General features: G+C 38.7%; 4 protein-coding genes across 4 annotated transcripts; all 4 read right to left on the reverse strand.

The window, feature by feature from the left end:
* Positions 1-6873: 6873 nt before the first annotated feature.
* Positions 6874-7944, reverse strand: LOC311597209 (olfactory receptor 6N2; the record flags this gene model as incomplete). The annotated part of the gene is made up of 1 exon (XM_084781432.1): positions 6874-7944. The coding sequence occupies one exon, from the start codon at positions 7942-7944 to the stop codon at positions 6874-6876; it is 1071 nt and encodes a 356-aa protein (XP_084637558.1).
* Positions 7945-14938: 6994 nt separating this feature from the next.
* LOC311597220 (olfactory receptor 6N2-like) lies at positions 14939-15877 on the reverse strand (the record flags this gene model as incomplete). The annotated part of the gene is made up of 1 exon (XM_084781436.1): positions 14939-15877. The coding sequence occupies one exon, from the start codon at positions 15875-15877 to the stop codon at positions 14939-14941; it is 939 nt and encodes a 312-aa protein (XP_084637562.1).
* Positions 15878-23753: 7876 nt separating this feature from the next.
* Positions 23754-24732, reverse strand: LOC311597601 (olfactory receptor 6N1-like; the record flags this gene model as incomplete). The annotated part of the gene is made up of 1 exon (XM_084781854.1): positions 23754-24732. The coding sequence occupies exon 1, from the start codon at positions 24729-24731 to the stop codon at positions 23754-23756; it is 978 nt and encodes a 325-aa protein (XP_084637980.1). The 5' UTR covers position 24732.
* Positions 24733-39544: 14812 nt separating this feature from the next.
* On the reverse strand, positions 39545-49290 carry LOC311602911 (interferon-activable protein 202-like). Its single transcript, XM_084791550.1, has 5 exons — positions 49163-49290; positions 45243-45482; positions 43478-43867; positions 40777-40965; positions 39545-39823 (listed from the first exon to the last, which is right to left on the reverse strand). Exons 1-5 carry the CDS (start codon positions 49163-49165, stop codon positions 39803-39805), a joined length of 843 nt encoding a protein of 280 aa, XP_084647676.1. The 5' UTR covers positions 49166-49290; the 3' UTR covers positions 39545-39802.
* Between the last annotated feature and the right edge of the window lie 11293 nt (positions 49291-60583).

A 60583-nucleotide genomic window follows, 5' to 3' on the forward strand; every position in this document is an offset into this window, starting at 1 on the left:
GGTGTCAGGGCTAGAGTAAGGGTTATTAGAAAGCCTAGCATATCTACAAATCAGCATTTGTCTTAGCTAGACCACATCTCACCTCCCATATACCAAGAAGCTTTAACAATTATTGCCTAGTATTTTATTCCCTACTCCACAAGATTACATTGTCCCTGGCCTATATCCACTGAGGCATAAGTCCAAATAGTTGTGCCTTAATAGTTACAACTTAACTTGTTCATTTTGCAAAGAAGGAAAAGGAGAGCAAGAAAAGGAAATGCCTTGTCACACATTTGGTTAAATACAGACCCAAATTGCTACTTCTGAGACCAGGCTCTTTATGTAACATTTCCCAAGGAGAATATACGCCAGGTTTGGTGGCTCACAGGTGCAGCCCTGACACATTCTGGACTACAGTATAAGAACCTATACCAAGGAAGAATGAATGTGTGACAGCATGAATATATTCTTTTTCAGATATATTCATATTTTAAGTAACATGAACATCCCATGAACCCTAATTATTCAGTGCACTTAGTATTTCTGCATGCTCCTGGTCTTTTTCTAATGACCAGCCTAGAAAGAGATAGGACAAATTAACTGTCTGACACATTCTTACCTAGCTCGACAGTGAGGATCCTTTAGGGCTTGACCCTGGGGCCATGGCTAAGTCTAGAGTAAGAAGAGAACTCCCTGACCATGTCCTTTTTTCCCCCCATTTATTTGCAGAATTCTGTGCAACCACTCACGGGCTTGAGTGCACGAGTTGAGCTTTCTCACTTTGAGGAAACCTGAGGGAGTAAATCAAACCCTAAAACATTCCTCGCTCGTGATCTATATTCCTGATTGGCCAGAAGTCTCTGGGTCTTCAGAGCAGACCTCCTGAGGCTGCTAAGGTGTTCCTTTGGGAAGAGAACTTTCATCCACAAGGTTCATTACCCAGGAGTCTTTTACTTCTTACCCTTTCTTTACAGCAATTATTACCAGTCCAAGTTGCAACAAACCTGTCTTATTGCCAGGGTTTTCATTAGTGAAGACAATTAACATCAGAAAATTCCAGCACCAACTGGGTCCCTGAATTGCATGATTTTAGGACATTACTAAATGTGTCTGAGTGTCCTTGTCCTTGAGATGATAAAGAGAGGCACAAACTGAGAACATAGTTATCAGGGCAGGTCCTAGTCCTAACTATTGGTAAAACTACAATAGTTTTACACTCTCTCTTCCACCAGTTTACTCCCATGTTATCTTGGCCTGAAAATATCTCTACCTCAGGATTCTGGATTGAATCTGGTTGAAATGTCCACTATTCATGTGACATTAGCTAGTTGTTTAATTTCAAACTTTCCCAAAGATTGATATTTACATATTTATTCCATAAAGAATAAAGTGTTAAAGGTATTGAGCATCCCATTATATATATACATGTATAAAAGGTCACATTTCCCTGTAAATATAGTCAGTTGTTATTTGTGAACTGAATATATCTATAAAGGATAGTCACTTTCCTTATGTCAAAGTAATATCCAAGTGTGACAATGAGTGTGGGAAAGTATGAATTTTGAGCCATATGTGAAGACTTACGCAGATTTTCCACATTCTAATCACAGTCATATTTTCAAAGTTTTTAATATAAATCTTCTTTTTCTACATCTCCTAACATCTTACTTGAAGTTCGCATTCTCACATTTACTTACAATGGCTACTTACCTTCTGTTTGTCCTAAGGGGATGTTAAACTGTTATATATCTTTGACTTTGATTTATATTTTTGAAATTATTACATAATTATGACAATTCTATTTCCCATTTCTTCTCCCTGAACCCTCCCATATGTCCTTCCTTACTGTTCTTCAAATATATGGGCCCTTATTTCATTGCTGATTATATATATATATAATATATATATAATATATATATATATAGTCCAAGGCATGTCCCATGAAAGTCTTCACTTACCAGGAAAGTGGGACAGAGGGGAAGACATCCTATTGGGACTCTAGGTAAGAAAATCATGGGAGAATGGGGAAATAGAAGTGTCCAGAGGGTCCTAGAAACCTACAAGAACATTATGACGGGTGGGTCTGGGCTCAGGGGTCCTGCTCAAACTATGGCACCAGCCAAGGACAATATGTCCAGTAAACTTCAAACACCTACCAGGTCTAGCCAATGGACAGGACATTCTTCACAGTCTAGTGGAGAGCAGGGTCTGACTTTCACACGAACTCTGGTGTTCCATATTTGACCACATACCCTAGATGGGGAAGCCTGTTGGCACTCAGAGGATAGATAACAGGCTACCTAAAAGAGACTTGATACCCTATGAGTATGTATAGGCAAAGGAGGTCCCCCTCGGTCACAGTCAAAGGGGAGGGGAGTAAGAGGAAAATGAGAGGGGGGGACGAATGGGAGGATACAAGGGATGGGCTAACAAGTGAGATGTAATATGAATAAATTAATAAAATATATTTTAAAAATTGATCAGAAGAGATGAAAAAAAAGGATTACATGTTAATAAAGGGAGAAATTCACAAGAAAATACAAGTGTATATACATATACAACCCATGCTTAGGCTCCTAATTTCGTAAAAAACAAAACAAAACACTAAATGACACCAAGTGTCAGATATGTCCAGATACATTAATTATAGGTAACCTAATATCTGCCTCTTATCTTTAGATAGCTCTACCAAAGTAAAAACTTCAAACAAGATACTTTATAGTTAAATTATACCACAGATCTACTAGATTTAAGAGATATTTGTAAAATATTTAGTATAATAGTTGGGAAAACACACTGTTTTCAGTGGTACTTGGAAAGCAGTTTAAAACCAATCACATAATAATTAACAAAGTAAGCCTCAACAAATACAAAAAAGTGAGGAGTACTTTATCATATCATAGAGAAATAAGCTAGAAATTCACAGGGATGGAAATGACATGAATATTTGGAGACTGAGCAATGTTCTTTTGAATGAATAGGGGTCCATTCATGATATCAGTAATGAAATTATTTTAAAATTACCTGAACTAAAATGTCAATAATAGCACAAGTTCTATAACCTCAGGGATTAAGCCACAGAAAATTTTAAAAGCAAGTTGAAAGCTACAAGTATTTACAATAAGAATTTAATAAATCTCAAATAAATAATTTTATGATAAGCCTTATGTGTCTAGTAAAATATAGGCTGTCATTGTAGTAGATGGTAAAAATAATACATATTTTTAAAATTTTTTAAATTTTATTTTATTAATTTATTCTTATTACATCTCAATGGTTATCCCATCCCTTGTATCCTTCCATTCCTCCCTCTCTCCCATTTTCCCCTTACTCCCCTCCCCTATAACTGTGACTGAGGGGGACTTCCTCCCCCTTTATATGCTCATACGGTATCAAGTCTCTTCTTGGTAGGCTACTATCCTTCCTCTGAGTGCCACCAAATAATACATATTAAGACAGAAATTAATGAAACAGGGATGTAATGAACAATACATAAAAAACCAAGGCTAACAAACTGTTAGAAAAACTAGTAAAAGAAAGAGAAGATGCAAATTAACAAAATTAACAATGGAAAGAAAATTGTTTCATAGGCCAAAGAGATAAAAATGAATATATATTCACAAAATGAATATATAATATTCATTCACAAATACATACATATATACATATAGATTATATTTAATGTAGATTATATATACACATATATGTGTGTATATATACATAAAAACAAAGTTGTAAAACCTAGAAGAAACTGATAAATTCTGAGGTATATATTGGCTTACCAAGACTAAATCAAGACATCATTAACATCTCATACAGACCCACAATGAGTAACATGATTGAAGTGGTAATTAAAAGTCCCTCTAAAGCCTACACAAATTGTTGTTCCAAACAAGGACAGTGCATGCAGTGAACCTAGACCCCAGTTCAGATTTAGTCAATGGAAAGCTCACTCTCCATGGTTGTAGGGAGAGCAGGGATTGCCTTGCCGTGAACTTTTATGGCCCCAATTTGATCACTTCCCTTGGTGGGAAGGACTGATGGGCACACAGAGGAAGGGGAAGCAGGCTACCTGAATGAGACCTGATAGGCTGTGGTCAATATCATGGGGGAGGTGGTCACCTTCTGTCAGAGGTGAGGGAGAGTGGGTGGGAAAGGGAAGATACAATATAAGGGATAACAATTGGGGTGTAATCTGAATAAATTATAATAAATTTAAGACCATTTAAAATCCCTGTAATAAAACCATGACTGAACACACTGTGCATTCTACCAAGCTTTTAAGATGTAACACCCATACTTCATAATTGACCTTACATAATACAAATTGGGGTGGTGGAGGGCATTCTACCAGACTCATTCTACAAAGCTAGATAGGGCCAAAGTAAAATAAAACTTAAAAAAATAAAAAGCACCTGGTGCACATAGATGCAAACATTATCAACAAAACACTTCCAAAACAAATAAAAACACATTAAGAAAATCATACATCATCACCTTTTAGGTTTCATCCCAAATATGCAAATTTGGTCCCACATATGCAAATCTATGAAAATGATAACACTATAGAAAAGTACATTAGAGCATACTTTCTTGTCATAGAAAAAAGCGACTAACTCTCTAGTTGCATACAAGAAAATATATCCATATACACGAATAGTTTTGCATATCTTAAAGGAAAGAAAAATACAATTTAATGTAAGGCAGCAAATCTTTGCCTCATAGCAATTGTGGTAGTGTGCTTAAACCATGTAAGCTCCTGCCAGACAAAACTCCAGCATGGAGATGGAGGTGGGGAGGGGGTGCATGAAGTCCAACAGGAGTAAAGAGCTATTAGCAGTTGATAGCTCCTGGGAAAGGGAGAGTCAGTTTTCTGTAACAGTGCAACCCCTGGTAAGTCAACCGTACTCCAGTAGGAGGCCACTCATTCAAGACTATATGATCTGCGGAAACTGGACTTGCTGCATATAAAAAAAATTTAATTAAAGAAGACACAAAATTGGGTAGGTAGGAAAGAGGGCTGTATCTGAGTTGGGAGGAGTAAATATGATCAAAATATTAAAAATTTTCAAGGAACTAATAAAAATGTTAAGGTGGATAACATTCTGGGTATTCAGAAAGGGTCTCCAAGATACCGTCATTTGAAGTGACATTAACGGATTGGTTGATTTGTACGTGAGTAGACTCATGGACCCATGCCATAAAGTGCCTGTGGAGATAGGAGGACAATTTTAGGAACCAGTTCTCTCCTTCCGCTCTGGTTGTAGGTATTGGATTTGGGTCATCAAGTTTGCACCACAAGTGATTATATGCACCGAATAATCGCACCGTTCCTGGAATTGATATCTCAGCAAACACAATTGGGAGGAATGAGTTACATGAATTGTGCTGGGAGATGTGAAGATTCTGAAAACCCAAAAGACCTTATATATATATATGAAGAAAGTGATAACATCCCTAGGCTCATTAAGGAAAAGATGAAAGATGAGGGACAGTGAATGCTAGAGGGGTTGCAGAGAGGAGTTTTGTTTAGCTTTTTAAAAAAATGTGATAAGGCTTTGGACTTTATCTCATAATCGACTGCTTTTCCTGAGTTTGGAATGGCTTATCTAGTTTAGGTTTAAAATATTAGGTCTTTTTAAATATTTATTTTTTGTATTTATTTGTATGGGTGTTTTGCCTGCATGGATATCTGTGGATCATGTTCAGTCCTGGTGCCAGTGGAGGCTAGAAGAAGGGACTGGGTCTTCTGTGACTGACGTTACAGAAGGTTAGGACTCATCATGTGGATTCTAGGAATAAAGCCAGGTCATCTGGAAAAACACCCAGTGCTTTTGATTAAGGAACCATCTCTGCAGCCCTTAAGATATTAGATCTTATATGGAAACATATAATACAGCTTAGTTGAGAAAGGTTGGAATTCACACTGGATAGCAGCACTAGAGAGCATAAGAAACAGACTTTAAATTTTATTTTGGGAAAATATTGGCAAGATTTAATTATGGACTGAAAATAGGGTGGAGGAAAATGAAGTAAATATAATAATTTAAATATAATTTTAAAATAATTTAAATTTCACTAACACAGAGAAGTAAAATGTTCCCAAGGTCAAGATTGTGAAAATTTTTATTTTTGGAATGTCAAAATTTTCATTCGTGGAAGATATCTAAATAAGGTGGTGAGTCATTTGTTATGGAGTCAAAACCTCAAAAGATATCAGACTTACACACAGAAAATTTATACTATCTTAACATTGCTAAGAATCATATTTGAAGCTATAAGAATAAGTGAGAATCGAGAGACACAGTTCTACAAAATAAAAGATACCAAGAAATACTTATTAGAGAAACGAGAAAGCCAGAATCTAATGATATCATGAAAGTTGAAACAAACATTTTTTAAGAAGTAAAACCTGGTCATGTGTGCTAAGATTTAAAGACTGGAGGACAAGACAGGTCTGATGGATTCAGCATCATCAATATCTTTGGCAAAACATTGCTTGGAAGGTCTGGAACAAAGCCACATGGAAGTAGATTGAAAGAGAATGAAATGGACAAAAAGATTAAGTGTTCAGCCATTTAGGTGGAAAAGAGGAGAAAAATTGCTGGAATTGTGTGACAAAGAGAATGTACACATTTAAAACTATGGATCGAGATACTGAATGTTATTAATGCTGAGAACACTGGTCAAGTAAAAGTAAGAAGGCTTCTGATACAGAAAAAGAAAAAAGAAAAAAGGAAAAGAAAAAACAAATAAGCCATTGCTAAAATGAAGGGAGCTGGAATCCAGAACCTGTGTAACAAGGGAGGAAAACTGATTAAGATAAGATCAAACATATACAGGTCTTTCAAGAGATGAACATTGAGGTAAGGGGGTAGGGCATGTAGAAAGTCAATGGTGAGTTGGGCTAGCTTTCTCCCCCTTCTTGAAGAAGGTCCTCTTGATGGCTTGAATGAGTTCCTTGTTTCGAAGACTATAGATAATGGGATTGGCCAAAGGTGTTAATACAGAGTACACTACAGCTAGAGTCCGGTCAAGAGTCAGTGAATAGCTCTTCTTTAGTCGGACATACATGAAGATGATGCTTCCGAAAAAGATGAGGACCACAATGAGATGTGAGGCGCATGTGGAGAAGGCCTTTCTTCTTCCTGCTGCTGTTTTTATCTTCAGCACAGCACCAATAATTCTCCCATAAGAAGCCATGATAAAGAGGAAAGTGATGAGGATGATGAAGGCATTGACGGCAAAGTCCACCAGAACATTAGTGGATGTGTCTTTGCAGGCCAGGCTCAAAAGAGGTGGAAAATCACAGAAGATGTGTGGGATTTCATTATAGTTACAGAAGGGGAGCTGAGAGACCAGGATGACCTCAGAAATAGGACACAGGAAACCACATGTCCAGCAGCCAGCAGCCATCTTTGCACAGAGTGCTGTGGTCATTATTGAAGGGTAGTGGAGGGGCCGGCAGATGGCCAGGTATCGGTCATAGGCCATGGCTGTAAGAAGGTAGCATTCAGAGGCCCCCAAGGAGTGGAAGAAATACGTCTGAAGGAGGCATCCTGCAAAAGAAATGGTCTTCTTCTCACTCAGAAGGTTAGTTAGCATCTTAGGGATGGTGGTTGCTGTATACCACAGCTCCAAGAAAGAGAGAACACTGACAAAGTGGTACATGGGTTTGTGGAGGGCTGCATCCAGTCGGATGACTAGGAAGATGAGCATATTACCACCAATGGTAAACAGGTATGCCAACAGAAGCAAGACAAAAAACCAGCCCCTGACATGCCCCACACTGGGGAAGCCCAGGAGCACAAACTCAGTCAGGCTTGAGAAGTTGTGTCGATCTGGGAGACGCTGAAGATGACAAGGAAAGTTGAAGAACCAAGTTAGAGGGGTTACCAATCTATATTGAAGCCTTATATTTCTCCTCCATAAATCAAAAGGCAGCACTTTAATTATTGCCATTAATGCCTGCTAACATTATTAATATTAAGTAAAAATAACAGCTAGCTTTGGCTTTAAGTACACTCAGTAGGAAAGGTAGCATTTTTATACATATTTTATACACCGGAAACTCAAGAGGATGGAAAGATTGTGATACCTTGCTATTTCATGTAGACACTGTTTCATAGGTAGGAAAATTTAATTTCTGTACTCTATATTGCTCATCTCTAAGCTATGTGGTCTTCCTAAAACATTACCTTCTCCCAGGTCTCTTAGCCAGCATAAAATGATGAGCTAGTATGTAATTATTGGTATAACACGTTTTTTTCTTGTTGTCAAGCTCAAATCTATAAATATTCATTGAAAAAGCATGTCTCTGTAGGAAGAAATACAAAAGATAACAAGGTACAGTCTCTGACAGCAGAACCCGCACAGGCAATTCACCACAGATAGGTATATATGCCCATCAGTCTACTCAGTATAAGCTTTGACATATAAAAAAAAAAACATGGAGTGACAGTAAAGAGGACATTTATCATACCAGATTTACTGAAAAGGGATTCTCAAAAGAGGAAGGCATTGAGTCAACTTATCCAGCAGAGTGAAAATGAGTGGCAGAAGGAAAAAAACACTACAGAGAAATACTATCTTATCTGGGATGCAAGAAACCCGGAAAGGGCACTATGGAAACCTACCCAGCAACCTAGGACCCTATCTCAAAAGATGTAAGGTGAGTAAAGAATGAGTATAAAGGAGTGATGCAACCAAGTGTAGACAGATCATCAACCCAGGTCAAATGTAGGTCTGTGACAAGGACCTCAGCTATGGATGAGCAGAAGTGTCTCGTGGGTATCCCATGAAAGGAAAATAACATGGATTAGCAATATATTTAATGAGGGAGTGCAGGTTTAAAATTAGGAATGATTAAAGTAGCAATAGGCAAAACTCCTGTATTTTCAGAAAACTATCCTTGTAACACAGATAATAAAGAATAGAGAGATAACTTGGTGAAATTCCATCTAAAAATACTTTGGACATGTTCATTGTTTTCAAGCGTAATATGAACAGTATACACAGAGAGAGAAGAAAAAGAAGGAAAGAAAATAGAAAAGGGGAAATAACAAAAGGAGAAGAATGGAGGATAGATGATAATAATATTTATTTGTATCAAAATGGTAGTTAGCATCAATCACTATGCCCACCACTGACCATACTGTATTTGATAAGGACAATGTAATTCCAGCCATCATAGTAAAAAAAAAATCAATCTCTTTTTATCTTGTTCATCTTAACCCTTAGAATAATGGTTTTTCACATTAGGGGCATTAAATAAAATTATTTAATCAAACTAATTAAACAATTAGTATGCAAGACGCCTTCCCTTTGATTTATACCACCCACTCTAACCCAAATCCTTTCCAGCCCAAATGTCCTCCTGTAGAGAAAAACTTACTGATTTAATGATACTTTAAAATGTTAAATTCATGCAAAGCAATTTCTGCATAGGCGATTTTTTCTCAAATCTCTCATGTCTCCAATTACCAGAGATGGATGTCAAAACAATAATTCATGCTTCATTGAATTGTGAGTTCCTTTGCTCCTCCTGGCCATTGGATTCTGGCTTAACTCTCACTCTTGGTCCCCCTTCTTTGACCTATCTCTTGCATCTTTCACAATTAAGCCAAATGTTAGCTCCTTAATGAAGCCTTTGTTGCTTTTCTGGAAAAAGTTATTTATTCCTTCTTCTATGTCATCGTAAAATATATGTGCCCAAGCTACTATAGAGTTGCTACCTTTATAACAAGTCTATATTCCCTACAAATGGGGGGGAATCTTTGAGAGTAATTATACACTCTTCTCATTAATGCATATCCCCAATGAATGATGGCAATGAAAATGACAGGCATAGAATTCAGGTGTCTTTCACGATCATTTCCCTCCTCCCCTTAAGTTGCACCTTTCTATATGCACACAAACACATGCTTATCCTTTCAACATCACAAGATAAACATATTAAAATGAGTTCCCCCTGAACCTTCTAAGACCTGTCTTTTCCTACCTCTAACCCAGACAAATTAAAGAGATATGTTCAATTATTTGTTGTCTATGGAACTGTTGGTTACATAACTTTCCTTCTTTCTACACCTGACCTTATCTAAATCCAACTGTATGCTCATGTCAAAGAAAGTCTAGTAAGCCTTAGATGCTTTCAGAATCACTCCGAAGACTTCTGGACCCTGAATTCTTATACTAAGGACACACACACACACACACACACACACACACACCTGAGTGAGGCTCTCTTTAGGTGAAGCCTTTCAGGAAATACTTGCTCCAGAGACATGTAAGACGTCATAAAATGTTAGCTGTAGATCCTACAAAAATCTGAACCTTAAACCATCAGCATTAGCATACAGCTTGTCTACATCATCACAAACTCCATGGAGCAGACAGTTTAAGTGTGTACTGAGAATGATAGGACGGGTCGTTAATCTGACCTTTAATATCTCTTGTAGGTCTGTTTCTGACAGATTTGCAAAATTGGTTTTTCTAAGAAAGTTCTGTAAGTTGTCTCTCCACAGGATCCTACTCTCTGATCTTAAAATAGTATCTGTTTTCAAATCCATTATCCCACTTCGTTGATCCCTGATTATTATAGCTAGTGAAGACCAAGTTAACTGACCAACCATGGTACATCATCATTTTCAGCCTTGCCTGGCTCCATATGTGCAATAGATGAAGGCTGGATTGAACAACACTTTCTCCTCCATCATGACTTTTATCCCCACAGCCACAATCCCTGGAGACAAGGCACCAGTTTTAGGTCACTAGGGGCACAAGGAAGTGAGAAACCCCTTGTTAGAGAGGCAAGTGAGGATAAGACTCACGTTGGGCTCCTTGGAGGATGCATGAAAACAGGGTACCCAACTCCTGAGAGGTAAATTCAAAGAATTAATTTCTCTCATTGCCTCCCTCACTACCTTGTTTCCAGTGACTTCATATCAAAAAGGAAGTACAATATTGCTTAATATTTTCTTTCTTTGAGAAGCCTCCCTGATAAAAGCTACAAATTTTGAAATAAAGAGTCCGTATAGATCCTTAGTTTTTTTTCCAATGAAATATCTACTTTCTGAGTTTTTGCTGGTTAACAAATAGTTCTCTATGCACTGGGTATGCATCAACTAATACAATATTCACAATCACTCTACAATATTGTTATACTTACTAGTCCCATTTAATTTCAAAGGAAACTAAAACAGAGCATTTGGCACTGTGCCCTGGGTCACACACATTCCTGATCAGAATTACAAACTAAGTATGTTAACAAGGGGCCTGTGTCTTTGTGTTGGCAGTGGTTTACAGAATGCAATCAAGGTCACAAAACCATAAAATGATATGTCTTAAGATCTGTGTTATTGGCCAATATTTATTACCTATCTGCCCTTATAGAATGAAAACAAATAAATAACCACATATTATATACTATAAGTGTGTGTTGTAGAATTATATGACATAAAATATCAAAAGAAACTATGTGTATCTCAAAATATTATCCTGTTTTTTTGTTTTGTGTCTTCTCACTTTGTATTATTTCTTTGAACTTTTTCTACAACATATTTGATAATATTCACATAATCCACTACTCCAAGATCCATACCTCTTACCTACTATCCCAACTACCCAACTTTATATTCTTTTAAAAACTCAAGTGCAGTAAGTTCTGCATGTACTCTTGAATTTGGGGCCTTCCACTGGAGTGTGGTCCCTCTCCCAAGGGACTGCATCCTTTGAGAAAACCAACTCTTCTACATCCAGAAGATACTAACTGCCAGTAGTTCCTTAGTTAGGGGCTGGATTTCATGGCCCCTCCCCTCTATGCAGTAGAATTTTTTTTCTGGCTTAAGCTTGTGAAGGACCTTTGCGTGAGGTGTCTGTAAAATAATGGATATAAATGTTGTGTACATATGTGTGTAAAGGGGTGGGAAGAGACAAACAGACCTTTTCTTAATCCTAAAATACTATAATATTTAGTGCTTTACTTGACACAAGGCAGATATTCAATAGCCATTAGTCAAATGTACATCCAAGTTAGGCTAGATTATACAGTAGTAAATTATGGAGTATTGTGTATTTATTAATACTTCCTATCTTGAATAGTTAATTCAATATATGCATTTTGTAGGCATGTCTGATACTTATGTGTCTATTTAATTCTGTGTCTACATTGTCTACTACTCTATCTGGCATATACATACCAATATATTTAATGAACATTTTAAAAAATATATGCATTTGTTTGGAGGGTTCATTTATTAATGATATTTGTACTTGATGTTTTCATTTGGTAGTTAAACATAAAACCATATCCACTAAATTTAATCTTGTGAGGTGTGGTCAGTTTTTCAAGGTCTTCAACTTATTTTGAGGTTTAGATTCTGTGATCTCCCCTTTTGTGCATTTTACTAACTATATTAACTCCAAATTTAATAATTATGCTATTTGGCTTTCTATCTAAGTTGTTACAAAAGCTGTGCATGTGCCTGCTGACCAAGTAGTGACCACCATAACAGAGATGTAGTTCCTTCTTTCAATGTCATGAATTAAACATTCACCTGGAAACTTTATCCATCCTTCTTTAATTCCATTTATAGCTTTCTGTTTTTCCCAAATGGTATAATCTTGATGTACATATATGCCTTAGGACTAGGATCAAAAAGCCAGTGGAAAATAAAAGGTAGGAAGGCCTGGATTAAGTAAGTAGAGCTGGGAAATGCATAGTGTAAAGTAAGGAGAGATTCCATGTTGGGACTCAGACTCACCAGTGGGCAGATGCCTCACTGGATGCCAATGCATCGGTATACAAAAGCTTATTGCTTTGTCCTAAGAATACAAACTTTCTCAGATTATAACTACATTCACAAAGTTTTTCCCAGTCTGTAGTTACACAATAGCATGTTTCTGGTAAGGGACAGGCCATTATTTTTCCTTAGGAGACAGATAGTAAATACTTTTGACTTGTCAGTTCTCCACGCTCTGTTACAAGTATCCATTTTCAGCATGGAAAAAGATGTTCATGGCTCTGCAGAAAGAGACCACAGATCTTATTTGGTCCAAGGCCTGTAGAAGAACCAAGGGTTAACTCTTCAATTTATATATGCACTCAGAGGTTATGCACATGCATGCATATAAGCGCATACACAAATGTACACATGTACATGCATACATAGCATACAATTTTATTTTGAATAACATTTCCCTCTTCCCAGTGTCTTGAGAATGTCATCACTTGGAGTCATCTCTGAGAAAACTTCTGTGTGTCTCTCAGAAATTAAGTATGTAACAATAACATCTTAAATGCACAGAGGAAAGATTTATTCTCATAAAAAAATTCTATTATTTGGGCCTTGTTATACCTTAGTGATTTTATTGTCACTTCCTGACACACACAACACAAACACAATGACCTTTCTATGAGTTAATTTGGAAGAGATAACTCCAAGGGAGAAATGGCATTTAAGCCTCCTTCTGAAGATGGAAATAAAAAAAAAAATCATGCTGTCTCTTTAGAAGGTAACAAACACTGAAAAATTGAAAGTGCATATCATTTAGATATTACTTTTTCAGAAATGATTATTCTCCATTTCCATTAATAAAAATATAAAAAATATTATTTTCTGAGGTGCTGTCAGTAGGCAGTAGTGAATTCTAGTCAAATTAAAATAAACCTGTTAGATGTGTCATATAACATCAATATTAACTCTTTGTCAGTCTTTCTTAAATACAACACTCAGATACTTTTGTTTTATAATGAAGAAAGAAGCCAGGCCACTACTGCTGGTAATTTTATTATCCATATAAAATATAAAGCTTCACAACCAGTAGAAGGTGTAAATATGCCAGGCAAGTTGGAAAATCCTTGGTACGCCACATTTACCATTGATTGGAGGGTCATTTCCCAGGAAAGATGGGCCCCTAGAAGTCTATGGCTCACAGAAATCTGCATTTCTTTGTGGCTCTGGGGACCATAGATATTATGTAAAGAATAAGGAGGAAAAGGAGGTGGAGCAGGAGGGAGAGAGAGAATGCAGATGAATTTGGGTCAGCAGGGAGGTAGGGAGATTCAGGGAGGAGTCAAGGAAGAAGAAAACATAAATGAAAGTATATTGTATGAAACATTCAAATAAAAAGCTTAAAAATACATTAAAAACACATGAGGTTGGGAAGAAAAGTGGTAGTGGGAGATGTGGAGGAACTGGATAGAAGAAAATGGGGAATGGATGTCTTTAAAACATATTACATGCATGTATATATATATATAAAACAAACTAAAATAGAACTCTAAGCTCCTTGAAAGCAGGGAGGTGAAAATACCGTTACTTCTCTCTTTACACCTGTGCGTGGTTCACAGATCTGTCTTTCCGCACAGGGGCTGCATCCACATTGACTGTTTCAATCCAGAGTGCAGACAGTGGGTTAGAGCTCCAATTGCTTCGGCGCCTTTGCTTCCCATCCCATTCATTCTCTTTCGTATTAAAGGAAGCCTCCACCCCGCCTTCCAACACCTTTTATCACAGTGTTGCTCCATGTACCTTTGTGTTCTGTTTTCATAGTTCATTGGTCTCCAGCTCAAAGTTGACCCAAGGTTACCTGCCTCTCTTCCTGTTAATGTTAGTATCTTCTTGACCTTTCTCCAAAAACCCAGTCTGAACTACAACCGCATAGCCAGCCGAGGGAGTTGAAATTATCTTAACCCATCTCAATGTCTTTCTAAGTTCTGTATACTTAAAAAAGTGAACTTCATTTGGGGGGGAGGCTGTTTATTTCTTCAACTATGTGTCCTCATCCACTCCCATATTAGTAAGTTCAGGGGATATATTTCTCCTTCAGCATTTTTCAATACAAGACTACTTCAGTTGAATATTTCATGCATTATTGAAATAATTAGTTCATGGTTTACATATGTAATCTTGCAGTTTTCAAATGTGTGGATTATAAGTGTATTAGGACCTCAGAGTCAATCCAGTACAGCCTTAATCCTCTGTGCTACCCTCTTCACAGCCTCCTTCACTTCCTTATTGCGAAGAGTATAAATAATAGGGTTGAGGAAAGGAGTGAGGAAAGTGTATACCAAGGCAATTAGCTTGTCTCTACCCTCAGCTCGAATCTCCGGTGGCCCTACATAGACAATGAAAGCAGAGCCAAAGAACAGGGTTACTACAGTAATATGGGAGGAACATGTGGAGAAGGCTTTGGCGCGACTGGCAGCTGAAGGCAGCTTTAATACAGCCTTCACAATACCTCCATACAGCCCCAGGATGAAAACAAGGTTGCAGGTATTGATCATACCAATCACGGCAATATAAACCCGAGCATGCCAGCTCGTGTCCACACATGCCAACTCCATTACAGGTGCCAGGTCACAAAAGTAATGGGCCACCTCTTTCAAGCAATAGGGTAAACTGGCAGTGAGACCGGCAGGCACCAGGGCAGCTGAGAATCCAGCCACCCATGTACCCACAACTAACTTTATCTGTACCTGTCTGCTCATGAGTGCATGGTAATGCAGTGGGCGGCAGATAGCAAGGTAGCGGTCCAGAGCCATGACACCTAAGAGGTAGCACTCAGTCATGCCCAAAGAGTGGAAGACATACAGCTGGACAAAGCATGCAGCCGATGGGATGGGTGAACGGCCATGGAGCAGAGTATGTAGCAAGGTGGGCACCGTGGTGCTGACGTACCAGAGTTCCAGGAAGGAGAGGACACTGATAAAGAAATACATGGGTGTGGACAGCCCTGAATCTGCCTGAACCAAGACAATGATGAACAAGTTCCCTGCAAGTGTGAGGAGATAGATGCACAGGCTCCCCAAAACTGCAAGATGTTGCAGAGTACCAGTGGCAGTGAAACCAGCAAGGGTGAAAGTCTGGGTCCAGGTGTAGTTAACATGATCCATGATTCCTGGGAATGAGAGATAAAGGCAGTAAATAAGCAGCTTTTGTTTTTTACCTCTTGAGATTTTTTTTCCAGAGCCCAAAGAAAATAAGACACAAGCCAAGAAATGGTTTATGATCTATCCAATCCATCCCCTCCAGGCTATGAAAGAGGAATTGAGTACTATAATTCAGAAGTGATGCGCTCAATATCTGTTGCTGACAGTGGCAACACAGAGCTCTGATTCCTTAATTCACAGACCAACATGTGTGCACTAGGGCAGTAGAGTCTCAGGCCTAGTATCTTCTCCTTTCAACAACAACAACAACAACTACAACCACTACTACTAGTAGTACTACTACAACAATGACAAACACACACACACACACACACACACACACACACACACACACACACACACAGAGAGAGAGAGAGAGAGGCAGTGACAGAAAGACAGAGACAGAGACAGAGAGGAAAATTTTCTTCCTCATCCTCCTACCATTCTTAGGAAAAGGTTCCTATGATATTTTGAAATAATGACTCTTATTATATACTGGATTCAACAACCAGGATATGATATGAAGATGAGACTTACTTTCTTAAACAGCTAAGTCTTGTTGGGGGAGTTTCCTGGAACTTAACCAGGTTCTCATCAAAGGCTGAAAGAGGAAAAGATGAAAAGGTGACCAAGAAACAAAACAAGTCTATCTTGGGAGCACGTCTCAAAGCTAAGAATGCCTGGACAAGATAAATAATCCAGGAGCTGAAACGATGTTTTTTTCTGAAAGTATCCTAATGGGGGACTGACTTGAGGATACTGCAGGAGATAGGCAGAAGGGAGAAGAATGAAGCAAAGCCCCCATGAGATGCGTCAAGAGGTGCCATGCAGTACAAGTCATGCTTTTTTTCAGGAATTGAATTTCTAATTTTTTTTCACTACCAACTCAAGGTGACTTGTGGTCTGAACCACTGCTTCCTCTTTGGTTTCAGTTCTTTAAATGAAAAAGTTTAAGCTAGAGGTTCATGAAGTTATTAGTCTAATCATTGACTGGTGTGTGTTGGGTTACTAATGGAACGTCTGCGTTAATATCTGCCGAGTGTCGCACCAATACTCCAATGGAAATCATTTGGGAAAGGTCACAGCTGTCCTTTACTTCTCTTCTTCAGCTACCCTTACCTTGCCTGTGCCACTTCTGACCATTACCTCACTTTTTGGTTATAGTAGAACTTGTCTGATCCTTCTGGATTTCACTGCTACCCCAAGACAGTTCCATATTTGTAGTGTATGCTCCTGGAAATGCAGTTCCCACCAAACCCCTTAATAAGTGTTCCCTGGAGTTGCTATGACTACCCTCCCTGCACAGATCCCTCTGGGGCAAGAGGTATGGCTCAGAGAAGTCATTCACAAGCAACCTGCCTCTGCATTTTTCACTTTGGAGCTCTGAAATCAAATCCGAGGGATACTGTCTATATTGCAATGACCATGTAACATGTCTTTAAAGAAACAATCCAACTCTCATATCTTCATTCACACATGGAGAATAAAAGCTTGGGAAGTGTGGAATTGTCCCTTTAAAATTCCATTTGCCAGGAGATTTTTCATCACTATTTGCATTTATTTATTTACTTGTTGTTGTTCTTTTAATTGTTTGTTGTTTTTGTTTTGTTTGGTTTGGTTTTGTTGTTTTTGGTTTTGCAGGATAGGGTTTCTCTTGTAATCCTGCCTGTCCTGGACTCGCTTTGTAGACCAAACTGACCTCGAACTCACAGAGATCCACCAGCCTCTACCTCCCGCCCCATCCAAGTGCTGGGATTAAGGCGCCTGCCACCTTGCCTGGTTAAGGGGCGGGGGAAGGGGGGCATTTATTTTAGGCTGAACCTTCATTCCTTGTACCCTTTACCATACTTCAGTGGCCACAATAAGTTCATTGTTCCAATAACTGTTTACCAGCTATTTAAAATACTATTCTGGTTGTATTTTACTGTTAAAAGTATTGATTTATGTATATTGTTAATTATTTGTTTATATGGGCACACATGCAGTTGTCGCCAAAGGCCAGAGGAGGGCATCAGATCCTCTTGAACTGGTATTATTTGCAGCTGTAAGCAGCCAGAGATGGGTTTTGGGAGTTAAACTCAGCTCCTCTGTAAGGGCAGCTGAGTAATCTCTCCAGCCCTCCTAAAATACTATTCTAAGTGCAGAACTGTAAATCACCATCAATAGTATTACTACCAGTACTCAATCCACTCCGCCACCATGTTAACTCTGGATTTCCTTTGTTTTTCATTTATTTGTTTATTTATTTATTTATTTAACCACCCTACAGCCTGATCCCAGACACCCCCCCTCTTGTCAGTCCCACCCTCATGCTCTGCTTTTCCCATTCTCCCTTCTCCTTCTCAGCGAAAGGGAGGCCCCAAGGGGTACCAAACCCACCCTAGAGCCTCAAGTTGCAGCCGGACTAAGCACATCCTCTTCCACTGAGGCCAGACAGGGCATCCCACCTAGGGGGAAGGTACCCAAAGGCACGTAACAGAGCCACAGACAGCCTCTACTCCCATTGTTAGAGGACCCACATAATGACCATGGTGCACATCCACTACTTATGTGCAGGGAGTCTCGGTCCAGCCCATTCATGGTCTTTGGTTGTTTCTTCATTCTCTGTGAGCTCCAGGGACCCAGGTTAGTTGACTCTGAGTCTTTTTGTGGTGTCCTTGACCAATCTGGTTCCCATCTTCCTTCCACTCTTCCACAAAACTTCCAGAGCTCAGCCTATCATTTGGCTGTGGGTCTCTGTATCTGTTTCCATCAGCTGCTGGATGAAGCCTCTCAGAAGACAGTTGTACTAGGCTCCTGTCTGCAAGCATAGTAGAATATCATTAATAGTGACAGTGGTTAGCTCTCTCTTATGGGGTGGGTCTCAAGTTGGGCCGATCATTGGTTGGCCATCCTTGGCTATCTTAATGAGACAAATTTACGTTTTCACAAGATATCTGTACTCTCATTTCTTCAAAACATCTTATGTCAGCATCTGAACTTTGATCTCAGCTGAGTACTGCCTCTGAGTGTGAATTTGCATAGATCTGGTGTCCAGATAAATTATAGGATAACTGCATTTACCCACTGAGTGTGAAACGTTTGACTTATTCATTGATCTAAAGGTATTATTTTTGATTAGTGTCAAAACAAAAGACATGGGAAAACTTACTAGTTGCTAAATTAACCTTAAGAGAAAGGAATAAGGCATTATCTTAAGAAACAGATCACATTAAGTGGATAGAATATCATGAATCTCTGAGGTTGGAAAAGCTTCCTGTGGAATGCTTAGCACTGGGGACAAAATATAACACATACATTGTTTCTGGATGCTAATAGAGCTCCAGGATGGCCAGGTGATATAGCCTGCTTCCTCTGAAATACCTGCCTATTCACTGGAATAGATACTTCCTGCAGGCCTCCAATACAATACTGTACCTTTACAGTCCCCAACAAGAGGACTACATACCATCAAGTTGTAATCTGGAGCAAAGGATGGCCTTTTAAATTGCCTATCTAATGTTCTAAATCAAGACAGCACATAATATCATTAGTAAATTCTGAAAAAATTACATGCCTATGAGAAATTAGAAGTGAAAATAAGTGAATACTTTGTAAGATTATGGACAGTAGAGAAGAGTGAGAAGAAAGGGTGTGAGAGCCAGAGATGGGGGATAAGCATATACAAACTGTTTTCTGGACATAATAGGGGGGCTATACAGATGAACTCACATCAGTTATGACAACATGCATGAGGCTAGCATAGTATCAAGCCAGACCAAATCCCAGCATGGAGAGGGGAGATGAACGATGAACGTGAAGTCTGACCCCAAGCTGAGGAGTTATTGGTAACCGATAGCAGGGAGTGGGAGAAGAATCTGTTTTCTTTAAGGGTGCAAGCTCTCATAGGTCCGCCAAGCTGCACTAGAAGGCCACATACCTAAGGGTATATGGGCAACACAAATAGAACATTTGAGTTGAGAGTGAGACGGGGGGGGGGGGGGGGGGATAAAAAGAAAACAAAGTTAGGTGGGATAGGGAAGCGGGGTAGATCTGGGAGGACATGGGGTAGGGGGTGAAATATATCAAAATAAGTAGTAGGAAACTTTCAATCAGCTAAGAAAGCTGAGGAAAACATAATGAGTTTATGAGTGATTGTAGGCTTCTATTCATCTAAACACTTTATCATGTTACATTTATCAATAACATGTTATTTTAAGATCATTCCCTACAAGTTCCAAAATGGTATCCAGTACAGCTAAAACGTACTTGATAAGTATGGAAATGATGTCTTGTGGTCATAGGTCATTCTACAGCATGACTGAGCAGGATTGTATTCAGTGTCCATAGTGCTTACGAATTACACCTTTCCTTGCTCCCTAGGGCAACCCTAGGGTTAAGACAAAGTACAAATATCCTGCTTGGTGGGATGCTGAGCTTACCCCTATTGGAGTGTGAGGGATGTGTTTACTTTTCATCCTGACCTCTTCTTACTGTCTGCTCCAGTCGAGTCATTGCTCAGATCCCATCATGGGGAAAGTAGCCAAGAGGTAGCATGGGTATGTAGCTTCATACGTCACATTAGACACTTACAAAATGTGATTCTATTTGTAGGAAGAATACAACCACTTTCTGCCAGAGAGACTCCAACACGGCCTGAGAGACTCCAATTGCCCTGAGGTACTATCTGCCCATGCAAAGGGCATGCAGAGGGATGAAGATCCAGTAACTTTATACTGTTTGTCTACTTTGAAAAGCATCCTGTAAGAGCAACATCAACTGTATGTTATAAAGGGAAAAATCCAAGGAGGTCAGGAGATAAAACAATTGTACAATGGGAGACAGAAGAAGTTCGGAGTTATGAACGGATTTGTGAAAGCCACTTCCCCCCTATGGAGTTTACAGTATAGAGTCCCCCCCTATGGACAAATATAATGTCTGCCACACTTATGTAATTCTTAAAGATCTGTTTATTGATTCACCGATTCATTTGTTCTTCAAATACAAATGAATAAAAATCAGGGATGCGGTATTCATTGTCTCCTCAGCTGTGATATGACTAATCCTAGCTCCACAGAAGATACAGAAGCACACCTGCCCTACCATAGAACACAGAACCCATGGAAATGGAGGCCCGGAGAATTGACATCTGAAGTGATGTAAGCCACTGCCAGGAAAAACTATTCCCAGCAGTTCTTTGGTGCTGACGATGCAGGAAACCATGTCTGTGAAATCACAATCAGTCCCTATGTGAAGTTAGATTCATGAAGAGAGAAAGGATGAAAGGCCCCCACCCCCAAATAACCTGCAGAATGGAATATGGTACAAAGCACTGAAAGAAAGATCAAAGGGTTAATAGTCATGCATGAATTCCCAGTTATATAAGGAGGACTTTGGGCACTTAGCTGAAAAGGAGATGTGTCGGTGTAATGACTCAAACATCTTGTGTAACAACGCCTCAGATCTTTGATATGTGCAAGGCTAGGCATTCTCAAATAAAGAAATCCCTAGTGCAGAAATGCACATGGGAAATGCTGGGCGATAATCAACATTTATGTAGTTAGTAAGGTCCTATTGCTGTACCAACTTTATAGATTAGGAAAAATGAGGCATGGAGATTTTAAATGCATTGCCTCGTGTCAGAAAGCAAGTAAATAATAGAACTAAGGTTTGAACCCAAGCAGGAAATCTTTAACCTCTTTTCTAATTATCACTGTGAGGTGCTGGAGTTATTTTGTTTCCTGAACATCATTATTCACTGAAATTTTAGATTGCTTTTTTACGTATACTTTAAGACAAAGTGAAGTCAGAAAGCAGATTTTCTCTCAGTAAGTAGGAAAGAGCAAACACACAAACAAGCAAACAGAACATGGAATTTGCCCAATACATTTTCTTTGCTTTGGGATGTTCTGCTGGACCTGGAGCAGACCTCAGAATGTGCCTTTGAAAGTGTTGCAATCCTAGAATCAAAACTTCCTCAGAGGAAAGGAATGTAAGCACCATCCCCACCAGGCACTCAGCTTTCACACACACAGGTGAGGGGGAGGTGGCCCTGTCAAGGTCAGCTAGACATCTGGATGACATCTGGGTCTAATCAGGTTCTTGACGGCAATTCCAGGAATGGATATGAAGGTTTTAAAGTGTATTTCAGGTGAGACATGTTTGTAAAGCTGTTGTCCTAGCTCCCTGTAGGCTGAAGCTACTGTTGTGAGTTTAAGGCCTGCCTGGTATATGTAGTATACATTGAGTCAAGCTGGAATACAGGCTCAACTCAACTCATGTATCATAACCACATCATTTCCCTCCCTCCCTCCCTTCCTCTCCCTCTCCCCCTCCCCCTCCCCCTCCCCCTTCCTCTCTCTCTCCCTCCCTCCCTCCCTCCCTCCCTCCCTCCCTCTCTCTCTCTCTCTCTCTCTCTCTCTCTCTCTCTCTCTCTCTCTCTCTCTCTCTCACACACACACACACACACACACACACACACACCTGTGTGTACAGGACGACAATGATCACAGATTCTGATGTGGGAGCATTAAGAAAGATATTTGCTTTTATTTTTATAGTGAGGCATATATAAGAATGAGAAAAGTGAAAGACATTCTCCAAGTACCCAGTCTCTGCCAAGGTTTTAGATTTGTCCTTCGAATTACCTGACCATCCCTAAGTGGTTATCTTGTGGATGAGAATTCACAAATCTCCAGAGTGTAGAGCTAAAGAGAACAGCCTTGTCACACGCTGATCAGAGGATGAGGCCCGACACTGTGGATTTGTGTGGCCTTTCCCTCTCTCTTGGGTACTTACACACCTTTCCAGGGAAGCCTGTGATTTCGTTTTCCTGTTCCTCCTGTGAAGTATGGCTTCAAATTTATTCTTTCAAAAAATCCATGATACATGAGATATGACAGATATTGATTTACATTCAGAATTTTAGACGCACCAAGATAGGAAAGATGTTTTCTTCAAGGCTGCCAAATACAAATAGCCAAAACACTATGAAGGTAACATTTATATAATTCCTGACTGTGTCATGGTTCTTCTTGCTGTAGTTAGTTTATTGTATATACATGTAATAATATAAATGAATATTTAAAAAATAAAAATTTAATAAAAATATCTATGATACTAAAAGAGAGCTCAGACAGCATACTCAGCTCTACGACTTTTGTCCCCAAAGAGACTATGTGAGCAGTTGGACTTCAGCCATTCTCCCTGAGAGTTATGCCACCTTGAGCCAGTTTTGGCAAAATATTTGAAGATTACCAGGCTCTACCAGCTGGGAGCTGTCTGCTCTGCCTGAAACTCCACACCTACTGTCACTGGATCGTTCCTCATCTTTGTTTTCTACCTTTTAAACTCTCTGCATTGAAACAGAGGTTGGCTGATAGCTTTGGGTGGTCCTTTTATTTCACCATAGCAATGCCTGTTTGCTTCATGCCCTACACTAGAGATTTGTGAATCTGTGCCATTAGACATTCATATAGGGATGGTCTGGTAATTCGAATGATAGAACTAAAACTTTGATAGAGACTAGGTAAACGTCTTATACTTTTCTCATCCTTGTATATGTCCCACTCCCCCCCCCCCCGCAAAGAAAATCAAAGTCATAATTTCAATTAAAATATTTTCTCTATGCTGGTTTTTAAACTGCTGAAGTATTTCTTCATCAGTATATTGGATAGGATTCAGAAAAAAACTCCTTTCCCTCTATCTGCTCCTCCTCTGATTAGTCTAGGAGTCTACACAGCACAGCAAGCACTAAACTGAGTGGTGACCTTACTGGCATTTATTCTGATTCTGCAAAATGATTAACAAGCCAGTTGTTTCTTGCACATACCCAGAATGTAGGTAATGCCAAAAGAGATAATTAAGTGTCCCTCAACAAAGTCCTGATCTTGTCACTGACCCTTTTCACAGCCTCCTTCACCTCTTTGTTGCGAAGAGAATAGATGACGGGGTTGAGGAATGGAGTCAGGAGAGCATACACTAAAGCAATAAGCTTGTCAGTGCCCTCAGGTCTGCTCTGGGGTGAGCCAACATATACAGTAAAAGCGGAAGCATAGAACAGTGCCACTACTGTCATGTGGGAGGAACAGGTGGAGAAGGCTTTCGCACGACTGGCAGCTGAAGGCAGTTTCAGGACCGCTGTCAGAATACCCCCATAGAGTCCCAGGATGAGGACAAAATTGCATCCAGTGGCCACACCAATCACTGCCCCATGAATCTGAGCATGCCAGCTTGTGTCCACACATGCCAACCGCATTAGTGGTGCCAGGTCACAAAAGTAATGGGCCACCTCTTTCAAGCAATAGGGTAAACTGGCAGTGAGACTGGCAGGCACCACGGCAGCTGAGAATCCAGCCACCCAAGTGGCACCTGCTAGCCATATCTGTACTTGTCTGCTCATGAGTGCATGGTAATGCAATGGGCGGCAGATAGCAAGGTAGCGGTCCAGAGCCATGACACCTAAGAGGTAGCACTCAGTCATGCCCAAAGAGTGGAAGACATACAGCTGGACAAAGCATGCAGCCGATGGGATGGGTGAACGGCCGTGGAGCAGAGTATATAGCAAGGTGGGCACCGTGGTGCTGACGTACCAGAGTTCCAGGAAGGAGAGGACACTGATAAAGAAATACATGGGTGTGGACAGCCCTGAATCTGCCTGAACCAAGACAATGATGAACAAGTTCCCTGCAAGTGTGAGGAGATAGATGCATAGGCTCCCCAGGAAGGCCAGTGGTCGGAGGGTGCCAGTGGCAGTGAAACCAGCAAGGGTGAAAGTCTGGGTCCAGGTGTAGTTAACATGATCCATGATTCCCAGGGAGGCAGAGGAGTTAAGATGCATGGTGAACTACTTCAGGGTCCTCCATCTCTTTGTGAAATATCCCTGGAGCCAAGAACAGCAACTGTGAGCACATGGCTGAGCTTGACCATTGTCTAATTAAACCTCTTATTTTGTGATAGTGGAACTTCAACCTCCCCCCTTCCCATCAAGGTGAAATGATTGGTTGTATGACAGAACATGAGTAGGTGTCTGGGCTGGGACAAGAAATAAAGACTTCTAAACCCGGTTTCCCTTCGTGTATGTTTTGGTGCTGAGTACTTGGGAGTCCAGCAACTCAGTTATCCCCTATCCCACTATAAATAAATGAAGAGGGGAAGCTTATTTTTCAACTGTAATCTCTCCCAGGACCTCTTACTTTATTGAGAACTCTACATATATAATTTACAATAATAAAATAACCAGACATATGGCCTGTTGTAAAGGAAGGATTGCTGTCTGAAGGCAGTTACAGTGACATCATTCAGGAAGTTGTCTTACCTTTCATCGACTCTTCTGGTAGGGAAGGATGAGGCGATTTCGGCATGAAAATGGTAGGTGCAGATACTCAATGAATAATTCCTAAACTCTATCAGGCCCACGTAATCTAATTATTATTCACTCAACACTCATCCTGTACCTTCAAAAAGTTGATCTTCATAAAAGACAGGTAACATGAATTTCCAATGAACAAAAGATGAGTCAGAATCAGCAGGCAGGAAAGGGATTTTGCAGCTGCCAGGAGCTGGCTTCATGCCCTTGCTCAGACACACCCAGCTTGTACACTCTGGACTGGGGGATTTTTTTGCTTAATCCACTTCCTCTTGCCTAAAATGAAGAAGAAGAAAAAGATTAGGCAAGAGGCTTCTGAAACCCTTAGAAGTTCAGATCTCCCTATGTTATTGGGAATTGATTGAGTTTTGGGAGGCATCAATGGTGCTTGAGTTTTCCTCCCACACTCTGAGAGCACCCACTGGGAAAGGTCAAAGTCAAAGCTTCTGTCTAATTCTCTTCTGATGATCTCCTATTCTCTCTAGTGCCCTGACCGTTTGATAGCTTAGAGCCTCTAGTCCTCTTTAGAGTAATTTCTCTCTACCTATTTATGTGCAATGATTCTAGAAATTCTGCTTTCCCAGAGGCTTCTTGTTGGGTGTTCCCTGGAGCTGTGAGTGAAATAAGCTTCAGTCAGAATCCCTCTGGAGCAAGAAGTTGCACAGCGACCAGATCCATTCCTCAGACAAATTCTCTTCATCTTGCAAGCAGGGCTGATTCCTACGTCATGACATTAACTTCAGTAAGAGACGATTAGTCAATACTGTGGAAAGGAATTTCAAAGGGAGACTAACAATTGCTAAAAATAATTTTACCTGAAATTAATTATTATCTAGATATTCTTTTTATCAGCATATTTGTTCACAGTATTATTTCCTAGAGAAAAAAGGTGAACCAAAGTTCAAAGAGATATAATATGTATAATAATAATAATATGTTGTGACAAGTACCATGTGAGTCTGTACTCATTCATCAAATATATGTGAACTGCTTTCTGTTTCCATACTTTGTACTAGGGAAAACATGGTATGGAGAACAGCATTTCTTTCCTCAACAAGTTTAATTTGAAATATGAGACATAAACTTTAGAGACTTAAAACAACAACAACAACAAAAAACAAGGATGTGTAAGCACATGAAAAGATATCAACCCAACCCAAAATAAGATGTGCTCAATTTGAAATGGCATTGTGATTTTTGTGATTTTTTTTTCATTTTTTTTACTTTGACAAATACCTAGAAGCTGACAAACATATGTGATTGAGAAGGTGGCAATTGAACAGGAATATAAAATAGCATATTTTGAATGGAAGCTATCAATACTTATGCAAACTACATACTCATTTTCACAAAGACCAGGTTCTCTTCTTTTTAGTTCATCTTGCATATGTATGCATATGTGAAAATGTACACACACATATAAATGTGCTTCTTTTTAGCCTTATTTATAATTGTGAAAGACCAGAAGTAACTCAAGAGTTACCCATTAGAGAACTGGTTAAACAAAAACAACCAGAAGATACCACAGAGCTTCTTATCAAAATGAGAATGCACTTCTTGAATCAATATGGAAACATCTTCCAGAATACATAGAAATACATTAGTTTGCTTTCACTTAGAAAAACATTGGAGAGTTGTAAAAAACACAAGTAAAATTTCTTTCCATGAATATGGTGTGCACCAAAGCACAGAAAGGAGAAAACTAGGTTTGAAAGTTGGAGAAACACTAGTATTATCTCCTATGGATTACTGTGATTATTAAAAAACAATATATGTATGTTATCTATTGGAACATTTTCTTTCACTATAACAATTCATGTAGTGTGATGACATTGTGTCCTGCTCTAGTAATTGTTAATAAGTACTTATTTCCTTGTGTTGTTGGGTGACGGCTGAACACTCCATACTAAGACTTTATCCTCTTTGGCCTCTCACCAAGTAGACACCATAGAGATGAATTCATTTGATCCAAGAGATGGGCAGCACTTCTTTTAGGTACCAGTAAGAAGTGTGGTGCTTGGGTAGTGTTTTGTTATTCTCACAACTACTTCTCAATAAAGACAGGTTGAGCCAATTGCAATTAGGAACACAAAAAGTAAGGCGAAAACCAAGTTATGGTACCCATGTCACATAGGTAAGAAGAATGACAAGGATGCGCCAGGGTTTCACTGAAAACCTTCATGTAAAGGCAATGACTGACTTGAATTAGTACCACTTTGACTGACCTGCTCATCATGAATGTGAGATATGTGTAAACTAGGCAGGTATCTGCATTCTGGAATTTATATGTAAAATACTGTAAGTAGTGTCTTTCTAGTATAGATACGTACTTTCCCATGTGATTTCCACGTATAAAATCCTTTGACACACGAATTCTCTCAACTTAGCTTCTGTTCTCATTTCCCAAGTGGGAAAAACAGAAAGCAGGAGGGGTAAGTGAAAATTTCAAGGACATTAAGAGGAAATCTATTACAGATAGTGATCAAACCATAGAAAATGATGTCTAAGAACTATCTGTCCTGTGTCTGGAGGAAGAGAGATCTGTCACCAGTTCAGAACTTTCTTAAGTGCCCTGACCAGGGTCAGCTATTTTGTATAGTTCATTTCTTTTTATCTTTACGGAAGTTGGAGTTCATTATTATGTTTTAAGGATAAGGAAATGTATATCATAAGAGGCTCATTAAAGGGAAGAAAAACCTGTAGGCATATTTCCCTCCCTTTGGCACAGTCAGAAACTACCCATCAGGGCCTACATCAGATGTTTTGTTTTTAAAGCAGATTTGGGCTGGGAAGAGAACTCAGAGGTAGAGTTCTCTAAATGCACCCAGCGCACTTAAGGTCCTAAGTTCAAAATAGTGTTGCCATCACAGACCCAAAGCTTAAACTCAAAATGATTTAAAAAGTCATCCATGCCCAACACTATTTTGGAGAGAGAGAGAGAGAGAGAGAGAGAGAGAGAGAGAGAGAGAGAGAGAGAAGAGAGAGAGAGAGAGAGAGAGAGAGGAGATGAGAATGTCACAATAGAACTTGCCAAAATGCATCTAAAGATGAATGTGTGTCTCTGTGTGAAGTTCAGAATTACTTCTTCTATATTTGCTTTAAATAATTGTCATGGTCTTTTCTTAGAAAGAATGAGTAAAGGAATGTCAAACTGGATAGTGGGCTAGCGAGGAGGGACTGATTCTAAGCCTGAACGCCTGAATCCTCTCTCCAAGACTCACCTGGTAGAAAGAGAGAAACAACTCCTGTATGTTGTTCTTTGATTTCCACATGTACTCAGATGCACATGTGCAAGTAGCATGCACTTCCAAGTGTGCACAAATTCACACACACACATACACACATGCACACAAACACACACATACACAAATAAGTAAATAAATAAAATGAAATAAAAAATTTAAAGTGGCCATCTACTTGTATAATACAGAAATTAAAATGATTATTGACATACATAAAATTAATTTTAGAAAGAGTATTCAAGACTCACAGAGTGGTCTGTCTCTGCCAAGTTCTACCTAAGGAGCTGTGTATCTTTTAGAAGCTTCTACCCTCCCCATGTTCTAAGTCCACTCATCAGAAAGGTGAGACAGCCAAAGCAAGTCATCTCAGGGAAGAGCGTGGTGAGGACCCCAGGTGGCATGAGGAAGGAACAAGTTTTTAAGCTCAACTTCTACTTTCTATTCTCATGCGGTTTTACTTCATATTCATAATTTTTATATGTTTCTACATATGTTATCTGTTCATCCCTCTATTTGAAAAGTTTAATAAGTTAGTATTTTCTGGGGAGTTTTACTTCAGTTTGATTTAAGACAGATGGGCCCGCATCTTACTAGACCTGTGCAGCAATGGCTGAACCAACAGGACACATGCCTCTCTGGACACATTCTGAAAAGAAACCCAATCCCCTGTCACAGTAGAAATAGTCAGCAAAACTTAAGACTTCAGGATGTGGATTCAAGCCTGGGCAACGCTGTTGACTGAAACTTCGTATAAGTGGTAATGGGCAGAGGATGGAGCAACTGATGAGTCCTGACATCATCTGAATCCAATATCCTTAAGTACCACACTTAACTCTTATGTCTACTCTTCTCTCTGGAACGTTCCTGATTACTGAGCTCATGCCCTGTCTTCCCTTCTCTGTGCTCTTTGTCCAGGATGTTCTTTTCTCGCACTTGTAACCAGGCCTTTCCCACAAGCAGCACCATTTTCCTTTTAATCTTATAATTGTGGGGTCTTTCTACAGCTCTGTGCCCTGGTGGACCCAGGCCCTTCTCTGAAATCAGTACAAATGATATGGCTTCTATCCCACAGTAATGGAGATAGCTCTCCAACTGCAGAGTTGATGGTTATAAATACATAAATCCGGTTAAACTCCTGATGGCTGGCCTAAATGGACTTAAAAATGGACAGTTATAAGTATCACTTCATCAAATCTTAATTGAAAGCCCTGCTGGTACAGTCCAGAACAGGAAGTCACTGGAACCTCTGACGTCTGTTTGAAAAATGATGTTCACGTCATGCCCTGTCTTGCTTCAGTGAAGTGCCACTAAAAAAAAGTGTTTTGTGAGCAACAAAGCAACGTGCAGGGACTATAGAAATGTTAGACATGGAGAGGCCAGAATGCAGTCGCCTCTCTGCTCAAACACTCAATAGCATGTAATGAGCCTGGAAGTGTTTGAGCTGATCGTTTAAAGCCACTGTTCAATCAGCTGCCTCGACCACCCCCATCTTTAGCTAGACCAACCATTTGTTTCTGTATCCTGTTTTCAAGACAGTGAACTTTGACCCCACTGCTGACTACTGATGTAACACTTCCTGTTGGAGCATGTGTCTCACAGGGAAGTAGGAGAGGCCGACCTTAAGCAGCTTCAGAAGTCCTTCCACAAAACTTTTCTTCAGAGCAACTCAGGGGAACGGAGTGAAACTCTAACAAGTTTCCTAATGAGAAAACAAACGAGTTGTTTAATTGAGCTGGGGAAGCCAGGGGCTGGAGCGAGGGAGTGGTTCCCAGGAGGAAGCCCGCATCCAATTATGACACAGAGCCTCAACTTCAGTAATTATTAGCATTTTCTCTTCAGAGACCACCAGTGTGGGAGTTGCGTAGTAGGAAGCTTTGGGGAGGCCCTGGGGTTTCTTTTTGCTTCCTTCAATTAGTCCTAATTAAGATCATGGGAACACAGGCCAAGATGTCAAAGAAGGTGCTTTAGGTTAAGTCTTTGTAGGAAGAGTCCCTTCCCCAGGCCCTGTCAGAGATGTTCCATTGTTCCATTAATTATACATCTGTTTCTTGAATCCATGGTCAGTAATAAGGTGGCTTAAACTGACTGCCAGTCCAGAGTTTAAATCCAGACTTTGCCACTAGCTAACTCTAGCATAAAATGAGCCACAGTCCTTCCCTGGTCTCAACCTTTTAATACATGAAAGTGATTGAACTCCATGACTCTTCTGATGTTTTGAACTCTAATTCTAGGCTATGATAAGCGATATGGAGTATAAAATAAATATGACAAAAATAATTCCATCCCAGTATCAGGGCATCAGCAACAAAAGTGTCAAGGCCAGGAGGTTGATTCTTGATTACACACACACACACACACACACACACACACACACACACACACACACGTGGGGTGTACCATGTGAACGCAAACAAATTAAGCTATTTTTGATGTTCTTTACTGGTCTTTTAGAACATGTTATAAGCTGTCACTTTTTTGAAAAGAATGCTCACCTTTTTCCCCCAAAATGGGTTTCAATGATTGCTGATCTTTACGATCCTACTTGTCTGCACACATATGTGCTTATTATGATTCTTGGGTGCTCCTATCCAGTAAAATGCACAAGTGAGTAATATCAGAACATTCAGTCAAAATCCCCAGGCTTTAATTCTAATCCCACATTTCAATTTAGAAGCATTTCTCACAACTTATAAACAGCTCATTTTGGCCTCATTTGCAAACTGAAAGTAGCATGCCAGAGTAAGACCATTGGGATGGCTTGGTAAAATAACTTACGTGAACATACCTAAGCTGCTGCAGGATAAAACCTAACTTTGTTGACTTCTCTTTTCTCAGCAGCGTAAACAAGTCTAATTCTGAACACCAAAGAAGGTTTCTAAATCTTAAAGGAATTGGGCTAAAGGTAAGTTCAGCAAAGACTAAAACCCTGGAGGTTTTCAGTTCTGGGCATTCACAGTTGCCTTTAGAACTCATCAAAGTACAACAGAGGGCAGGCCTCTGAGATGTCAAGGATACTTGTGACTCATGACTGGATTCAGATTCATCTTGTCAGGGATTCATCTCTTTTCAGGTATATAAATTGCAGTTTGGCCAGGGCCTGCAGACTAGGATGAGCTTCCCTTCCTGAAAGAAGCCCAGCTGTGATGCTTGAGTAAATGCAATACTGTCTTGATGAGTTCTAGGGAGGATCACAACATAGAAAATGACTGCTTAAAGCTTCGGATGGAAAATGAGTTCAGCTACTACTAAGGCCCCGTCCTCTTCTCTGTGGCGTTTCTCACACTACTAAAATACAGAACACACAGGAAATCACACAAGGTCTTGGTGCCTCAAAAAAGCCCTTTTACAGGTTTTACTGCAACCAAAAAAAAAAAAAAGTTAACTTTAAATTACACAATGCTATTTTTGTGTGTATTTATTTTTATTGTTTGTAGGAATTTGGGGTTCATAGAAAATGGTGTCAGGGCTAGGGAGCTGACTCAGGTGAATAAAAAACATTTACTCACAGACCCGATTGCCTGAGTTAAATATGCTGATTCAATAAAAGTAGTTGTCCTCTGTCCTGCACATGAATACTGGGGCATGCATGCAACACACACACATACAGATGATAGATAGATAGATAGATAGATAGATAGATAGATAGATGATTTTAAATGAATGAATGGTATCCAATTAATACTTTCCAGGTGTCCTTTGCCTCAACACATGTACCACCTCTTTCGCTATTAGAATTTCCCACCACAGTGAGACATTCCCCTTTACTCAATGAACAGGTCATTAATATTTATATATCTTTATTAGCCAAACCCATTATTTTCACTAGAGGTGTTCTTCTTGTTGTACATTTTGTGGTTTGGGACAAACATGCAATGCACACATCTACCACTGTAGTTTCATATGGAACACATTGCCCGAAGAAAACGTCCTGTTCTTTTCCTGTTCTTCTATTTCCACCAAGTCCATGTGATGCTTGATAATTTTTTTTTGTCTTTTGTCTACATGTTTACCTTTCTATAATGATCATTAGTTGAAACTTAACCTGAAGAGAGCTTCTTTCCTCATGGCCCAACAAAAGGCTTGTGTCTACCAGCAAACACAACCCTTCATTTGCATGGGGAAACTGCTGTCACTAGGGAAAGTGCATTTCCTCTCTTCCTTTAAGGTACTGGGCCTGGACTGATTCAAAGGCAGCCCTACAGCTGCTTGGAGATGTGTCCTGACTGATGTGCACTCTCTTCTGTCTGTGTAAGTAGGCAACCCGCTCACTTGGGGAGCTTGTGGGAAACCCTTTCCTGGTTTAATCCACACTATCACAGCATTACTAAAGGCTTCTTTCACACAGCTTTTTCTGGCCTTTCATGTTTTACTAGTAGAGTAAGCCCAGCTGGTAACACCAAGAAAGGTAAGGGGACAGTGATCAAAAGAGAGTGGTGGAGGTGGTGGCGGTAGTGACAGTGGTGGATGAAATCCAGCTGTGATGAAAGAGCAGGCGAGGAAGTCCAGAGAGCATGTGGGCCTGAAATAAAGGGTCAGAGATGAAGAAGGAGATGCTCCTGACTCTTGACAATCAGCTGCATTCCATACTGCTGTTCGTCCTTAAGGGCCAAGAGTTATAGCACCTTAGCCAAAGGGCTGTGACCCCAGCTACTCCCAGGGTCACAATGGCACTGTCTTTTTGCTTCTGTCTTTCTCCTGATGCTTCCAGAAGCTGTTAAGGAAAAACTTCCAAGTACATGGCTGGCAGTTGGTGGTTAAAGGCCAGTAGCAGAAGCCTCCAGTCTAAAACCCCAGGACCACAAGTCTCTGGCTTCTGAATAGCTGGAGTTTGTAAGACCCTGGTAAATCTAGACTATGTCCTCGGCCTTGACTGCTCTCCTACAATGAAAACTCCATTTCAGCTGTCCATGACTCCGATCTAAGTTGAGGCTAGAGCAGAAGAACCTTGGTCAGCTAGCTTTTTTTTTTTTTTGAAGATTTACTTATTACATATACAGTGTTCTGCTTGCATGTGCACCTGCACACCAGAAGGGAGCATCAGATCTCATCACAGATTGTTGTGAGCCACCATGTGGTTGCTGGGAATTGAACTCAGGACCTCTGGGAGAGCAGACAGTGCTCTTAACCGCTGAGTCATCTCTCCAGCCCGGTCAGCTAGTTTTAACACCTTGATATTGGTGCACCATGTACGCAAGTCTTGCTTCCTAGTGGCCAGTGTCCATCTGTTTGCTGCAAAAGTCACGTAAGATTGGGACTTTCTTGATCTAGTGAGACTCATAATAAAAGAATGTGAGCTTGACTAAGATGTGGTTGTTGTTTTTTTGCCACAGTAACCACAGAGCTTATGGGAAGTACGGAGTTAGGTTTCGCTAGGCTGGGAAACTGAAAGCTATGAACAAGACTGGGAAGAGACCTGGCTGCCTCCGCACTCCTCTCTCTAGGGAGACAGTGCTGCTCAAGAGAAGAAACAACCCCCAAAGTGTCTTTCCTTACTTCCTTCTGGTCAGTTTCTGATTTATTCCTTTATCTGCCCACTCAAAACAAAGAAGCTACTTCTTGTGTTGCTAAAGGCCTCAGGATCTGTATCGTCACTGCAGGAATTCCCAGGGAGGTTAGTCCTATCTGCTCCCTAAGTATATGACCTCTGTGTTGGAGGGTGGGGGGGACCAGGGCTGGTGCTAGCTGTAGTCACAGCAGTGAACCTGCTGTAGCTGGTTTCTCTAAGAAAATGAGAGGTGAAAAAAAATAAAGAGTTACATGTTTATTCCTCTGCTACAGAAGACTGAACCCAAACAAACATGTTCTGACTATGGCAGGTGAAATAAAGTTTCTAAATATAACTTTTCGTGAGGCAGTGTTTAAAACTGGTGAGCCAGGATCTTCCCTAGATGACACATGGGAAGCAAGGCGTTTGTGGTGAATGACTGGGTAAAAGACAAGGCAGAGTTACCAAAAAAAAAAAAAAAAAAAAAAAAAAAAAAAAAAAAATGTGACTGGTGTTAAATGAAAACCAAAATTCAACATGAACGTAGTATCATTTTGTGAATACACAAAACTAAGATTTATACAAAACATGAGAGCTCTCACTAGCCTGTAGGAGAAAATGCCCCAGTTTTGTGAATACAGTTATTTAAATACAGAATGTGTTCGCATTTTTATATGTTTAGGTCTTCTGTATCAGATGTTAGAGACCATGTTTGTCATACTCTGCATTCCATGTTGGAAGTGAACTCTAAGAGGGCAAATTCATAGGAAAGAGATTAGTCACATCCGCACTTATCCTTTGGGATACATTACCTCATTATAGAATCTGTACTGAAGCGTTTCTTAATGTTTAGGACTATGTAGGGACTTTAATGTTGGCTTCAGAATTTCCAAAATATTACATGAAACTTATGACTCAGTTTTTTAAAGTTTTTAATGGTGTTTTGTCTAACTTTTCACTAATTGAGATATGCATAAATTTCAAACTATAGTCGTGACCGATCGATTCCTTAGTTGCTTAAATTTATAATATTATTACTTGTTAGTAGTATTGTTGTTTGAAAAATAATCTCACCATCCAAGCCAGGTTCATCTGGAATTTGGCACATAGCTAAGGCCAGCCTCAAATTGAAAGCCCTTTTGCCTCTGCCTTTTGATGCATGAACCACAGACATCACCACCATGCCTGTTTTCAATGTAGATAGCTAACTGTCGTTTACTACATGTAACTATTTAATGTCATGGGAATAATACAGTTATAAAACTAAATTCTGTTATAAATTGGCAATTATATAATTAATATGTTTTCACTTTTTTTGAGTTGAAATCTTCTGATATTAACGACAAGCCTTTGGGTTTTTATGATAATCTCTTGAAAGGTCTGGAACTGCACTAATAGGGAATTTTGGTTTCTTTAAATTCCTCTTTTAGCATCGAACTTTTCCAACATTTTAAAACCATCAAGTGGTATTTTGTCAGCAATATGAAAGGATTTTTTTCTAATGTACTTAAAATTTTTATTCTCATAATTATGTTCTTGCTTTGTTTTGGTCTATTATTTTTGTCTTTTGACAAGGTCTCTCCATGTGACATTGGATTGGTTGGCTTAGAACTCACTATGTAGACCAGGATGGCCTCAACTTTTGAGATTTCTTCCAATCCCAGACTTCTAAGTCCTGGATATTTTTTTATTTTTTAAAATGATTTATTAATTTTTCTAACTTGTGCACCTTTATACAGCACATTATAAAATCAATACACACACACAGTGTGTGTGTGTGTGTGTGTGTGTGTGTGTGTGTGTGTGTGTGTATTATTCTAGTCCTGGTAACAAGCATCTCTATGCCTTCAACCATCAATAATTGTATGTGTAGGCAATTTCATATTTTATTTTCTAATGCACTAATGCACTTAAATTTTTAGTATCATAATTATGTTCTTGCTTTGTTTTGGTCTATTTGGTCTATTGTTTTTGTTGAGCTAATAATACACTGCTCCATACACTAGTTGCCCTATTGTGCTAAATAAGAACCAGGGTGAGACTTACACTCTATGTTTTGATGCCCCTTAATGAGCTCTTCCCTGCCTCTGATGACCACTATTCCATTTTGTTCTTCTGCAGAATTTATATCTGGAAATAACTGAAATTGCGGTGTTTGTCTTTCTGTCTCTGCCATGTTTCACTGAACATATTTATCTCTAGTTTCATTCATGTTGCTTCAAATGACAGGAGTTCCTTATTTTTAATGCTGAATGAATACTTGGTTTGTTTGGGGGAGTGTGAGTGCAGGTATGTACATATCACAGCACACATGTGGCAATCACAGGACTTTGGGGAGGGTTTCTTGACTTCTGCTTTGAGGCAGAGTCTCTTTTACTGTTTCTGCTCATGTGCTTTGTAGTCCAGGATAGGTGACCCACAGACTTCCAGGCAATTCTCCTATCTCCACCATCTTTCTTACTGTAGGAAGGCTGGGATTACCGGTGTACACTATTGCACCTAGCTTTCTAAAAGTTCCAGGGACCTAAATGCAGGCCATACACTTGCACAGAGTGGGCCTTTACCAACTTATCCATCTCCCTGGCTTTTTAATGTCTACTTACCATGTGTTTTTATGTTTGTTTTCACTGTTGAGACAAAGTCTCATAACTAAGCATGGTCTTGCACTCCTGATCCCCCTGTCTCCACTTCTCCTATACTGGAGTTATAGGCATGTGCCATGGTACCTGGCTACTCACTTTCTTTGTTCCCAGATCCAATGAAAGACATTTACCGTTGTTCTTTATTTATTTCAGTTGTTTCAAATAGTAATGCAATAAATATAAAAGTGCAATTGACTTTAATATAAAGCTGTTTCGTCTCCTGTGGTTATATAGCCAGTTACAGGAAGAAATGGAAGATAATGGTTGTGCTTTCCTAATATAAAGTATTTCTATACCATTTTCTGTAATGGCTATACTAAAATATATTTCTTCAAACACTGTGTTACAGTTCCTGTTCCTCTGAATCCTTATCAGAACTTATTTCTCATTTGTGCAATGATAAATATTATAACTGGGGTGAAATTAGGCATCACTATGACTTTTCCTTAACTTCCTCTGATGATTAGTCAAACCACTTTTTAAAGAGGTGTATATGTAGTTGGGTTTTTTCTTTATTCCTAAGAATTTCATACAGGTGTGCAGTGACATTTCATCAAAATTACTTCCTAGTTACTTGAACTCCGGTGTACCTTCCCCCGACACATGCCCCTCCCAACCTCATATCTCCTTTTGTTTATGTGTCTGTAAGATGAGCCACCAAGTCAGATTACTGCTGACCATGTGTGACTGGGAGTGCTGTCATCCACCAGAGGGTGGGATTCCTACGCATCTTTCAGAAGGGATGATTTTCCTTCTTTCAGCATCTACCATTACTAATAGTTCCTCAGTAAGTGGTAGAGCCAAAATATTTCTACCTTAGTGTGTGTTACAATTATGATTGATCTGATTTTAGCATGGCAGGGTAAATGAAAAGTTATATGGAAATGTGCTGCTTCACAACTCAACTAAGAAAATATGAGAGCTATAGCAGGATACATGCGAAACAAAGTAAGGCTTACATGAGAGTGGAGAGGAGCAGGCGATAGGTAGGCTAACCAAAACTAAGGGCTATGAGAAAGCACATGGGAACCCACTCATTAGTAAGATGATCTCAAAATACAATGTAAAAAAATACTTTGAACAGAATTACCCTGTGTGGTTGGACAACGTCACTCCCAGAAGACATGAGTTATTAAATGAACATCACAGTACGAAGTGGGGATTTCCTCCCTACAAGATATTGACCAAGGAGGACCAGGCTGTTGTCATTGTCCTTGGCTCCCCACCATGACTGCACACACAGCCCTATTGCTAAGGACAGCTCACATTTTATTATTTAGTTCTTTAGCCCAGTTTCATATGGCATTGCTTATGCAGTTTTGAGTAGTTACATTCTTTCCTCTCTTTCTTTCATTTTGTGTTTCATGTATTTACAATGTCAATTCATTATCAGATGTACTTTTTTACAAACAGTCCCCTCCATTCTCTAGAGATCCCTTTGCTTCTGAGCCTAATTATGTTGGCCAGATTGGCCACAGATCTGTGCCTCTCTGAACTTATTAGCTTAAAGATACTGAGTGCTAGAGGAGGAAGACAGAGTAATTGTTGGAAGTCTCTCAGTCAATAAACATTTTGATTCTGCTTGAGAGAGTGGGGAGAGGTCATGTAAAGGGACAGTGATGTGGAGCACCAAGAACTGAAAACCTAGTGTCCTATGCCAGGAAAATGGTAATATTACTTACACATGTTATGAAAGAGCTAAAAAGAAAAGGATATCCAACACAGAACTGTAGTGCTGTGACCAAAGTTATTTATATATCCTGTAAGTCACTGCAGCCTGTTTCACTCATTGGTCACATTACTCAGGGTTTGGTTTGAAAGTGAAATGCTCCCCCTGGCTCATGTATTTCAACCCTTGGGAACCAGCAGTCAGGTCTAGAGGATTATAGCCACCTGGGTTCTAACTTAAAGAATCTTATTCAACCTTACGTATAGTAATTTAACAGGCTATGCTAATTATTGGTGGATACTCATTTTCTTGTGTATTCCTTTTCTTTGTTTTAGGGATGGTAGTTAGATACTTGGTTTTGTTTCTTGATATGGAAAACTTGTGTCCCCTTTGTTGAGTGGCTGTTTGGATCTCTGCTTCCTCAATTAGTTTCCTAAATTTGTAAGACTGTAGGCCAGTTGAATGGGGCTTAGGGGTGTCTTGAGGGAACTCAAGCATTCATCATTCTCTGCTTCCTGATCAAGATAGAGTGGGACCAGGTATTTTACACTCTTCTGCTATTAGACTTTGCTCAAAACAATCTTACTTAATTGTAATTTTTCAGGTATGTTTTCACAGCAATGAGAATAGTAATGCATGAAGAAAAACTTTTACTAGACTTTTTGAGTGTGTATGTATGTATGCATGTATGTATGTATTGCTTTCCTTTATTCCAAGATTCTTCTCTTTACTTTCAAAACCTCCTTTGATATTATTTGATCTCACATTGCAGATGACATTCCATATAGTTGCTAACAGTAGATTACAGCCTAAACATCTCTATTTTGTGGAGTTCTTATTTTAAATGACTAAACTGTAATGTACTGAAATATACTCAGGGATTAACTATAGAAGGCATTTCAATTGCATTCTAGGACAAATTTCATTCCCTACCTACCTTTGTTAAACTTGATTTCTCTGAAGAGTGCACACAGCCTGTTCCTTCTTAGAAAAGGCTTTTCTCTTAAATATCACACTCAAAATACAAATAAAGATATTTCTTCTATTGAATCTTCCTTACCTCTGACCTTCAGAATGTCACCAAATAGGTTCTTAAAACAACTCACAGAGTAAATAAATTACTGAAAACTCTGCTTTACATTGTTTAATTAATTTACAGTGTTTAATACTAAGTTTAATAATACTAATAAGTTTAATAATACTAAGTTTAATTAAGTTTTTAATACTAAGTTTAATTAATACTAAGTTTAATTAATTTACAGTGTTTAATACTAAGTTTAATTTTCATATTATGAGGCTTATCCATGCACACCATGCAAAGTAGAAAATACAAAAACCTATAAAGTGTGAAGTAAAGTATAATTTTCTATAACTAAAAGCTGGTTTTTGTATGTATTTTATTTTAACATGTATACTTTTTTTTCTATTTTCAGTGTCCTGCATGTTTTCTTGAGGAGGCCTGTATGGAAATTTCCATGATCAAATTAGGGTTGCATCATTGTTGTTCACTTTTTAGTCTTGGTGACCTTGAAAAAAAGAAAATGATGAGGTCAGATCCCTTGCTATTACAGATGATCACACAGTAACCATAGTATCTTGTCGCTACGAGCCACCTTTCTTTCTTCAGTCTTGCCTGCTTTCCTTAGTGGATTTTCTTTCTGTTGCTTTCCTCTCTTGCCTGAGGCCACAAAATGTGACATTCACTCCTACCAGTCACCAACAAGGTAGAAGAGTAGGAGATGTGACACAGTGGGAGGAAGGAGCTGCAGTACCTACAGTAAGACCTGTGGGAAGTCTCCCTGGGGAACATGGGAAGGGATCACAAAAGACATGCCTAGTGGAGGTGTCTGGAGATTATGTGAGGATCCCTGTATCATAGAGGTCTGACAGCATTTCTATGTGGCTGGAGAAGTCAGCTCTTGGATTTTTTCAAGGTCAATTTTATATTAGTTTGTTTTAGTCTACTAAACATCCTGCATGGATATGCATGTCAGTTTAACAAGGGGAGTGGATGTTTAACAAGCCTTTGTGGTCTGATTTGCTCTGGGTGTCCTTGTGAACACATATGTTCTTTGAGTTCTGCCTATGATGCTCTGTGAGGGACATTGTTCTATGCTGGACCCTGAGTTTCTTTAAGTCTTTAGTCAATACGAAAAAATGCTGAGCCAAAATTTGAAAGGAACTTATCCAAGTTTCTACTAAAGAACATCTTTCTTTAAATAAATATAACACATTTTATTATTTATGTTGGGGATTGCAGTTTGGGAGTTTTTCTGAATTTCTTCTGTTTACTGTGATTAAAAAATAACCTTACTAAAAAGGGATGCTAATAAACAATTACCGGTATTAATGGAGAAAAGCTAAATATTCATGCCACCTGCTGAATTTTCTATAAACACTAGCAGCAAAGCAGAGTGTTTTTCACAGAGTATTAAATAAAATTATTGTTAGGAGAATATTGTTTCACTAGAGTACATACCTCCATGTAACTGTACCTCGTTGCTCTCAGAAACCACTCCTTCTCATGTAAGGTCAATTCGAAGCAGACAAGTCTAAGTGTATCATCAACCTCACATTTGACACTGGTCAGGTGTCCAGAAACTATCACTGTTATTGGTCCTGTACGATCCTTAACTTCATAGTATATAAAATTCTTCTCAACTCTTTTCTGCAGAAGACATTAACATTCATCTTGTAAGAAATGTGTCAGAATTTATCACATCAATGAAAAAGAATGTTGGTTAACAGAAACTTGTCTCTGTCACAGCAAATTTGTATGTTGGGGTTAGAATTGGAGGTACAAAGGGTAATGAGATGACTCAGGAAGTAAGGCTGCTTGCTGTCAAGCCTGATAACCTGAGTTCAATCCCCCCCAAGATCCGTAACTTAGAAAACAACCCACTCTTAGAATTTTTCTCTGACCTCAACAGCAGCATCACTGCATGTGTATGTTTCTTCAAACTCGGAGTTTGAAAACAAACAACAAATACATAAATGCATGGAATTTAAAAAGTACACAATTTTGAAAATAGAACAACAGGTACAAAACAACTTAAGATGTTTTTGTTGACTGATTCTTTCTTCAAACCTTTCTCTAGAAACACTGTCTTACTAAGTATTAGTGCTAACCTATCAGAATAGACAAAATATCTTAATAAGCAAGAGGAAGGGAATAAACACAAAAGCCACAACAAAAATGTACAAGTAAGCAAATAATAACAACAATCCCCAACTGGTTACCTTTGCAGGTACGTTCAAGAGACCTGAAAAGAAAAGCCTTTGTAGCTTGTAGTAAGCCTAAGAAAGTCTGTTTGTATTTTCACATTCTTTATAAAGTTTTTTTTTCATATCCTTGAACATTTAAAATTGCTATTTTAATGTCTTTGCCTCTTGCTTCAGCTAAACTGCTGTTCTCTGGACCTGTTACAATAAGGTTGCTGTGTACAAGAAAATCTGATTCTCCTTATTGTGTATTTTTGTGTTTTGTGGCAGAATCTAAATACCTAGAGGCACAACACTTGAAGAGTTTGTGGACTAGCTCTCAATGTATTTGAAGGTGATGTGCAAGAAGCCAAAAAAGAAAGGAAATTAATACTTCTTCCCACGTAGAAAGCCTGTGAACAACAACAATTCCTACTACAGAAAGATATCCGCACTGGGCTAGTAGTGGCACTTGTATTTCAGAGGTAATCAGCAGCTGCCCAGCTGGACATAAGGCCATTTTAATTGGAGAGAATTCATACCTAATACTGAAAATATCGCCACCTATTGGTCCTTAAGGAGAGCAACCAATACAATTTTCCAAACCAGTATAATTGCCAACTGCAGCTCATTCTAAATATCCATCCTTATATCTAGATAAGAGTAGCTTTCATCCTTCTTCAAAGATGCTACTTTTGCAGCAAGTGAAATTGTCACATAAATCCACAATAGATAAAAATCAATAGGGCAGCATACTCTGTGTTCATCGCTAATTGATATGTCTATAACTGAAATCCTGCACCCAAAGTTCAGAGAAAATAGTGGAAAAGTGAAATAAAAAATGTGAAAGCCAGATGACCAGGTGGTTTGTTGCAAGATAGTTTCTTCTGTATATGGCAGACAGGTGCATCAATAAAAATATAATTATAAGGCTGCTTAAATAAGAAAGGAGTTCCCACTTATGTGGACTACACTTAACCAATATGTGCATTCATTCACCCTATCCTAAGTCTCTCAAAGGTTAAATCCACAGCATCTAGGTCTGTTTGGTTTGGATTTCGTTTACTTTACTTACTAGTTGCATTAGTGTCATATATGTTCACAGTCCTTTTTAACATATTCTAGATAAACAACACAGATAAAATTGATTAAAAAGCCATGGCCAAACACGTGTTTAAAAGTAATATGAAATAATATTATAAACATGGTTTTGTTAGATAAGTATGCTCTGTTGTGCAGTATTGGGACTAAAAGACACTCCCTGAGTCCAGTTTCCTCAGAACATCTGCTGTCATTTTCCTCAGTTACAAATGGTCAAACTAGACTGCATTACTCCAATTAGTTAAACTTTGTCTTGTTAAAATTTAAAGCAGAAGTCACTTCCTCAACAAGACCATGATATAAACAATAGGATTGAGGACACTTTAAAGACATGAGAGTCAGAATCCCAATTTGTTGGACATGGGTACATTCTGAGCCATAATAGTCTATTTGGTTTGTTTGCTTTTTTTTTCTTTCTTTTCTTTCTTTCTTTCTTTTCTTTATTTCTTTTTTTTTCTATTTGGTTTCTTATTCTTCTTGTCTCAACTGTATCTAGGTTACAAATTGGATTTTTCACTTACAATTGAGTTGCCAATAACACAGATACAGAAGCTATTAAAGAAACTAAATCTAAAAGGAAACTGTGCTGTAATCTGAGCAATGTCTTGGACTAGGATGCCTATAGATAGATTGTGATAGCCAGGAAAATGCCAAAGATTATTGATAAATCTCTTTCTAAAGAATTTTCATGGTGTTACAATGATAAAAAAAATTATTAAGAGATGCTATCAACACCAGAGTTGGAAAGTCTACTCTCCTGTCTTATACGGAAGAGCTATGCTTCCTGTTTTCAGAAACTTGACAATATTGCTGTTGCCAAAGTTAAGATTTAAAATGAGTTTCCAGAAGAAAATTTACAAAAAAATCTAATGCCTTACCTGAGATACTTTAAATTCTCCATACACATGCATTTCTCTTGTGCTCAAGTGAAGATCACGAATTTTTGGATTTGCTATTGCATTTTCATCTGATGACAATTTGCTCTTCACCTCAGACACACTGGAATCTTTGTGTATCACCAGAGACCCAAACATACCAATGTAATCTGAGAAAGCAATGACATTCCCTGGGGTGAACTTTGCCTGTAGGTTTTCTTCAAACACCATCACGCTGAAGAATTCAGTTTCAGTAGCCACCGTGGCATGGAACATCCTTTTATTTTCTATACTATCATAAGTAAAGAGCCTTGTAGCTCTCAACACCTTCACTTGTTTGGGACCTTTGTGGTAACCATCTTCTGCTTCTTTAAGTAGCTTCTTTTGTTGTTTCTACAAAGAGTATACAAAGCAAACCAGTCTCAGTTAAAACAGATAAAACTTACACTGGATAGAATGAACAACATTTAAATAATGGTTGAATGCTATCACCTAGACGATGGAAGAAACAGAGATTTAGGCAGTAATTACAGCTGGCACTAATCCTACGTAGTAGATAAGGGTATTGTATTGATTTTTTTTTTTTTTGTGAGTACAGATAATCCCATTATATGTTATAATCGTGTGCTCTTCCTTTGAGCTACTTCATGAGCCCATTTGCGGCATTTTAAAAACTGAAATTACAGATCCTTATCATAAGTAACAATACTGCCTTGCAAAGGGCATAGCTTGGTAGCCACTGGAAGCACCCCAAGGGCTTTGCCAGTCTGAATGGCTTGAATTAGAAGTTCTTTGTTTGCTTAATAACAGACAGGGAGGAGAATCCCTGAGCTTAAAACAGGCATAAAGGGACAGTTGATTGATTGGCTGGCTGTAGTACCCTGCACGTTTCCTTTCCCTCACTCTCTTCCCCTTTCCCTTTATTTTCTCCCTTCCAGCCTATCTTTCTTTGTTTTGAAATTAGGCTGTCATTATTTGACTTGGAATTTGGGATGTAGGCTAGACTTGTCTACAATGCACAGAGATCCATTTGCTTCAGCCTACTCAGTGAAAGAATTATAGAGACCAGTCAGTTTGGGGAGGCACCTGTGAGCCAGCAGCATTCTGGGCTATCAAGCACAAAATCCAGCTAGGACTCATGCTAATCTCTGTTTAGGTTAAAAATTTTTAAAGGATTATAACTTTGCTTGAATAAGACGTATGCATATACAAGAAAAATTGTACAGAGGGTAATACTTCTATTTATTGTCTTTCACGCTCTTTTATAAACTTCTAGGATGTCTAGATCTTTAAAGATTCTAAATTGTATTACAAAAGTAAAGCTAAATTGTTATGTAAATGTTTCTTTATAACTGTGATGTTCACTGCTGGTTTTGATTTGTGAATAAGCCAAATGCAAAGATTCTTAGAAAATTGATTTATGGAGCTGGTATCATCTAAAGCAAAAATATTATTAAATTAAATACTAACCCTTCCTAGTCATACTTCTAATAATATTACTATGATTCTTTATGACCACAAATAATTAGATGTGCTTAAAAACCTATTATTCCAAATTACATTCTGATATGTCACATACATAGTTCTGATATAGTGGTATCCGTTCAATAGAAGATACCATTGCAGTCAGTGTCTCAAAATATATACCTGGAAAATGAAGGAACACATTAAAGAAATACATGAGTGAGAGAGGTTAGAGAATTTCTTTCTAATTATGACCATTGTAATCATATTGTGAAAGTACCATAAAAGAAACAGGAAATCTTACTTTTGATGAAGAATCACTGGAAGGGGTGGTTGGATTCCTGGAAGGAGTCTGAGGTTTAGCTCCAAGTCCAGGAGAGGCCAGAAGTTGATCATCAGCAAGGTTTGAGGGACGACTGGGAGGGGACTGATGTTGACCCTCGGCATGATCTGTGCCTGGAGGTGAGATTATTCTAAGGTGCACCATCATCTCAGACACTTTGTCTGTGTCTGTGGGTGTAGGATCAGAGTTTTTGTCTGAACTCTGTTTCAAGAGAGAGATAGAGATAGAGATAGATAGATAGATAGATAGAGAGAGAGAGAGAGAGAGAGAGAGAGAGAGAGTTAGTTAGTTAGTTTCCCTTTATACCTGAATCATTAGTTTCAAAGTCACAGAGAATACTGGGACTCTTTCTCTTTAGATTTTTCCCCCCACAGATCTTTGCTCTCTAATTTTTCCCTGGAAGGGCAATGCATCTTCACATATCTTTACCATCTGTCCTCCAGCAACCCTATCAAACATTACAAACTTCAGCCTGTTAATATGTTTAAGCAATTTCCTCTTAGTATTCACCCCCACTGAAGTGGTTTTTTTTTTGTGCCCACCTACCTGTTCTTGCTTCTTGCTGGGTTCCTCTTTTCTAGACAAGGTTGTCCCAAGTTCTGCTTCCTTGTCACAGGTATCCCCCATGCACACACACACACACACACACACACACACACACTTTACCATTTGTCCCCTCTCTTCCTTCCTGTTCATATACTCTTTTCTAATGTCATGGCTTACACACCCACAAACACACATCCACCCCTCCAACACACATAATACACTGCTCTCCAACTAGGATGGGTTCAGAAGATACGTGCCCTTCTGGGGATGGAATGTGGGGTATGTGTGTTAGACAGTTACTTAAGATAACTTGGTCAGGTATAACTTTCAGTTGTTTTTGTTTTGTATTTAACATTTTATTTGACCATTTTTTCCTACTTTGTCTTCACGGCCTGAAATCATCTCCTCTATGTCTTCTAATCTCTTGGTGAGGCTTACATCTGAGTTTTTGTTTGTTTGTTTGTTTGTTTCTGTTTTTGTTTAACTTCCTGAGTTTTTTTTTTTTCATTTCCAGTTTTGTTTAAATTTGGTTTTGTTAGTGATTCTATTATCTTTGTTAAGTTCTACTTTCATGTTTTGAATTTCATTTGACTGTCTTTTCACAGCCATTATGAAGTTTTTTTTTCAAATCCTCAAACATATTTAAAATTGCTATTTAAAAGTATTTGTCTCATGCTTTAGCTAAATTGCACTTCTCTGGGACTGTAACAATAGGATTGCCATATGTAGGAAGAGTCATATTCTCCTGGTTGTGTTTTTGGGCTGGAATCTAGATACCTGGAGGCACAGCGCGTGAAGAGTTTGTGGACCAGCTCTCGATGTATTTGAAGGTGATGTGCAAGATGCCAAAGGAGAAAGGAAATCAGTACTCCTTTCCAGCTAGAAAGCCTTTGAACAACAGCAGTGCCCGTCACACAAAGATATCCCCAATGGGGTCGTCGTGGTACTTGTATTTCAGGGGTAACCAACTACTTCCCAATTGGACTTAAGGCCCTCCTCACTGCAGATAATTCATACTTAGTACTGAACGTGTAGCCAGCTTCTGGTTCCTAAGGTGAACAACCATTGCCATTTTCCTAAACCAGTATAATTGTCAACTGCATTTCATTCTGAATACCCATCCTTATAACTACGGATTAGATAAGAGTAGCTCTCCTCCTCCTTCAAAGAAGCTATGTTTTGCAGCAGATGGGAATATCACATAAACCCACAACTGATAAAAAAAAAAAACAAATAGGGCAACAGACTATGCACTCATCCCTAACTGATGCATCTATAATACGAACCCTGCACCAAAGGCTCATGGAACATAGTGAAAGAGGTGGAACAGAGAGTGTAAAAGCCAGATGACCATGTTGTTCTTGCAAGATGGTGTCTTCTATAATGGCATAGAGCTGCATCCATGAAAATGTAATAATATGGCCGCCTAAACAAAACTTTCATAATGACAAGAGTCCACACGCCAATCTGGTTAGAGAAAATCTCACACATCTTAACCTCCAGATGAAGAGCTACAGGCATTAATGGCTATTTAAAAAGGTAGAATCAGTTGTCTCCAGTGTTGAGCCAAGCCCCCTGACAGGTTATCCCAAGTGGTCAGCCTTAGTCATATTTACATAGAAAACACACATACACATGTTTATATATGTGTATGTATGTATGACTATATATATAAATATTAATAATTCAAGAAGTCATGAATTTGAGAAGGAGTGTGGGGGACATAAGAGCATTTAGGAGTAGAAATAATGGAGATCCAGTAGTCACGTAAAATTTCTTTTAAAAGTATAAAATACATTAAATTAAATTTCAGTGAATTAAAATATTTGCCAAAAAACCCTGATTACAGAGAAAAGGAAAAAATATTTCAACGTGATTGAGGGACAAATGAAAGATGAAAGAGGACATAAGTATAACTAATATTTTTGTCTTAAAAGGTAAGATAGATATATCATAAAGTGAAGTAAGACTAGCAGAATCAAGAAAAATGTTATCAACTCGGCCATGAATGATCCAGCTACTCAAGTAACAACCCCAGTCAGAGTTTATTGAGGACTTGAGCCTAAATGTTTTAACAAAATATTCCTCAGTGTTGAAAAAATCAAAAACAAACTACTTTGTACAATACTTGAAGGAAATAATTGTGTGTGCGCATTTGTGTGTGTAGCTTTAAATAATTTAAGAGAAAAGATACTATGAAATTACACAAAATAATGTCTTCTTCTTATAGCAGTTTTAGTAATGAATTGACATGATAGTAATATTGCATCATATTTTCTTAATGCTTTTCTCCTTCATGACTCTATAAGCAGTATCACAGAATGTTTCATTCCATATGCATATGCATTTACTCATGTGTACATGTATTACACATTCCATGTGTGTGGGAGAGCACATATATGTGTGAATTTGAAAAAAAATATCACAGACCCCTAATTGTATGTTAGATTTAGTAGCACTTCACACTTACTACAATGAATAAAATGAAAACATCTGAAAATATTTAGAACTTTTGTCATTTTAACTGATAAAGTTAGTGATATTGGTCTAATATGTGTTCAGTTCTCAAATCAACAAATAAGATATTAAGTTCAAGTATACTGAAGTCCAATAACAGGGTACTAGGCTTTGTCAAGAGTCTTGAAATACTCTAAAAATAGTGAATAGAAATAAATTTATGACTAGATCTCTCTTTTGTCGCCCACATTTTAACACCAGAAAAAATAAACCAAATTAAAACTACCAAAGCAACAACTTTTCAGGATAATGGGCAGTCTCCTAGTGAACCAAAGCCTGCTCTTTTCACTGGTGTAGAAGAGGGTGAAGTGGAATGTTAGCCACAGAAAATCACTACGACAGCATGCGCTTGTGCATCGGAGAAATTGTCTCCTGCTCTCCTGCTGTTTCACACTGTAAAAGCACTAAAAAATACAGTGTAAAATCCGCCATGCTGTTCACTCAGTGTCATTTCACTGAAGTCCTTTCATGTCACTTCCTTTTCTCTCAGCCAGTCACTCACCACAACCACCAGGTGAAATGTTAAATGAACTCTTCAAACCGAATAACCAGGCTTCTACTTTGCACCCTGTTTACACTTATACATAGAAAGTTTATTTTGCAATCTGAAAGAATCAAAATAAATTTCTCTTTGCTCACGAATAAATGGTAGAGGAAGAAAGTATAACTATCAACTTTTTGAGTGAAGAGTTTCCTGCTCAAGGATCACTGGAACCAGCCCCACTCCTTCTACCCCACATGCAAGAAACAACACTGATCTTGTGTCCCTTTGGGTCTCCAAGAGCTCCCTGCTCTCTAAAGAACAGGGCAAAACTCACCATGCTGGAAGCTTTTTCGGTGATGTCAAGATCCGAGATCTTCAATAAAACAAGGAGACAGAGTTTATCTGTTTTGAGGAGGAAGATAAATGAGTAAAGCTCTCGGGTACTGGATAGAAGAGTGATGCTATCTTGTCAGCACTGGTTAAATACTCTTCTCTGCATAAGCTGTTCCGGGTGTCTCTGACTCACCTCTTTAAGTGAGCCATGACTAATCATGAGGATGATTCCCACAGTTAGTCACAGATTTTGACTGTTAACCAGGAAACAGGAAAATACTGCAGGCGCGAGGACACTCAGCGGTACTCAGTAGTTATTCTGACAAATCTTAGCAGGTACAAGTTCAGACATGGACATTTTATTATGTAACAGACGTATAGGTAGATGAGCAGGAGTCTATATTTCATGAAAGTTACACAATGTCTCACTGAAAAAAATAGTACCTTCATCCGCATTTCCCTTTTAATGTTAAGGATTCTACGAGATGGTAGAAAGAGAACCAGTCGGCTGTCTATTGCCACCAGCAGTTGGATACATTTACTGGAAAAAGGACAATCTTAATTGGAATTGTTTCTTTCAAGTACTTTCTGGTGTATTTCTTCATTTATTCATTGCTCAAGCTGTGGATTTTCAGAGAATGATATCACTATAATATGCAAATCCAATCTCAAATAAATATACAACAATCTGGCATAGGCTGTCTTCTGGACAACAGGGATAAAAATAATCCCTTAGAATTTCGACATTATTTGTTGGTAGGTAGGTCAGGTTAGGGGCCTATGTAATGACAGGCTCAGTGCCCTGAAAAGTGTGTAAGAGCTCTGAGCCTCTGGAAGCATCAGCACCTGAACACATTTGTCTTTCTGTGTCTTCCTATGTGGATTAGTGGATGGTTTCTGGAATAATATTTTTGGACTACTGTAACCATGTGTACATGCAACTGGAGTATACACGATGTTTTTTAAAGATCTGGCCCTTGGCATCTTTTGTGTTCCTTTGAGTTTGGCAACAGGGAGTGGTAGGAGCTGGTAGGAAATGCACCTTCAACTAGACATTCTAGGTCACAGCTCTTCCGCAGGTCTTGAATATCAACCTAGGTTTCTAGGAGTCTTAGGTCTCCTGACTTGGGCCAAATATTAAATGGTTTAAATATTGATATTGGAGCCACCAAAGACTGCTGAATAAGGAATAAGTTAAAGAAAAGCACAGAAAATGTAGTTGGATGCTATAGACACCCGTGGATATCAAAATTTCTCTTTTGTAGACTTTAGATGCTATGTGAATGTGATGCACTAGGTAGAGTAGTCACAAAGAATGACCTAACTCAGAGATCAGATGGTCAAGAACATACGGAAGAAGTTGGATGTTGAGGTACATGTACTCAGCACTCAAGTGATAGAGACAGGACTATTCCTGTGTTTAAGGCCAGGCTTATCTACATAATGAGTTCCAGGCATGCACAGTTACACAGTGAGACCGTGTCTCAAAACTAAACTAAATTAAACTAATAGACTAAAAGGAAAACTGCTAATCTACAAACTTTCTAGAGGAAGCAAAGGATACAACCTCATGTTCTTGCATCTGGAAAAGACTACTCAGACAAACAGAAAAAATACAAATTGCATTGAACATGTTTAGAGGAGATGAAAACAAATTGTATATATTTGCACTCCCAGCATCTGTGGATGATTATTCCTCTTACTGTACACCCCCCCCCCAGAATAAGCTGACAATTATTACTGATCTCAGTCATTCTAACAGGTATAAGATGAAATATGGAAATAGTTTTGATATGCATTTCCTTGATGTCTAAGGGTGTTGAACATTTCTTCATATGTTCCTCAGGCATTGGAGCATCTTTGAGAATTCTCTGTTTAGCTATGTACTACAATTTTAGTTGAGTTATTTGATTTCTTGAATTTTGTTGGTTTTTTGTTTGTTTGTTGTTTAGTTGTTCACATATTTTGGATATTAGCCTTGTACTGGTGTGTAGTTGGTAAAAATCTTTTCCCATTCAGTAGACTGCAATTTTGTCTGAGTGATGGCATCCTTTGTCATGAAAAGTCTGGATCTTCATGCCTGTGCTAATGGATTTCTGTTCAGAATGACTTCCTAAAGAGTACATGATTCATCCAGGAATTAAAATTAACAATTGAGGGGGCCTTCTCAGGCTCTGATGCCTCCCTTTGGATCCTGTTCCCCTACCTGGGCTGCTTTGTCTGGCCTCACTGGTAGAGGATGCACTTAGTTTTGCAACTGCTTAGTATGCCAGTGTGGGTTGGTACCCACGTGGGACCACTCAGTTCTCTGAGGAGGAGAAGAAAGAATGGCAGATGGGTGTGCAGTGAGTTCTAGGGGACTGGAAGGAGAGGAAGAGGACTGAAATCAGGATGTGAAGTGAATAAACAAATACATTTATATATAAAAAGACCAACAATGAGTAACAGGACCTAATAGCTTAAACATTGTGTATAGCAAATTGAACAACCAATGGAGAGAAGAAACTGCCCAGAGCATGGGAGAGAATCTTAATAAGCCCTATACTCTAGAAGTCTAATCAGAATGTAGAGCTCAACATTGATGAAATCCTGTGTATTCTGCCCTATTTGTCCCACAAACCACAAATACACCAACCACCCTCAAGCCATTCACTCATGAACTAAACAAATTACACAGAGCACTTTGTAATGATGTCCTTTAAGTTTTTATTATTTTTACACTAGGGAAATTAAACGCAAGTGTTATTTTCATAGAAAAACAGAACAATAGGAAATTTTGTAAGAGAAAAATACATAAGAACAAATCAGATGTGAAAACTATTAAATGTCCGGATAAAGTACTAACTCTGTTGTTTAGAACAAATTGGTTTCTCTTCTTTAAAAGCACTGAACTGATCTTGCGGGTAGACCTTTTTTTTTTTCTTCATCTTCATTTGTGCTTGAATGGGCAGTGGCTGCTTCGCTTTTTTCCCTAGTCTTGGTGACCTTGAAAGAGACAGTGAGCAATACTGTGAGATCCTGGCAAGTGAGATAAAGCACTGTCTATAGTTCTTCAGTCACCCATCCTTGCCTATTCCCCTCAAGGACCATATGTAACTTTTAAAGGCTGATGAGCTTCTTCGCTTCATCTCCCTCATTGCATCACCTTATTTTAACACACCCCTTTGCAACTATATGGCCCTTAATCCAATGGATCTTCTCACTCAACAAGAGTTCATTTGAGTAGGTTGGCTATTTCTGAAATGTAGTAAGGGGAAATGTAACAAGAAAAGGAAAAAGATTGATTTATCTTGTCTGAAGCATGGTTTGGAATAGCAACAAAACAAAATAGAACAAAACTACGTGACATTCTGGTTTCCCTCAATACTATTGCTGTGAGCACTACTGCTTGGGTTGCATTGGAACTCATGGGTTCTTGCATTAAGGGATCTTGAAAATGAAACAATTAATGTGTATCTTCCTGTGTCAAACTGCAGCAGCATTTATATTCAGACTGTTATATCTGGAGTATACCTTCAGTAAAAGCCATCTCTTATATCTTAATGTAGTTATTTCACGTGAGTCCCTTGATCATTTGTGTCTGTCACGCACTACGTTGACTCCATTCCTCCTTCTAATGCTCAAATCCATGTTTCATGTATCTTTCATTTTATCTTGACCTCTTCATTTGTTCATCTTAATTTGTAATATACCTGACCTCTAACTATTTCTCTACTGTCTTGTGATCCATAACTGCAGTCACTGGCCTGTGCACTCATGTTGTCTAAGAGGCTGCACTCGGTGTCAGGTAGCCTGGGTGGATGGCAGTTCCATTGTCTTTGTCAGTCACCATTCCTGAGAATCTGTAGTGGCCATCTATGAAATGTATCTCTCTATTGCTGATTAGAGTCCCAGCACATAGCAAAGATTTTGTGTGGGTGTGCTCTAATAGTATCACCCACCATATACTTTAGATATGAACCAAATATAAGACTTGTAAAGTTTACTTAAATTTAAAAGTACACATAGAATTGTTTTCTATTTCAGATCTGTATGCCTAGTTCTCCAAGTTTCAATAAAGATGTATAGATATTTACTACATTTCCTATAGGCAATTAAACATCAACATCAACTCGAGCATATTTTCACCTCCTATAGGTCATGTTCTTAATTCTCAGTCTTATGATCAGCTCCATTTGTCCAGTTTCTTAATGTCGTCTCTGAATTTATTTGGATGTTATTTGAATCAATTTCTTTCTCACCACCAATAGTGCTGTTGTCTTCACAGACCTAAGGGGATGTGAATACTACCATCTATCATGTCACACACAGTCACCATCTATGCATGATTGGAGTTTACTTGGGTCTAATTCTTTATCAGTGTAGCCAATTACTATAGCATACAAAAAATAAGTTAGTGGTGGTGACTAGTATATAAGTAAATAAGTAGCAATGACTAGATTCAAAAATTAGTGGGATATCATGAAGACCACAAACTCATTATAAGGGGATATGAGTTTGTAGTAGTGGATAATCAATTTCTAATGAATTATTTGAAAAGAAATACATATACTAATGTAGCCATTGAATATTATATGCATTTTAAGCTAGGGTCTTAGAAAGATAGTCCTGATATGTTAAATTGGAAAAACAATTAATAAAACTAATAACTATTATTGTAAGAAGTTAAATAGATCAAATTTCTACATAAGTATAAAAATACCTGAAAGAATACAGAGAAAACCCTTTATATTATATGAATGGCAAAGTTTGGGGTGAGCAAAACTTGCTTATCTTTTTGCTTAACTGGCTGATTATATTTCCTTAAGTAAGGAAGAATAAGAGGTGGATGGATGTAGGGAAGAAGAGACAGAGAGAGGAAAGAGAGCACAGAAAATGAATGCTGATAATCTGCGGTTTGCCTTCTGTGACAAATCAGTGAGTACTTTAAAAAGTAAGAGGCATCAACCATTCTATTTATCTTATTATCCTCACATTTTGATGTGTCACTAAGCTAACACTGATGCTTGATACTGCAGAATATTGACAAGTCCAAAGTGAAAGTAGCTTTACCTGGGAAGAGTAAACATGAGAAAATAAATTGCAGCTCACTTCCTTTCACTCCCAGTTTCGGGTGGATGGTGTCTTCCTGAACTTCAATGAATTCTTTAACTTCCTTTCCTATGTTTTTTTCCCCTCTAAGAATTAGTACTTTTCTATTATTTTTATTTAAAACCTTTTTATACAACATATGCCGATTGTGACTCCCTTCCCACAACTCCTCCCACAACTCCTCCCACAACTCCTCCCACAACTCCTCCCACAACTCCTCCCACAACTCCTCCCACAACTCCTCCCACATCCTCCCCTCTCCCCATTCAACTTCATGTTCTTTCATGCTCAAAAAAATAAAATAAAAACATAAAAAGTAAAACAAAACAAAACAGAAAATTTCCCAAACAAAACAAAATTAAAAGCCCACAATAAGACATGGCGTTGGCCAACTACTCCTGGCTTTGGGGCTTGCTCTAGACTGTAGTTGATATTGTCCATTGGGGAAGACTGCTCATAAGTATCACCTGAAAATAACTTCTTGGTTGGGAGTGGGATTCTTTGTCCACTTCCTCCTTTCAGATCCTGAACCTCATCTGGCTTGAACCTTTGCAATTTCAATGTGTCTCTGAGTGCATATGCACATCTGTCCTGTTTGTCTGAAAGACACTGTTTCCTTGGAGTCATCCACTATTGTTGGCCCTTACAATCTTTAGTCTTCCTCTTCCACATGGATCCCTGAGTCTTGAGGAGAGGGCTTGGCATACCACTGAGGACTGGTTGCTGTAAAGTTTCTCACTGTCTATACATTGGCCAATGGTTGGTCTCTGTGTTAATGCATGCTCCTGAAAGTAGCACAGCTTTGGAGCTGGCCTCAAATACATCTCTTACAACAATCCCACAGGTTGCAGGTATAGGTTGAATTTCTTGGAAAGCACAAAGTGTAGTTGGTAAAGGGAAAACACCTGGTAACCGAGAGACGGCATTTCCCACTATTGCCACCCTGGCCTGCTCCATGCACTTTTGGTGTTAAGTTCCCACAGCCCCTCGGCAGGCTGGGAAACCAAAAGGAGCAGACGTCCAGTCCAGGGGAAAAGTGCTAAAGAGAAACAGCCTGCTTCAAGAAATAAGGTTAATCTTCAGCAAACTGTGCCCCTAGAGGAGCAGCTTCATGTTAAGAGATTACTACCTTTAACTTTCCCAGTAACTGCCAAAAGCTTCAGAACTCAAAATAGTTGGTACATTAGTCTGAGAAATATGGTATATACCTTCAGAGAAACAAAGGATCCATTCCTGGCAATACTGGGTTATTGGCAAGTTATTAAAAAAAAACAAGTAAAAGAAAAGCCATTAAAAATATGGAAATGGGGAGATGTTGTGGAAGTTTTGATTTATATGTAAATATATTTTTTTTTTAATCCCAGGTGTGGGATATGGGGGCTGCTCCAGTTTGTCCACAGCTGATAGCTGCCTCTTGAGAGGCCACATGATATTTGTCACCTGTGAACTCCTTCATGCAAGGGTGTGGTCTTTGTCAGTGGGGATAAAAGCCAGAGCCAAAGGGAGACTGGGGGCTCTGAGGAAGAAGACAGCTGTTGGTGCTTCCTCCGTGCTGCTCCTGGTTGCTGTTGATGCAATTTGACCAACCAGAAGAAGTCACAGATATTCTGAAACAAAGATTGGACTTGCCCCCAAAGAACCCGATGACCCTAAACAGCAGGAGACAGCCAAGGAAAACGATGCCCCCTCTCCCCACTAACATTCTTTCCCTCTTACCCAGTGTTGGGGCGTTTGAAGGGATTGGGGTGGAGTAGAGAGAAAGAGATTTTAAAAAACCCAAAAGAAAAATAGTTGGTTAAAAGTATGACAACAGGTGACTCCCCTCTCAGCTCTATTATTTCTTTGTTTTGTTACCTCTAAGTCTCACAAGGTACATTAACTGGACTAGACAGCCCTCATATAGCCTTCTTAGCTGTGTGGATCCTTTTATGCTTTTGGCATTCAAAGAAATCTCAGGTTTGTAAGTATCTCTAGGAAAACTAGGGGGCCCATAATCTTATAAGTGCACGGTAAAGTAGGAAAACAAACATTAGTTCTATGTCATAACTAGTAATAAAACAAGAATATTTTATCTGGGTACGAACTATCAACTTCTAACTCAGTGTGGATAGGGCTTCTGGAAGGACATCTGAAGGACGGAGCAAGAGACCAACATCGGAATTCAGAGGATGGATGGGTTTGTACACTTACAAACTTGTAAGCTGGAATGAGTATATTGTGTGCCCAAAAAATTCTGATGAAGAAGTAAGTAAGCTGCTATGTGTTAAAGAAATGTTAACCAGTTAGTCATACAAAAGGAAGAGATGAATGAGAGGGCAAGAGAGGAAAAACGGTGCTCACTGCTATGACAATTTCATGTGCTGGACTCTCTGCCTCTCTCTCTCTTCCTGCCTGGGATCAACACAAGCCCAGAAACTCCTCATTGTCAGAAGTACCAAATTTGTTAAGTATCCTTATCAAGCAGGATGTTATGATGCAGCAAGTACTATTTTTATGTCTGTTTCTGTCTCTGTATGATAATCTCTGTCTATCATGTCCAACCTCTGCATAGGTCTGATAGATTAATTCTCAGTGATAAGTGGGAGAGATGGTCAGAAGTTTAAGATCTGACCCTAATATTGATCGAAGGAATAAAACAAGAACAGAAAGCTTGTACCTTCACCAAAGAAGTGTTGGATGAAGCTGAGTTCTGGGGTATAGGTGATTGGCACATGGCTGTGGCCTTTTCAGCACAGAGAGGGTCATCTGGCTCCTCAGAACTCTTGGTCTTTTTCTCTCTTGTCCTTTCTTTAATCATACTTTTTCTTTTCTGAAAGCCTATCCATTGCCCTGTTAAAGAGTCCCAGTATCAAAGGAGCAAAGCATGTCTTCATTATTAGGTAGTAGATTTATTATGCCTGAGTATGTTGGGAAATTGAGTAATACCCACCCTCTGTCCAGGTCTAAAATAAAATCCCAAATAGCCATAAAATATGTGCATACATGGCTTACTCAAATAAAGGGTGAAGAAAAGTTATTTGCACAATTTTTCTATTATTATCTGTATGGCAGTCATAGAGGTCATAATTGAACTTGAGTTAGAAAACTAGATTTGTGTAAATATGGAGCAACCACTGCTCTACCTGATTTTCAAGTCCATGGTGTCTCTAGTAGGAATGAACACATATTAATGCCACAAGATTACTTATCATGAGTTTCAGTAAAGCTTGGAAATAACCTAGTAAGTGAGTGAGTATTTAATGGACAGGGTCAGGGAATCGCCTTTGCCCCTGTGGACTGCCAGCCATTTGCTGTTCCTCAATCAATCTCACCTGAGCTATGGATGTTTCCCCTTCTTCAGATGCTAAAGTGTGGCTCATAGTTGATACAGGTATGGCAAAGACTGTTTCTTGCTTCTTTTTTTTTCCCCCAGTGGGGTTTTTTCTTTTACTAGAATGGGTACAATTTTCATCACAACAAATGAATTAGCATAAAATCCCACAAAATCTATCTAGTTTTCCTGCCATCTCCTCTCTGCTGCAGTCAGATCATTGCTTCTTCAAGTAGCTTACCACAGGGACACAACACCAAAGGCACAGCCTTCGATGTCATCTCCTGCCAGCCAACGGTTTCTTTACTGGTCCTTTATTAAAAAGAGAAAAACCTTCCTGTTCTTGAAATCCATGTACCCCCTGCCAGGCTTTTCTCATTACCACCCTCCTACCAGTCTCTTAAAAATCCAAGTTTTTATCACATTGATTGATTGATTGATTGATCATGTTTTGTGTATAGTACACCCAAATCATAGAAACCAGTGAAAGGAAATCTGACATAAAGTTGTGAAATGGCATATGGAATTTGTGGATTTTAACACTTTAAAATCTGTTTACCCAACTCAATAAGTTTATGAAAGGCAGTGGAAGTCATGGCTTCTTAAGGTTATATTTTAGTAAAATATTACCTTTTCTTTGTCAATAGAGAGGATAATTATGCTAGTTATCTTAATAGAATAGGTGGGACAATGATATAATTACATATAAATCATAATTTTTATAATTTAGATTTGTTATTTTCTGACATCTATGTTATACCTGAAACTCCTGTCTTGGACCAACTTCAATTTTTTCCTTTGATATACACACAAAATATACTCCTTGAATTCTAAGCAACCACTGGAAAAGGAACATCCTCAGTAATCAGCCCAAAGGACCAGTATGGACGTGGTCATTCAAGTGTAAACTAGAGATATGACAGCTGTGTGTGGACTTCAAGATTATAAAGACAGCAGGGATAGTAAGACAGTGTCAGGGCACCGTGGGGTTCTTTGTTGCATATTACCTTTTGGTTTCTCTTCTTTAAGAGTTTCAGCATGGTTTTGAAGAGTTGGTATTTCTTCAAAAAAACTTTATCAGCTTGCTCAGTCCAGCATCCACTGGGAACTCATCTTCCATCATGTCAGAAATCTGAACCTTGGTATATTTCTCTTGAAGGTTTCCTCTCCAGTCTTAAATCTCTGGCCATTAATGACTTAAAAAAAATTAAACTGATTACTACTGATGAACTGGAATCCATGCAGCAAAACGATTTTCTTGTATTCACTTATCATATTTCAAGTTGTTGCTGAGACTATAAGAGAAATTTGACATACACTGTTGTACATGTATGCAGAAATTTCCAAAGACATGTGTATGTGAATGAATGAGCTATGTGAAAACATTGCATACATGGGTGTTCATGAAAAGAGAGCAGAATGGTATCCATTTATATTGCATGAAATCTTGGGTAAAAATTGCTGTATTAGGCAAAACTGTGAAAAAATTTTCCCTATTAATGATGCTAGTTTAGTTGGGTCAAGGGTAGTTGTGACAAAAAGATGGCTGTAGATATGCCACTGTGGTAAAGCTTAGGAGTATTGCCTTGTGGCTTCTCTTCTCTTCCCTTTATGTGCCTGGAATGTTCCTTTGTGGTCTATCTGTTAGATCCTAACTCTTCATACCTACTACAGCTAAATCAGTTACTTTTCCTGTCATTATGACAAGAATATCTGATGAAAACAACATATTGGAAGAGTGTTTATTTTGCCTTACAGCCTAACCGTGAGGGAATCTTAGTGCCTGGGACCCTGTCTGGGAATAGTAATATTCCCAACAAAACCCAACTTATACCATGTAAATCAATGACTTCAAAAGATAAATGATGAAAATGGCCAAGAAACTTGAGCAGAGTATGAGTAAATACCAGAATGAAGAAGGAAAAACAGACAAAACAAATAAAATATTTAAAATATTTCAAGGAATGAAAATAGAATTTAACAAGCAGACAAAATTTCTGAAGAACACCAAAAAGAAATCTCAAAATAAAAACTATAGGAATTTAAGCATAGAACTTGAAAAAGGCATCCCTGATAAATTAGAGCACTGGGAGAGAGAATCAAAGGTCTTGAAAACAAGGTAGGGAAATTATATTGCTCAGTACACAGTCAAAGAAAAAGTTAAATCTAAAACAGCAAAAGCAAAACAAAAACCCCACAAGTCATAAATAGAACACATGGAATTGTTAAACACTTGAAAAACAAATACAAATAAGGGGCATAAAAGAAGGACAAGAAACCCATGTCAAATGCACCAAAAAATATTATTAACAAAAATCATAGACGAAAACATCCACAATCTCTGGAAAGTGGTGTGTACCAAAGTCCAAGAGGCGTACAGAACACCAAGTAGATAGAACCAGAAAAGGAACTTCCTTTATCATAGGCAAAACACTAAATATATAGGACAAGACAAAAGGATATTGAAAAGCACAACAGAGAAAGATCAACTCACACTACTAAATTTTCACGGAAGCGTATGATAGCCAGTTAGGCTTGACCAGATTGCTACATGTAATAAAACACCACAAGTGTGATCCCAGATCACTGCATCCACTAAATCTATCAGGTATAATATTTTTCATGATAGAAACATTTAATAAAATTATGAGCACTAAGCCAGTTCTACAGAGTAGGTAAGGAATGGTGAGTGCTGGAATTATTGCAAGACTGAACCCCAAGTCCCATTCAACTGGCCTACAATTTAACAAGTTGAGATAACTAATGGGAAACAGAGAGTCAAACACATACTCAAGGAAGGAAACACAAGAAGAAATACTTAGGTCTAAAGAGAAGGATAAAGATGCCCAAGAAGAGATAGGAATGGCATTTCATCTTTTGAGAACTCTTTTCATTCCATTCCCTACTTTAAGCAGAGCTGTTCCTGTTCTTGATGTATAATACTTTAGTTCTTTATGTATTCTAGATAACAACCTCCCTCCTCTCTCCCTAGACCCAGTCTCACGCCCCCTCTCCCCATTC

This window comes from Acomys minous, assembly GCF_964271855.1.
Source record: "Acomys minous genome assembly, chromosome: 1".
In the NCBI taxonomy this organism is placed as follows: domain Eukaryota; kingdom Metazoa; phylum Chordata; class Mammalia; order Rodentia; family Muridae; genus Acomys; species Acomys minous.

What these genes read in the sequence shown, in the direction of transcription:
- LOC311602911 (XM_084791550.1), bottom strand. An exon ending in GAGAATTTAAAGTATCTCAG is followed by an intron (nt 40,966 to 43,477) that starts GTAAGGCATTAG and finishes TGTCTTCTGCAG; the next exon opens with AAAAGAGTTGAGAAGAATTT. An exon ending in CGAGGTACAGTTACATGGAG is followed by an intron (nt 39,824 to 40,776) that starts GTATGTACTCTA and finishes CTTTTTTTCAAG; the next exon opens with GTCACCAAGACTAAAAAGTG.